Source organism: Theropithecus gelada, chromosome 12 (assembly GCF_003255815.1).
Source record: "Theropithecus gelada isolate Dixy chromosome 12, Tgel_1.0, whole genome shotgun sequence".
In the NCBI taxonomy this organism is placed as follows: Eukaryota; Metazoa; Chordata; class Mammalia; order Primates; family Cercopithecidae; genus Theropithecus; species Theropithecus gelada.
In genome coordinates, this window is record NC_037680.1 from 95,507,962 (window position 1) to 95,578,111 (window position 70,150).

General features: G+C 51.2%; 2 protein-coding genes across 2 annotated transcripts; both read left to right on the plus strand.

Annotated features, from left to right (window-relative positions):
* Positions 1–3,555: 3,555 nt before the first annotated feature.
* WNT6 (Wnt family member 6) lies at positions 3,556–17,969 on the plus strand. The gene is made up of 4 exons (XM_025404892.1): positions 3,556–3,910; positions 14,807–15,027; positions 15,252–15,586; positions 17,144–17,969. The coding sequence occupies exons 1-4, from the start codon at positions 3,831–3,833 to the stop codon at positions 17,603–17,605; spliced, it is 1,098 nt and encodes a 365-aa protein (XP_025260677.1). The 5' UTR covers positions 3,556–3,830; the 3' UTR covers positions 17,606–17,969.
* A 6,294-nt stretch (positions 17,970–24,263) lies between these two features.
* WNT10A (Wnt family member 10A) lies at positions 24,264–38,203 on the plus strand. The gene is made up of 4 exons (XM_025404851.1): positions 24,264–25,053; positions 26,107–26,369; positions 34,297–34,676; positions 37,073–38,203. The coding sequence occupies exons 1-4, from the start codon at positions 24,833–24,835 to the stop codon at positions 37,568–37,570; spliced, it is 1,362 nt and encodes a 453-aa protein (XP_025260636.1). The 5' UTR covers positions 24,264–24,832; the 3' UTR covers positions 37,571–38,203.
* The last annotated feature ends 31,947 nt before the right edge of the window (positions 38,204–70,150 follow it).

The window sequence follows — 70,150 nt, forward strand, 5'->3', positions numbered from 1 at the left end:
CCTCCCTGAAGGAATAGGAGTTCCTGGGGACAGAGAGAGGGAAGGACAGATAGGAGTTCTGGGGACAGAAGGAGGGAAGTAGGGAGGGAAAGAGGGAGGTTCTTGGGAGGGGAAGGGTCACAGGCCCAAATTCCTGGGCTCCTGCAGCTTTAGCCATTCTGAGAAATGACAAACAGAGAAAGTGATTTAGAGACAGACACAAATAGAGACCGAATTATGGACATGGGAGAGATGTAAAAAGGCACAGAAAGACAGTGAGAGAGAATCCGCCAGAAACAGAGGGCTTTGCTTTCGCCCGCAGCGATTCTGATGTTATCTATTTCCAGCTGCCTCTCCCCCCCAACTCCACTGCCCCCACTCTGCCCCTCCTTCCTCCTTAACCTTCAGTCTCTCCTTTCCTGTCTCCCTTTTGCGCAGGGCCTAGACATAGTATGAACGGGTTCCCAGGATTTAAGGGAGAGCGATGAAGGAAGGTGGGGTGGGCAGGGCCCAGAGGATAGGGAGGGGGGTCGGACTGTCACCTCCCCATTCAGGCCACCCGTTTCCGGGCTGCTGTCTTCCCACTCTAGTCTCTTGTGAACATTCTTCTGCATGCATATCTCTGCAGAGGTGGGGTGTGTGTGTGTGTGTATGTGTGTGTGTGTGTGTGTGATGTGTTTCAGCCTGAGCCAGCCCATCTGTGTGTCCGTCCATACCTGTGGGTAAAAAATCACAGCATTATCTGGGGGAGGGAGGATGTCCTGTGGTTTCTGTGGGGTTATCTGGAGGCCTGTGCCCAGTCATTGGTGTGTGTGAGGGGGCAAGTATGCCACATATCTTGATCTATCTTTGTGTACCACGGTCTGTTTCCTCCTGCCACCCCCCTCCAGCCCCTGCTCCTTTGTAAGTCTTCTAAGGTGATACTGGTGGGTTGAAGGCTCAGGAACATCTGAATTCATCTCTTTGGAGGTTTGGGGGCAAAACAACAGAAGTCATCCTCTGGCTCTGCCCAGATGTCAGCCAGCCCCTTGATGAGGATGCGGAGAGGGCAAAGGAGAGTGAGCAGAAGGGTGCCCCTGGGGCAGAAGCCCTAGGAATTGGGACTCCAGGAGTCCTGCTTGTCACAGATTCCAGCCCACCTCCCCGCCACCCCCCAACCCTGCAATGCTCTGCAGGCACTACTGGGCCAACTGATTCTGGAATGGGACTGTGTGGGGGAGGGACAAGGGCTTGGGGAGTCCAGAGATGGCAAAAGAGTCTGCAAGATCTGGCCAGAGTGAGTGCTACAGGAGGGGTGGGGCCAGCTGTGTATGTTTGCAGGAAAGGTGGGGGGTGGGGGCAGAAAGGCCGCCTGCGGGGGAGAAGGCTTCTTGGCAAACGCCCCAGTTTCCTGAGCTGATCCCTGCTCCCTGCCACTGCTCCCAATTCTGTTGTTTCAATAACATCATTTTTATCCACCCCACAGAGAGACTGTGTCTTAGGAGGGGGAGGCGGGGAGCAGGGCTAGGGCATGGGGGAGGGGTGGTAATGGAGAGAGGCTGGGGTCTGGAGGCAGCAGGGACTAGATTTGGGGCGCTCCCTCCTCAGGCAGAGGCAGGGCGGTCTCAGAGCCCAGGTCCCCTGATGACAAAGACAAATACATTAAAATTCTTGCCTCAGAGAAGAATGCAGGATAGGGAGAGCATTTCATAATCTGCAATAACAGTAGCAGGGTGGGAGCAGGGCTGGGCAGGGGGTTCGGAACCCAGGCAGTGGCTCCCAGGAGGCTGGCCACTGGCCACCTGCAGCCTCCAGGGACCTCCAGAGCCCTCTAGCTGGCTATTTGGTACCACATGGCCGGAGTGTGCACCCAACCTGGGTATGTCTTTGAATGTGTAGTGTCCAAAGTTGGCATTGACCTGTAGTAACTGTCCAGATTGGCATTGCCCCGTAGAAACAGCAACTGTGTGCAAAGTTACTAGGTGCAGGGGCTCTGTGTGGCATTTGGATAATGTTAAAGGCTAAAATGGGAGAGGGCAGTGCTTGGACCAGACCCTCTCTCTATGACTCCCCCGTTCCCCTTCTTTAGCATGTCCTAGTCCCTTCATCAGAACTCTCTGTATCCAGTACAAGGGGTTGAGCTGATGCAGACTGGACACCAGAGCCCTGATACGGAGCTTGCTCGCAGGCAAGGCCAACACTTTTCCAGTTCTCTCATCTCTGTCTGCTCATTCCTTCCCCCATCTGCCTCCTCCCCTGGGGTCACCTCCCTTAGCCCCTTGGCCTCATCTTGATCTACTTGTCCCCCCTCTCTGGGCGACTCAGGATCTTGTCTTCTCTTTCTGGTCACCAAGGTTGTTTGTCTCTCTTGGAAGTGACCTCAGTCCCCACGATCAGGTCCCCCTCTCTCCCAACAACCAGGAGTTTTCTTCTGGGCACCTGACGTTTCTGCCATAGGGACTCGATCTGTTCTCCCCACTCCAGGACAGCCTTAAAGGTTGATGGTTGCTCTTAATGGTAGTGGCAGGGAGAATGTCCCACACCACCTGTCCCTCAGCACCCTGGGGCACGTCAGGGGCTGGAGGGACAGGGGCTGCTGCCCACTGCCAGCTGAATGGCGTGATGAATGGAGCTGTCCCTCCTCCCCACGGAGCCTTTGATCTCCTCCCCCCCCGTGGGGAGGGGGCTGGGGCATCAAAGACATTTTTGTGGCATTAGAAAATCAGATAAACGCCATCTCACCTGCAGCTGGCTCTCCCACCCCTTCTACCCGGGCCAGGTTGGGGGAGGAACTTGAAGCAAAGACCCGTGGACACGGGAGGCCGGGCTGCAGCGAATTCTGACCCCTCGATCTCTTGAAAGTCTGCGACCTGCGTTCTCCCGCTCGCTTACACGTGCCAGCGCTTGCGCGCACGCCCTGGAGCGGCTCCTCTTGCCGTCTCATTTCCCCCACCTCCCCGCCCCGGAACGCGGGCTTGAGAGGTGGAATGGCTGGGGAGCGAGAGCGGAGGCCCATGGCTTCCTCCCTTCTTCAAGGAGAGGCTGAGGAAGGGGCGTGCAGCACCGAAGAGGGACACGGAAAGAGATGACCCCTCCAGCATCCGCCTTTCGGGCGGTCCAGTTTGACAACCCTCGCCGAAGCACCCCGCGCCCCAGGCCAACTTCCTCTCTTGCCTCCGCGCCAGCATCTCCCTCTGCACCGCCCCCCGCCCCAAACTCCCTCATTCCTGGGAAGTTTTCTCTCTTTACAGTCAACAAACCTGTCAAACGTCTCCCTTCCAGCCCGTCCCCCATTCCTCAGCTCCTCTTTCTCCCCCCTTCACCCCTCTCTACTCTTCTTCCCCGCTCTTCCTTGCCCCCGACTCCTGGCGGCCGCGAGCGGCGGGGGACTCGAAGTCCGGGAGAGGCGAGGCGAGGGGGCGAGGCGGGCGGGTCCCACAGCCAGAAGCGCGCTGGGCCCCGCCCCGGCACCCCGCTCCCGCCCTCCACCGCGCTCCGCGCCCGCCGCCCCGGGGCGCACGGCTCGCTCCCCAGAGTCCCGCCGCCTGACTGTCGCAACTGCCACCCCCCTTCGGCCCCCTGCCCCCCGCCCCCGCCTCGGCCCCGCTCCCCTCCCACCCCCGCCCCCGGCTCTGATTTCTTCTCCCGAGCGAGCTCCGCAGGAGACACAGGCGCTGGCTGCCCCGTAAGCTCTCCGCCTCCGCCGCGCCCTCCTAGCCCGGGATGGGCCCCCCCGCCGCCGCCGGAGCCCTCGCCTCCCGGCCGCCGCGGTTGAGCTCGCCGCGCTCGCCCTGAAGCCCGGGCCCTCGCGCGCAGCGGTTCGCTCCGCAGCCTCGCCCCCTGCCCACCCCGGCGGCCGTAGGGCGGTCACGATGCTGCCGCCCGCGCCCTCCCGCCTCGGGCTGTTGCTGCTGCTGCTCCTGTGCCCAGCGCACGTCGGCGGACTGTGGTGGTGAGTCCGGCTGTCCTGGAGCGGCTCTGGACGCTGGAGGGTGGGGACTCCGGGACCCAGGACCGATTGGGGTGTTCCGCAGCCTCCGGGCTCTACCTGCTTTCAGAGCCCAGCTTTCTGGCCTCCACCGGGGGCCTTTCTGAACGCCACTTCGAGGTTCCTAACCCCTGGGCACATTCTATTGTGTTTCCTCCTCCCGGGTTCTCCCCCCGCCCTCGCCAAGTTATGCGCTCACCCAGCTCACCAAGGAACAGGCGGGTGGGTAGGAAAGAGCTTTCGGAAAGACACATACCCGAGGAAAAGAATGTGTGAGGAGGGCCCTGGATTCAGGGTAGGGGGCTGGATTTGGAGAAGACAGGAACAAGGTGGGAAGCCACAAGGCAGAGAGGACCACACAGCTGCCCCTTCCCCGCCCTGCTTTGCCTACCAACACACCAGCTTCTCTCCGGGCTCCTGTGGAGTGGACCATAGTGGCGAGAGAGGGAATATAAAGGGGAAAGTGAGTCAGGACCCTGGTTTTCTCTACCTCGTCCTACCCGAGCAAGGAAAAGGAGGAGAGGAAGGAATGGGACCCAGGCGCCCAGCCCTTCCAGACGTGGGGGTCATGACTGAAAAAAAAATGTGCAGCCTCAGAGATAAGGGACCGGGAGGGTCCTGCGGGAAGGGCAAGGGGCCTGGTCAGCCAAGGGACGGGGGCGTCTTCCCAGGCTTGGCCCTAGCTAGAAGGGACACCTAGGCAGTGAAGGTTGCGGGAGCTTCGAGCCCTGGGGGTGGGGCCGAAGCGGGGAAGGAGGGTGCCCGGCCGGGACGGCTCAGAGATCCAGATCCAGAGGACTTTTTTTCCCCTTGGTCTCCAGAGCCGCAAACCCTCGCCCGGAATAGCTCAGTGTTTAGAGAGGAGGGACTTGGACTACAACGCTGACGGGTTAGCCAATCTTAAGAAGGCAGGGTCGTGCCTATTTGCATATTGCCACGTGATTGGCTGGTTGTCGACCCTCCGCTCCTCCCTCGCCCCCCAGATTTGGAAGAGAGGCAGATCCCGGTGCTCTGGAGAGATAGGGAGTGGGATGCCCACACAGGGAGCGGCGGGCCGCAATCCTCCGTGATGCGGAGAGCCGTCCCACGCGAGTGTCACGGAAGGGGCAAACCGAGGACGACCCAGGTCCCAACTAGGGAACACATGCCCTTTGATCCGGCTTAGTATAATGCAGTGGCAGCTTCGAAGCAGATAGATCTAAGATCTAAACATTATGTTTGTGATCTTGGGCTAGTCACTTCCTTTCCCTACCTCTCAGTCTTGACTGGAAATAGGATAACAGTCTCCCTACCTGGCAGGCTTGCTGGGAAGGTTAGGTAGGAGGACGTGTAGAATAACAGGACCTTAGGAGGTACTTAGTATGTGCGGTGCCCTCCTCACAACCCAGCTTCTCCTGGCCAGGGTCCCCAGGATTGAAAAAGGGGATTCATTTAAATTTAAAATCCAGAGTTTCAAGGAAAATGTTGTAAAGGAATCTCTTTTCCCCATAAACGCATTTCCTAACTTTGCCCTTTTTCAAGGTATGGGGATGGGGTCCCTCCCTGATGGCCATTGTCTTTCTTCCCCTCCCTCCCCGTCTGTCTAAATCATTCTTATCCTTACAGTTAAAATACCACTTCCACCCTGAAGCTGCCCCCTTGTCCTCCTTCCATTGGCTTCTCTGTGCTCCCACTGTATCACATACATTGGGCAACTATGCTAGTTACTGCATTTGGCTGACAACAGTCCTTTAGGTCTCTCTTCCCTGCTCCTGGAAGGCAGATACCTTGTCTTTAAGAGCCCTGAGGCCTAGGAGAGTGTTGGTGCTGGAGACGGGTTTGTGGAGTGTCGTTGGACAGGCTGATTCACCTTTCTGGGCTCTATATCTGTGGGGGTTCCGTTGTTCAGGAGGGACTCCTGGGTGGCAGCCAAGCCAAAGGAGAGCGGCCTGGTCCCTGAGAGACTGACCCTGAAGCTAGGAAGAAGGGAGTGGGGGAGGAGGTGACACGGGCAGGTGTGGGAGAACACAGAGGCCTTCATGGCCACAGCTGCAGGGTGTGCCGGGTGAGGAGTGAGGGGCCCCGGTGATAAGGTGTCCAACTGCCTTGCTCAGATGTGCCTCAGAGGGAATGAGCCTCTCCTGCCTGCCTTGGCCCCTTCACTCTCCTCTATTTATTTTGTTTTTCTTTCTTTATTTCTATTTGTATTTATTTATTTATTTATTTATTTACTTACTTACTTAGAGACAGAGTCTCGTTCTGTCGCCCAGGCTGGAGTGCAGTGGTGCGATCTTGGCTCATGGCAACCTGTCTCCCGGGTTCTAGTGATTCTTCTGCTTCAGCTTCCCAAGTAGCTAGGACTACAGGCGCCCACCACCACGCCTGGCTAGTTTTTGTATTTTTAGTAGAGACAAGGTTTCACCACGTTGGCCAGGCTGGTCTCAAACTCCTGACCTCAAGTGATCTGCCCACCTCGGCCTCCCAAAGTGCTGGGATTACAGCCATGAGCCACCACGCCCAGCCTCTTTTATTTTTTATTTTTTGAGATGGAGTCTCGTTGTGTCACCCAGGCTGGAGTGCAGTGGCACAATATTGGCTCACTACAGCCTCTACCTCCCGGCTCAAATGATTCTCCTGCCTCAGCCTCCTGAGTAGCTGGGATTAGAGGTGCCCACCACCACGCCTGGCGAAATTTTGTATTTTTAGCAGAGACAAGGTTTCACCATGTTGGTCAGGCTGGTCTCAAACTCCTGTCCTCAAGCAATCTGCTCACCTTGGTCTCCCAAAGTGCTGGGCTTACAGGCGTGAGCCATTGCGCCTGGTCACCTGTCTATTTCTGACACTTCATCTCTTTGGTCTGAGCCCAGACCCCCTTCCCCTGGATCTTTGACTCTGCTTACACTCCTGATCCCTCCCCACCCCTCCAGTGCCCTCCAAGGTCAAGTGTGGGTTGATGGGTTGGACCAATAATTCCCACTGGCCTGAGGCTCTTCCACTCCCCCAGCCCCCCAGTCTCACTTCAGCTGGCATCTTTCCCAGTAGGGACTTCCAGGCTGTTCCCCGATGCCCAGGACCTGCTTTCACTGGCCTTCTTCTCCCTACTTGTCAGAGAATCCTGGCCAGGTCAGAGCTCCAGTGCTGGCCAGGAAAGCAGCTGCAGCGGCCTCTCACATCCCACTCTGATATTCTAGCAGCAGCCAGGCTGGAAGCAGAGAGGACCCCAGGACCTTTGAGTGACTCGACTGTCTTGGTCAGGAAAGGGGAGTCCTGCAGGGGTGTGGCCCATGCCCTTGGAATTGGCTTGGAGACCTGACTCCAGGTTCCTGAGAAGTTTCTCTCCCACCTTTTTCACTCCTCCTCCTTACTCCAATGTGATGCATGCTTTCTAAACTCTGCCTCCAGGCCAGGCACAGAGGCTCAGTCCTGAAATCCCACCACTTTGGGAGGCTGAGGCGGGCAGATCACTTGAGGTCAGGAGTTCAAGATCAGCCTGGCCAACATGGTGAAACCCCATTTCTACTAAAGATACAAAAATTAGCCAGGAGTGGTGGTGGGTACCTATAATCCCAGCTACTCGGGAGGCTGAGGCAGAAGAATCATTTGAACCTGGGGGGCTGAGGTTGCAGTGAGCCGAGATCCATGCCACTGCACTCCAGCCTGGGTGACAGAGCAAAACTCTGTCTCAATCAATCAATCAATAAAAATAAACTCTGCTTCCAGCCTCTCTGTCTTTCTCTCATCTGTAATCATATCTTTGTGAATTACAGAATCCCAGATTCCAGGACATTGGCCAGGCTCTCTGGAGGTCATCTTGTCCAGCCTCATTGCATCCAGGTTATCCAGCCTATGCTGTGGCTCTGTCAAACCCTGTCTTGGGAGTGAGGCAGAGAAGGAGAGCTTCCCAGTCACCAGTTCCCCGCTTCCGCTCTGCTCCCTGCTCCAGCCTTGCCCACCCCCAGGAAGTTCTTTACAACATCTGACCCATCGTTATTTATACCTCCAATCAATGAATGTAGAAAATAGCTCACTCTCATAGAATGGTCAAATCAATCGCTCTCTTCCCTCTTCCTCTTTCTGTTTTTTCTTTTCTTTTCTCTTCTCTTCTTTTTCTTTTCCTTTCCTTTCTTTTCTTTTCTTTCTTTTTGAGACAGTGTCTCACTCTCTCACCCAGGCTGGAGTGCAGTGGTGCGATCTCAGCTCACTGCAACCTCTGTCTCCCAGGTTCAAGTGATTCTCCTGCCTCAGCCTCCCGAGTAGCTGGGATTACAGGTGCCTGACACCACGCCAGCTAATTTTTTTAGTATTTTTAGTAGAGACGGGGTTTCACCATGTTGGCCAGGTTGATCTTGAACTCCTCACCTAAAGTCATCTGCCTGCCTCAGCCTCCCAAAGTGCTGGGATAACAGGCATAAACCACTGTGCCCAGTCCTGTTTTATATTTTCTATGAAAGAAACTAACCCTCCCCTTGTTCCACTAGGGAAAACACCACCCAGTGTCACTCCCTTCCCCCATCCCATCTTGTCTTTCATCCACCCCCCTCCTGGAAAAGGAAATGGGAGCCAGAGGCCTAGGACAGCCTCATCTGGCCCCACAGGGAGGCAGGGAAAGGACCCCAGCTTCTTTGTGGCAGTCAGGTTTTCTAGCTGCCACCCCCAACCCAGGCTGGGCCTGACCACCCTTTCCCATCCTGTCTTTATCTGGGGCCCTGACCCATTGCGGGCAGTCCTGTTGCTGGCCCCTGCTGAGCTCCAGGGTGGGGTGCAGAAGCGGGTGGGTTGGCCATCCATTCCCCCCTCCAGGCCTCCCGCCTTGGCAGCTTCCCCTGAAGGGAGACAATGGGGCTGTGAGCAGAAAAGGGCAGGGGCAGAAGGAGGCTGGCCCAATCCAGGCCAGAGCATGCCCTGAGCCCACCAGAGTTCTGGCACTGAGACGTTTCCTGGGGGGTGCAGCCCCCTCCTGCCCTGTTCTCATCAGAAGCCAGGAGTTGGTGGGGAGAGGTTAGCAGGAGATTTGCTCACCAGGCCCAGCGAGGCGGGGTTCCAGAATGTGCACTATGATGGAGAAATGCCACTGTGGAGGGGATGAGGCAAGGGCAGGGTTGTCAGGCTGGCGGAAGGGTGGCTGAAGGCACTCGGAACATAGACGCCTGTCCTTTGTGGGTCAGTGACAGCACCCCCAGCCTGCACCCTCCTTCCTGCCTAGGCCAGGCACTCCCTCGGGTGCTTCTCCAGAACTGCCAGAGGAGGAGCTGAGGGAGAGAAAGGCCTCTGGGAGGCTTCCACCTTGGCCTCTCTGGCTGGTTCCTCCAGCTCCGAGACCTCTGTTTAATCTAGAAAGTAGATCTAGAAAGCACTTAGAGACAATCAGGTCCAATATTTTCACTTACATGTGAGGGCGGCAAGGTCACGGACAGGCAGTGAAAAGATGACTTGCCCCTGGCCACCCAGAATCCAGGCAGCTCAGAGCTGGACTGAGTCCACCTCTGGCTCAGTATCTCATTCTTGTAAGGGGGTGGGAGATCAGGAAAGGGGCACAGGATCTTTCACAGGCCTCTCCTGCTCCCCCGTCCCACCCTCAGATAGGGCGAGTAGAGGGCCCAGGACAGTCTCCAGAGGCACCTTCACCTGCTTCAGCCCTGACCAATAGGAAGCCCATTGCACAGCGAAGTCTGTCAGAGAAGGGAATGCCTCCACTTCTCCCAAGAGTGATGAAGACAGATGGGTGAGGAAGGGCAGAGGGAACCAAGTTGAGTTAGGAGTGGTGAGGGGGGAATGGGGTAGCTGGGGGGCAGTGGGGAGGCAGGGGTTAATGGAGCTGGGCATCACTGGCTTTGATGTGGTGGTTTGGGTGGGGGTAGGGGCTGGGGGAGGGGGAGCAGTAATTACCGAGTTAGACAGAGCAGGACAGGACAGGCGGGCGGGCACAGGCCCGGGCCCAGCCGCCTCAGCAGCCGTCAGGCAACATTTTTCTGCCCCTTCTCCACCACCCACCTCCCCCACCCCCACCCACAGCCCCAGGGCTCAGGGCTCCCTCTGCTGGCTTGTGGGAGGTGGGGGTCAGTGTGGGGACCTTAGGAGCAGGGGCGGGGAAATAGAGGGAGGCTGACTTGGAGATCCTTCAGAGGGCATTGGGCAACCAGTGGGCTGTGATCCCTTTGGCCTCAGTGATCCACCCAGGAGGGCCTGCTGGGGAAGAGGAGGGTCCTAGAGGGTACATTTGGTCCAGGAGCAGGGCTGGATGGAGGAGGAGGAGACGCAGGGATCCAAGCTGAGAAGAAATAGCAAAGAGTTGGAGAAAAGGTTGTTCTTGGAAATCCACAATGCTGCCTGCACCCTACGGTTTGCCCTAAACTGGGCAGGCTCAAAAGATGAATAAGGGTGTGAGTGGGAAGACAAACACCAGTAGTTGGAGGAAGCCCACTCTCTGGACAGGTTCTCTGCATCTGTAATCTGGGAGGGAGGTGGATATTACTATTTTCATTTGACAGTTGAAGAAACTGAGGCTCAGGAGGTTAAGTCTCATCATCCATCTAATGAAGACTAAGTGCCAACTTCACATGCTAGGGACTCACTCAACATCATAGAACAAGCAAATGGCAGAGCCCGGATCCAAACTCAAGTCTGGTGGATCCCAAAAAACCCTGAGTGTACTCCATGAATGCCCACGCATGAGCTTATTGTCTTTTGATGAGTTTTCTACCTAGTTGGAAAGATAAGACAAGCAAACATGAAAAATTAATTATACCACTGGCAGGATAACAAACACTCCCCTCCCCCCCACAAATGAGTGACACCTTGGGAGATGCATGGAGGAAGGTCGGTGGGGATTGGGGCCCAGGGAGGCTCCTTAGGGCAAGTGGGATCTGAGGTGAGTTTGGAGAGATGCTAAGATTTTGATGACTTAGGGTGGGTCTGAGTCCAGAAGTTTAGCGATGTTATCTGGAATATATTTGGAGTTAATCAACCCTGCTAGGAGTGTGGAGGATGCTGTGGGAGGCCACCGGAAGTCTTCTGATATCTAACGTGCCCATTTCCCTACAGCACTGTTTGTGTTTGAAATATTCATCTACTGTGTCTTGCAATAGGGATCCCCCCACCAGTGGCCAGAGTCAGTTGTCTCCTGTCTTGCTCATCTGCATAACGAGGGTGAGATGGGTGGGGCTGAACTGGGGGATCTCTGACATTGTTCTTGTCCCTCTGACTCAAGCGATGGAAAGGTAGGTTAGGCCAGAAATCTAGGACCTCCAGGGCTTAGGTCTACAGATGTTGCCAACAGGGACTGGCTGGCCCCTGATACCACATCCCTGGGCAATTGATCCTACCAACCATGGTCCTTAGTAGAGAGACCTTGGTGCAGGCCAAGCCGGTTAGAATGACCATCCATAGGCTTGCCCCTTCTTGTCCACAACTTATTTCTTTCAGGGGTAGCCTCATTTTTTTCTATGCCCAGGAATGGCTGTTTGATGAGGATCCCAGATCCTATATATTGTGTATGACCACCACTGTGCGTCAGCCCCCAAAACAGGCAAATTCTCCCAAAGGAGCACATCTTCTCTGGGCTGATCCCAGGCCAATGCTGACCCAAAGGCCTGAAAAGCAGAGTTCACTGTCTAAGGAAGCATAAAGGAAGGAAGGTGAAAGGTGAGTGGGGATGGGGGAGATATTACTTGATGTGGTGTCAAAAGCCAAAGTTATAGGGGGTATGTGAGTCTCTCATGCTAACTCCTCAGTTTTTCTGAAGCCCACAAAAGGAACTGACTTGCTCAGAGTGGCTCAGCCCACACAGAGTTGACAGAAACCAGAGATCGGAAGCAAAGCTTGGTGTTTTGCCCAATGCCCCCTGCCACGCCCCTTCTGGAGTTTCATTTCCTATGTATTTAGGATGGGAGCAAGGACAGGAGGGCAGGGAACAAACTGGTCCCTTGGGATTCTAGCTGCTACTACTGCCCATCCCTCCCCCTGACCAGCTTGTAAACAAGTCTAGTTCCCAGGCAGCCAGCCAGCCTGGGGAGCCAGACCCAGACCAGGAACTGGCTCTGGGGCAGCCCCCCAGCCCCAGCCCCACCTCCTGAAAGTCCCTGGCCTCCATACTCCTCATGATTCTCCCTGTCTCTAGTCCCTGCGAAACAGAGAAGGTCAAGAGGTTTTTGTCTTTCTGTCTTGCTCATCTCCACTCCCTCCTGCCTTCTTAAGGGAGGAGGAGGGAGAGGAGAAGGATGGGGTAGAGTAACCTTGGGAAGATAAAGCCAGTCTACCCTGGGAAAGTAGGGAGTTAGCAGAGGGCAGGGTTGAGGAGGAGGGGCTGGGGAACTTAGAAGTAGGGGCAGCGGGGGTGGGGAAGATGAGCTTGCAGAGTCCCCGACTCACAGGTGGAGCCCCAGACATAAGGAGCTGGATGACTGCAGAGAGGACTCATTCCCTGCCTCTGACTCTCAGTGGGGGAAAAGAGCATGTTTGAGGAAATGAACTAGGAGTCATGAAATAAGATGTGGACAGGGGCCTGGGCTCAAGTGAGAACTTTCTCTTAGATGGCTTGTTTATTCATTCAAAACCACATATTAAATGATGTTTGTTGTATAATATACTACAGGTATTATTCACATATAGCACAGAATTCATACTATACAATTTCATTTGTAATACAAATTGGGGTTGGGGGAGGATATAAACTAAGTACCTAAGTCTTCCAGGAGATGCAAAGGAAAATAAGGCAGTCCTAATGCTCAAAAAGCTCATAGTCTTATCTCCTGACCCTGCACAGCCATGTTGGAAGCTGCCTCCAATCCTTCTTATAATGAGGTAGGATATATGGGCAGCGGAGGGACAGATAGATTGATGGATCCATAGAGACCAATCAACTCTCAAAAGTCACTGGGTCACTGGGGTGCCCTGACCCACCCTCCATTGCTTTACTTATCTAGGCTGGGAAAGGGTGGGGGCCAGTGCTGGGCTGGTCTTAAGTACACAGGAAGGAAGATGTGGTCTGTAGCCTCTCCATTGAGAGACATCTGGTTCCTGAGCTACTTGGGTAAGGATGACAGCAGCAACCTGATTTTGTGTGTGTGTGTGAGTGTGTGCGCGCTCCGTGAGAATGCACGTGCACACACACGTGTTTGTGTTGTAGACCATAAAGGACTGAGCTTACTACACATCTTCCTGCACCACCTCTTCAAGCACCTCTGTCCTTAGTGTTGAGAGTTCTACCTTAAGACCTAAATTCCTCTTGCTTCTATTTAAGACCATCACATTTCATTGTTGTGGAGCCAGAACATGCCTGGGCAGCCTGTACTTGTGGAGCAAATGGGGACAGTGGGGCGGATATGCACTAAAGCAACACTGAAAAGTAGGCCACCTTGACCTCTGGCACCACTTACCAGCATTCTCTATATTTTCTATCTCCTGGGACCCCTACCCCCACCCAGTTTTTTTTTCTGCCCTCTGCTGAAGAACTTTTGAGTGGTCTCTAATTACCCTCTGTTCCCAAATGCTCTACTCATTCCTTTGAGATGGGGATCCCAGCTAAGTGTTCAAATAGGAGCAAGCTGATGAAAGTGGTTCCCCAGGTGTGAATCCCTACAGAATTAACCTTCAGGGGTCTGCTGTACAGAAACGAAATGTCAGCTCTCTCCTCAGGCAGAATGAATGTCAGGAGTGGAGGGATTTCTGGAAGTGCATGAAACTTCCCATGGAGTCTTCCCCTACCAAGCCAAACATTGCCTGCCCCCCAGCAGTGATGTCACCCCAATAGGTAGGGCTTGGTTCACTGCCATTCTGCTCAGAGAAGGCAACAGATCCTTGGCTGTGTGTGGTGGCTCATGCCTGTAATCCCAGCACTTTGGGAGGGCAAAGCAGGCAGATCACCTGAAGTCAGGAGTTTGAGACTGGCCTGGCCAACATGGTGAAACCTTGTCTCTACTAAAAGTACAAAAAAATCAGCCAAGCGCGGTGGTGCACACCTCTAGTCCCAGCTATTTGGGAGGCTGAGACATGAGAATTGCTTGAACCTGGGCAGTGCAGGTTGCAGCAAGGTGAGATCGCGCCAGCGCACTCCAGCCTGGGTGACAGAGCGAGACTCTGTCTCAATTAAAAAAAAAAAAAAGAGCCACAGATCCTGGAGCAGGAGAAGGGTCAGTGTCACCTACTTTCCAACAATGCTTCAGAGACCTGGCCCCCAGCTCCTTCCTCCTGCTCTCCAGTTCAGGGACACAGAAGATATCAGGGTAGGAGGTCCCACCTTAGAGATGAAAGCCCAACACACCCATTTTACAGGAGAAACTTGGGCTACGGAGGGGGTGTGACTTTTCTCAGCAAGGCTCCATTCCCTACCCATTCTGACATCTTGTGGCATTCTCTCTTCCTGGGATTGTTCTTGCCTTTCATCCGGGCTGTTCAGCTGACACATATCCAGCTTGTGGTCCACTAGGACCATATCATTCCTTGATACTGCTTACTTTTCTTTGGTATCTCTTGATGACACATACTTTCTTTCCCTTGACAGCCTTCTTGATCTTTCTTCTGTGATTTCTTTTCCTTGTCACCCTTTTGGGCTACACGTTTGAGTTTTAACTTTGGTTTACCTGGTGCCAGCTGCTTTCACCTTCAGTCAAATTTCGATAAGGATTTATTTGCAAAGATGTGCGCAGGAAGATAAGATTGAATCTTTGCTCTGTAGCAATTATCAGAATAGACTCTAGTTAAGAGGGGACGCAGACATGGAATAGTAGGAGAGCCAGGCAGGACAATCTCAAGTGCAGTTTGGGGGTAGGGTGGGAGGGCATGTCTCAGCTCCCGGCTGGGGGCTAAGTAGGGCTGGTCTCCCTCCCTTCCACCCCAAGCCCTTATAAGGGTTGTACCCCTGACTTGCTATTATCTGCTTTCCAGGGCTGTGGGCAGCCCCTTGGTTATGGACCCTATCAGCATCTGCAGGAAGGCACGGCGGCTGGCCGGGAGGCAGGCCGAGTTGTGCCAGGCTGAGCCGGAAGTAGTGGCAGAGCTAGCCCGGGGCGCCCGGCTCGGGGTGCGAGAGTGCCAGTTCCAGTTCCGCTTCCGCCGCTGGAACTGCTCCAGCCACAGCAAGGCCTTTGGACGCATCCTGCAGCAGGGTCAGTGTGGGGAGAGGGCGGAAGTGGGGCTGCCTTCTCCAGGCTGGGGGACCCGAGGAGTCGGGAGCTGGTTCGCTGAAGTTGCCTGAGCCCTACTTCCCCGTCGCATGTATCTGGGCACTCTGCAAGGACCCTGCCTCCCAGGCCCCTGGTCCCAGGTTTCAGGTCCCAGGCCCCAGCTGACCGCCCCAACCCGTGCTGATTGCACCTCTCTGCATTCGCAGACATTCGAGAGACGGCCTTCGTGTTCGCCATCACCGCGGCGGGCGCCAGCCACGCCGTCACGCAGGCCTGTTCCATGGGCGAGCTGCTGCAGTGCGGCTGCCAGGCGCCCCGCGGGCGGGCCCCTCCCCGGCCCTCCGGCCTGCCCGGCACCCCCGGACCCCCTGGCCCCGCGGGCTCCCCGGAAGGCAGCTCCGCCTGGGAGTGGGGAGGCTGCGGCGACGACGTGGACTTCGGGGACGAGAAGTCGAGGCTCTTTATGGACGCGCGGCACAAGCGGGGACGCGGAGACATCCGCGCGTTGGTGCAACTGCACAACAACGAGGCGGGCCGGCTGGTGCGTAAGGGCACGACGGAGTGAGTGTGTGCGGAAATGTGAGTGTGTGCGCAGGAGCGTGCTTGAGAAAGTGTGGGCAGGAGTGAGGGCGTGTAGGTGGAGGGGGCGTTAATGTGTGGGGGAGTGGGCATGTGCGGAAAGACGGGCTGCAAGCATGGATGGACATGTGGGAGGAGGGGTGTCCAACCTCAAGAAGGAGTCACTTGGGGGTCTAAGAAGGCCAGATGCTGGGCGGTACAGTGGGAAGAATGGGGAAGGGATACTCAGGGAATAGGACTGAGGGTCTTTAGTGACCCCAGGTAGAGAGGGCACAGCTTCAAGACAGGACAGGTGAAGCAAAGCTTGCAGTGGGTAGGGGGTCTGGATGCCTGGGCAGGGGCAGAGGAATAAAACAAAGGTGGGGATGAAAGACAGGATAGAAGCTAGGGCAAGGTCTGGGGACTGGGTAGAGGGAAGTCAGGGGGAGTGAGAGAGGCCTAGAAAGAGTTTGAACATGTCTGAGGGGCAATGGAAAAGAGCGAAGGACAGGGAACCAATCCTGGTGGAGGTTGGAGGGAGTCAGGTGGAGGCCAGGACAGCTGTGACCAATTCTGGGCACTTGCCAACTGGCTGCCCAGCAACCCTAGCCCAGGTCTCACCTGCCCAGAGCTATGGCAGCCTCTCCTCTCCCCTCTGTATTGAGGAGAGCCCCAGGAGCTCTCCTTCAGGAGCAAGAAGGTTGTCTGGGTGTGATGGTTCCAGGAGGGGGCAGGGTAGACTCATGCTGTGGACAAAAGGTCAGGTTAGCCCCTGGATTCTGAGCTTCCAAAAATGATTTTCTTGGGTCTTCTGAGCCATCAATCCTTGGCGGGGTTGGAAATCTTAGACCCTGCTTCAAACAGTGAATAGGGGAGAGGCCGCCTGGGTTCCACTCTCAGTACTGCATTCCCAGCCGGCCCTCCTGCACCCTATGCCTCAGTTCTAGGGTTCTCCAGGGACACCGCCATACATACCGTGTCCTCTAGGGTTCGGGCCTGAGGCATCGGGCAGGGAGAGGAGGGGGCCCGAAGAGGAATGTCCGGACAGGCCCACATACCTGCCGAGAGGGCTGGGGCGGGATGGCGGAGACAGACGCCCAGGCGGCTGGCTCTGCATCTCTGTTCAGCCCCGCCTGGGGCTGTGAGGGGTAGGAATGAGGGGGCCAGGTTGGCAGGGGGCTGGCTAGGCCTCCACAGCTGCCACCTCCCCCCTCCTCCAGAGAGAATCTCATCCCTGCTGTCCATTCTGCTTTCTCCCCCACCCCCTGGCTTTGGACCCTGGAATCTCTGCGCTGCATATTGTCCCCCGTCTCCCTGCTTCGTCATCATCATACTACTCCATCCTCACCATTCCTCCTGCTCCTCCCTTCCGAGCTGTCCTTTCCTTGATTTCCTCCTCCTGAACTTGCGGTCTCCTTCTTTTGTCTGCATTTTCCTCTTCCTTTCACTTCCCATTCCCAATCTTATTTTCTGTCCATCCACTGGGCCCTTCCCTGCACCCCCATCTGTCCACATGCGTCCGCCCCTCTGCTCCCCGCAGGCCGTGCGGAGCCACACGCGCACCGAGTGCAAATGCCACGGGCTGTCGGGCTCGTGCGCGCTGCGAACCTGCTGGCAGAAGCTGCCTCCGTTTCGCGAGGTGGGCGCGCGGCTGCTGGAGCGCTTCCACGGCGCCTCACGCGTCATGGGCACTAACGACGGCAAGGCCCTACTGCCCGCGGTCCGCACGCTCAAGCCGCCGGGCCGAGCGGACCTCCTCTACGCCGCTGATTCGCCCGACTTCTGCGCCCCCAACCGACGCACCGGCTCCCCCGGCACGCGCGGCCGCGCCTGCAATAGCAGCGCCCCGGACCTCAGTGGCTGCGACCTGCTGTGCTGCGGCCGCGGGCACCGCCAGGAGAGCGTGCAGCTCGAAGAGAACTGCCTGTGCCGTTTCCACTGGTGCTGCGTAGTGCAGTGCCACCGCTGCCGTGTGCGCAAGGAGCTCAGCCTCTGCCTCTGACCCGCCGCCCGGCACCTAGACTGACTTCGCGCAGCGGTGGCTCGCACCTCCGGGACCTCAGGGCACCAGCACCGGGCGCCGCTTGAGCCCAGCCTCTCCCTGCCAAAGCCCAACTCCCATGCCTCTGGAAATGGTGAGGCAACGGACTTGAGAGGAACACCCACCTACGAAGGCCCAGGGCGCCGGACGGCCCCGAAAAGGCGCTCCGGGAGCGTTTAAAGGACACTGCACAGGCCCTCCCTACCCTTGGCCTCTAGGAGGAAACCAACAAGTCAGTCTAAAGGCCTCTGGATACTGGGCTCCCCAGAACTGCTGGCCATGGGATGGTGGGTGAGGTTAGTATCAATAAAGATATTTAAACCACTAGGGCTGGACCCACAGTTTGCGGGGAGACCCATCTTCAGGCTGCCAGGCTCCAGAAGAAGGTAGTTTTGCTAGAACTAGCACCTTAGGGGCCATCACCTGGGTCCCTATCTCCCGACCAGGTTGGCCTCTCCTGGAAACTCACTATCCCCCCTTGGTATTCTTCTTGTTCACTCCTGTCACACATCTAGGGCCTGGATCTGCAAGCCGGAGAAGAACTAGCAATTCCTCTTTAAAGGGACAGGGGCATCAGAAGCTTCCGATGGTATGCTCAGCTCTCAAACTCGTCCTTGTCTTAATTTTTAGGGCATTGTGTCTGTTTCTGTGACTCCTGGGGAATTTCTGGGTAAACTTTTGGGGATACCTAAGCCCATGGGATTAAAGCACTTTATAAACTGTAGAATGTGATGAACACATGTTATTAGCTCCACCAGGTTTTGTTACCATCAAAACTAACTTCACCCCCATTCACATTGAAAAGACTGCCCAGAACAGCATTTCTAATCACACTTAGAGGGAGAGGAAGCAAGTTTGTCCCAACATTTCTCTTGGCACCCAGTAATATTTCCTTCCTTCTGGTTCCTCTTGGGAAGCTGATGGTGAAAGTGAGGAGACAGAGAGCAGTTCTGGCTTCTCCAGAGCTGAAACTTTAGCTCTCATCTTCCTCCAGAGAGAAAGAGGGAGGGCATAGCCCAACTTCCAGGACTCAGAGCCTCCAACTTTCCTCCAGTCCAAATACTGCAATGGGGAATGATTCCCCCATGAAGGTATGGAAGACAAAAAAAAATGAGCTTTGGGGTCAGACACTCTGGGTTTGCAGTTGGTGCTGCTGCTTAGAACTTTACAACATAGGCCAAGTTAGCCTCATTTTCTTTATACAAAGGGATTTCGCTCTGTTTCAGTTATCCATTGCTACATAACAAACAACCCCAAAGTAATTACTTCTCAGGATTTTTGAGGTCATGATTTGTCAGAACTCGGCTCGGTAAGTCCGCTCTATGCAGCAGAACCATTGGCTTGGGTTCACATGGCTGCATTCTGCTGCAGTATTGACTGTGCTGTGCTGGACAGTCCAAGAAGCCCCCACTCACATGTCTAGGACACAGAGCTTCTCTTGTGCTCTCATTCTCTCCATGTGGCTAACTTGGGCTTCCTTGCTGCATGTTAGCCTTAGGATAGTCAGACTCCTTACATAAGACTGACTTTTTTTTTTTTTGAGACGGAGTCTCACTCTATCCCCCAGGTTGGAGTGCAGTGGCAGGATCTCGGCTCACTGCAAGCTCCGCCTCCTGGATTCATGCCATTCTCCTGCCTCAGCCTCCCAAGTAGCTGGGACTACAGGCGCCCGCCACCACACCTGGCTTTTTGTATTTTTAGTAGAGATGGGGTTTCACCGTGTTAGCCAAGATGGTCTTGATCTCCTGACCTTGTGATCTGCCTGCCTCAGCCTCTCAAAGTGCTGGGATTACAGACGTGAGCCACCGCGCCTGGCCAAGACTGGCTTTTAAAAGAGAGTGTACCAAACTTGAAGGCAGAAGCTGTAAGTCTCTTAAGTCCAGCTTTGGAAGTTACATAGCATCACTGTAACTCTGTATTGGTCAAAACAGGTCACAGAGCCAGGCAAAATTCAAAAGGAGGGAAAATTAATTCCACCTCTCAATGGGAGGAGTGGCAAAGAATTTGCAGCCATCATAATCTGTCCCACACCCTCGCAGGATTGTTGGGATAATTTTTTTTTTGAGATATGAAAGACTGTAGCATAGCTCATGATACATAATTTGTCAAACATATGTTTAATAAATGATAGTTACTGTGAGAATGGGGATAGACATATGATGCTTTGCAGATATTGGGCAGGCCCTGATTGCAAATGAAGGTACCTGACTTTTAGCTGAGGCCAAACAGAATTAATGAATGGCTCTTACACCGGGGAAGTCCAGAGGTTAGTTTGAATTCAGGTACAACTGAACCCAGGGGCTCACATGGTGTCACAGGCTTCTTTCTCATCTCCTTCCCTCTCCCTCACCTCTGCATCTATTGTTTCTGCTTATCTCTGCCTCTCTTGGCATACTGTCCTCATTGTCTCCTCCTGCAGACTTTCTCCATGACAGCTCTATATGCAGTCTTAGATCCAAAAAAAGGAAGAATGACCTTCCCAGTTGTCTCCAACAGAAGTCCCAAGGACTTCTGTTCAGCTTGGTCATTTGCCTATTCCTGAACCAATAATGGTGTCCAGGGAGATGACGTCTAGGGAGATGCCTGCAATTGACAGCCTCTCTAGAACCACAGGGGGGCGGGGTGGGCACCGGGAGCAAAGCACAGTTCTTCAAATAAAACAGAAGGAAAGGGAGCTTATTCTGGATGTAACAGACCGTGGCTTCCAGGACCCCTGTCCTTCCCCCGCAGTGCCCCTGCATTCACTCGGTGACCTAGCCTGCTTCAACCCTCAAGGCTCATGGTGGGGAGGGGTGTCAGGCTGCAGTGGGAAGGTTGAGGCACCAGGGTTTTCCTTCTGCCTCTTCTTGGCTCCCTTGGGTCAAATGTCTGGGCTTCAGAGAAGTCATGGAGATTTTGGACTTAGAACTCCTTGACCAAAGGAAACTCTGTTAACTTACCAAAGGAGACAGTGGAAATACATAATGGTCCACATAGAGGATAAATGAAGCTCCCTGAGGGCAAGGTTTATATTCACAGATCTGCTTCCCCAAAGCTCTGCTCTTCAAACAAAAAAAACCCCCCAAAACCCAAACTCCTGCACTTCTCTCAGAGACCACCAGGGGGCATGCGGAGCCCAGCTTCTCTATTAACACAGAGAGACAGGACCTGCAGGACATCTGGGAAACTCAAGGGAGTGGTGGGCAGGAGAGGATAGGACTGAAAGGAAGCAAGGAGACCTACAAACAGCTTGGGTCAAGCTTCTAGGGTTCCAGACTGTCTGAGACGTCTGGGCAGGCCCAGACCTAGGGCTGGGATGCCAGCCTTCCGGTCTCTACCACTGCTGGGTCCTGCAGGGGGTGAGATAGGGTAGATGATGCTGGACATCTTCCTCCACAATGCCAGAGAGGGAAGCTGGGAAAGTGGCATGAACTGGCACCACCCTAGGCAGGTTAAAAGGAATTCAGAGGAAGTAGTATGATACAATGAAAAACGCCTCGTTTGCTAGCTTGACCTTGGTCAATCAGTTAACCTTTCTGAGCACTTCCTATCACCTAATAGGGGTCCCTGATTGCTTTTTAGCACATTGGGAGAATGCACTTCCATCTTTAAACTGCTGGTCGTATGTTACTAGTCCATCTTCTGTGACCAAGCCCTGAAGGTGTCTGGGCACTGCCTTCTATGAAGATTGGGAATGATGACCCGGGAGGTACCATTGGGACTTCTAGCCTCATCTTCTTTGAGCCCTGAGATAGATCCGTGCTCTCTCCTTGCTGCCTGGGAAGGGGCCGGAAGTAGAGCTCCCACCACCACCCACCCCTGCTCATCCAGCTGCTCAGCCCCAGGCAGTCTGAGCCATCAAAGTCCCCTGCTGGCTGAGTGGCAGGGGACATGTGGAACTGGGGAGATGGGGGAAGTGCACAGAGGCACCCCAGATGTGCGTGTGACCACATCAGGAACAGGCAGAACACAGGCAGATGGGTGAGGAGGCCGAGTGGAAGGCCTAGGATCAGCCTGAGACCACGGGCTCGGGGAACATTTCCCTTCTCTTTCAATAACCAAATACATTAGGAGTTTGGGGAGACTGGAGCAACAAGCCATTCCCCCTTACCTTGCTGAGGGTTGGTGGCCCCTAAGGCCTGGACAACGGGATGAAGAGCCCCCCTATTGGTCTGTGGCTCCTTGGCTTTCTTCTACCCCAAGACAAACTTCTCCAGCTGGGCACCAGGACGGGGCTGGGGCTGGACTGGGCTAGGCTCGGGTTGTGAGGGTCCCACCTGTTCTCACCCCTATGCTTCCCCGGCCCTTCCTCCCTGTGACCTTCTCCAGAGCTGCCACAGCTGGAACCATTCTCCAAGCTGCCTTTCATCCCCAGTGCTCCCCCGCCCCCCAGTGGCCCCTGTAATTGTGGTCTTAGGCGGTGGCTGCGGGGGCTGGGGCTGGGCTGAGGGCCAGGGCCCAGGGCAGGGCCAGGGTGGGGACTAGGGGGTGCCGATAGGGGCTTGGCCATGGTGTGGGTCATATGGGGCTGGAACCCCAGCTGCAGACATTCTCTGGGCCTCACCTACATACTTGCCAAGGCTCTGGACTGACACAGACCCTCCCCTCCCTTCACTGAGAAGTGCTCTGACTTGGGTACTCCTAGACCCTCCTGACACCAGGGCAGAGCCACGCCTGAGTGCAAGCCTCAGGAATCACTATTTGCCTCCTGAGTTGTTTTTTTTAAGAAAAGGTCTTCTCTGTCTCCTTTGCATCTCTGTATTTCACAGACAGTGGAGGTGGGGGAGCAAAGAGACCCCCCTCATCAGAGAGATGCCAAAGGAAACTAAATCAGCTCCTCAATCAGGTCAGCAGCATTTCCCAAAAGGAGTCCCCACCAGAATCACTGGGGATGCTAGCTAGAAAGACAGACCCCCAGGCCTTTCCCTGGAAAGGCTGATTCAACTGCATGGGGCCTGGAATCTGCATTCCCACAATGGCCCACCCCAGGGGATACTTGTGCTGCATCAAGCGTGGGAAATGCTAGTGTGAGTGGAGGATGGAGAATAAGGACATCTGCAAGCTGATTAAGAATCCCTTCCCTGTGTCATGTTCCTAATTCTTTCTGGGCCTCAGTATCCCCAACAGCCAGTGAGAACATGACTCTCTAGCTTGCTGGTGTCTTCTCCCATCCTGGGCTGGTGCCTGCCTCCTGTGTTGAGTCTGGTCCCACCCCTACCCTTACCGCTTACCCTTCCCAAATGCTAGTCCCAAGCTGTCCCCATTTCTGCAGCATGGTGGGGAGAGTGGGGAGGGCAGGGGGCAGTTGGGGTCAAATAAGGCTCTGGCTGACGCAGTCTGCTTGCTGCCCCTGGCTGTTTTCCTGCAGTCCAGCCAGACTGCTCCCCACCCCGCACTGCCCCACCCCCACCCCCAGCAGCCTCAAGCCCTTAATTCCTGACAGCTGCGGTGGCTGCCAGCAGAGATGAGGGGGAAAGGAGGGGGGAGTATGCCGTCAGCCTGCTGTTGCTCAGGCTGCCCCCACCACCTGACAGTCTGGGGACAAGGAGGGCCCCACCCCCCCTTCAATTCCCCAGGGATGGGCAATTCCAGGAATGGGCACTTTTTTGTCTCTGAGCCCAGAGGCTCCCATAGTTTTGTCCCTAAGCCAGCAGGGGCTCTCTTCAGAGAGAGGGGCGTGTGTGTAAAGTGTGGGAGGCTTGTGCCCATTTTACAGAGGAGGATGCCGAGGGCACAGGGCAGGAGCAGGATCCACTATTAGGGCCCAGGCTAGCAGCAGAAACAGAAGGCAGAGCTGCCTTTCCCCTACCTTCTGGCTCTCAGGCCCTTGCTTGGGCCCAGCACACTTGCCCTATATCGAGGAGGGGCCCAGTGTTCAGTTGGGGTGGAGGGACAGGAAGAGATCTCAGCGAGAAGTAGACCTGAGCCAGGAGGCTGGTATTAGGGAGCTCCTAGAGGACCATGTGCAGGTGGGGCCAGGGAGGGCCAGGACAAGACAGAGTATCTGCGGGCGCAGGCAGGCAACACTCAGTGTTGGGGCGGCAGCTGCTGCGCTGGGAGTCAGGAGAGCTGCGTTCGGTGCTAGTTCTTCCGCTAATTTGCTGTGTGATCTCTTTGAGCCTCGATATTTTCTTGTGAAATAAAGGGGAGCTAAGTAAACTATCTCAAGGGCCACTTCTAGGGTTAAAAGGCTCTCCAACGCCTCTTCCCAGGGCGTGCCACCCAGGGCGCTCCTACGCAAGCATTTACTGGGGGCCTGACACTGCTGCCTCCCCGGGCTCACTGAGGAGAAGAGGTGGTTCCTATGAGCTGCATTTCACAAAGGGGCAGAGGGGGTCTCCGTGAGCAGGAGCAGGAGGCACCTGTTTAAGGTCACACAGCAAAGGAGAGTAGAAGCCAGAGGCTGCCAAACTCCTCTGCAGGAGCCCACACCTGCCTAACACCAGGCAGGCCTGGGGGAAGTCCCTCCTCTGGTCGGGGAGGCGAAACAGAGAGGCCGGCCCATCCCCACCAGCCCCTGCAGGTGTGTGTGTTGGGGTGGGGTGGGGGCGCTCCCCAGCAGCTGCGTCTCAGCCAGGCACACACACCTCGCGGTAACACATATCCCCCACACAACCCAGCGCGCTCCACGCACAGGCTTCTTCCTGTGCACGCGCGCACAGACCCCAACACCTTTCCCTTTCCTGCCCTCAGCAGGGACGCTCCCACCCCCAGTCCCCAGCGGACGCAGTGGCCTCGGGACTCGTACACGCCTCCACGCCCCGCCGCGTGACGTCACGTGGGGTAGAGCCCTGAGACACTAAATGGTGGGGTGGGGGGAGGAAAGGGAAGGCGGCAGAGCTCCCCGAGCCGGGACAGTCACTTACTCTCCAGGCAGTGGGGCCCGACACAGACCGCGCCGCCCCTGCCAGCCCGCCTCGCACGCCCTCGGAAGCGCAGGCTCCCGGCGCTGCGCTGGAGGGCTCCCCGGCACCCCAGCCTCCCGTCCCCAGCCCGCTGCACCTCCAGGCCCCCCTTACCCTTGAGAGGCACCGGGAGTTGTCGCGGGGGGGCCTCGGGAAATTCCCCGGACCCCTGTGCCAGGAGGTGCCCGGTTCGCCCGCTCTTCACCCCCCGCCCCCCCCGAGGGCGGTGCCCGGGGGTGCTGCCCCATGGAGCGGGAAGGCGGGCGCCGTCTGCTCCGGGAGCCCTGACCCGAGTCGGAGTTGTATGTCGCAGCCGCCCCGACCCCCCGCCGATCATGCGCCGGCGCCCCTGGCTCTCCAGTCCCACCGGGCTGTGAGCCCCCCATTCCCAGCCCGTCAGGGCCTGCGCGCCATGGGCAGCGCCCACCCTCGCCCCTGGCTTCGGCTCCGACCCCAGCCCCAGCCGCGGCCAGCGCTCTGGGTGCTCCTGTTCTTCCTACTGCTGCTGGCTGCTGCCATGCCCAGGTGAGCCCTCACCTCATGCTCCGCCCTCCTAGAGAGTTGAGACCCCGGGCCCGCAGGGGCCTCTGATGCTCTTGCTGGGGTAGAGGACCCTGGAAGAAGGGAGGGACAGGGTCATAGGAAAGTGCTAGTGCCCAACCAAAGGCAGTGAGCTCCCTCATAGGAGGGGGTTGGACTGGTGACAGGATATGGGCAGTCCAGGGAGACAAGGCAGTGCCCAGGAGTATGATGGCAACTAGGAGCGGAGGTGTGTGTGTGGGGGAGCAAGTGCCAGTCTGGAGTTCCTGCCCTGTTGGGGGAATGCACCCCCACCCCAGGAGTAAGCCCAAGCTGCCTCACTCCTTCCTGCAGCTCAGCACCAGGTAGCGGCAGGGGTTGGAAGGCTGGAAGAGGGTAGCCCAGGTGGGATCAGTGAGAGACTGCAGCTGCAAGAGCTGTGTGTGTGTGTGTGTGTGTGTGTGTGTGTGTGTTTTCAATCGAGCCCAGGATCCCAGCAAACTGTGTTGGTAAACAGCAGTTTCTGTATGTGCCCATGTGTGCATGTGAAAGCTCATGGGTCAATGTATGTTAAGATGAACACATGTGTAAATGGGAGTGTCTTTGTGTGTGTGTTTGTAACTATGATGAAGTGTTCATGTGTGTAAGTGTGCTGGGGTTGGGTTTGTGTGTCTACCACAATGTGTGCAGAGGTGTGTCTGTGTGAATGTGACTGAAACATATCTGTGGGAGTGGGCTCCTGGGGAACCCTGTGTGTATGGGCATCTATGCCTGGGAATGTGCATAGGAAATACTGTGGCCACAGCATGGTGGATGTGTGTGCATTTGCACGTTTACCTGTGTGGGTGTGCAGCTAGCTGAGTGAGTCTCATTGAGCAGGATGATTGTGAGGAGGTCAAGGAAACAGGAATGTGGAGGAGTGTACTGATGGGCCCAACCTTCAGAAGCAGAGGTTGGAAGAGGGAGTGATTATGGCCTTTGGGACAGAGTGTGTGTTGTTAGATGGGGTTCTCCTGGTCCCCCGAAAACACGTACTCACTCCACCCCACATGTCTGCAGGTCAGCACCCAATGACATTCTGGACCTCCGCCTCCCCCCGGAGCCTGTGCTCAATGCCAACACAGTGTGCCTAACATTGCCAGGCCTGAGCCGGCGGCAGATGGAGGTGTGTGTGCGTCACCCTGATGTGGCTGCCTCAGCCATACAGGGCATCCAGATCGCTATCCACGAATGCCAACACCAATTCAGGGACCAGCGCTGGAACTGCTCAAGCCTGGAGACTCGCAACAAGATCCCCTATGAAAGTCCCATCTTCAGCAGAGGTAGCTGCCCCTCACCCCTGCCCCTGCCCCTCACCCCTCACCCCTGCCCCTGCCTGCCCCATCTAGCATCTCCACCTCAGAATCTATTCCCAGCCGTTTCTAACCCACTGCCTCAAGTTGGCATCCTCCCATCCCCACATGCCCATCTGCTGGCCGTGCTGCTTTCCTTCCTCTTTCTGGTCTCAGGCCATGGGGACAGAGAAATGGGGCAAATTTGTCTCCAGACTCGGCTGTTTAGGCTGAGAGTGGCAGGTTCCATGCCTGAGAACTAGACTCCTGGGTCATCCTGCCCTATCACTGACACTGCATATCTCAAACCCAGGAAATATCTGTACTTGTCGCTTGCCTCTACTTACCCTCTACTTAGAAAACCACATTTAGGATGGGGAGCCCATGAGGAAGAACCCAGAATCAGCATGAGGAGGGGTTGAGGAATTTTTCCAATGGTGCAGGTGGAGGCAGCCTGGACAGGTAAAAAGTCTGCCCTACTGCAGAAGCTCTTCCCGGCGGGGGACACCACCAGCCTGTGTGTCATCCCCGCTGCCTCTGGAAAACCCTCTCTGAATCAGAGGTGCTGGGTGTGTGTGTGCCTGTGTGTAGTGGCTCCTGCCAGCAGGCCTGGTAGGCCTGTCAACTCCTCTTCCCCTCACAGCTCAGAGGAGCCGCAGCGCATTCCCTGTCCTCCCTCCCCGACTTCTGGGTGACCCACCCTGACAATACCAGAGTGGCTTGGGCTGGGGATGGCAGGAGGTTTTGTCACTCACTTCTGCCTCACACCCACCTCCTGGCCTGGTATCTCAGGCCTTTACTCAGATCTTTTGGGAAGGATGGGGGCCCTGCCTCTGGGATGGGCCTAGCTGGGTATCTATCTCCCCTCTCAGTGGCTTGTGTGGGACATTGTGGGCACCCCTTAGCCCTAGCTTCTTAGGTCTTGTCCAATTTTCAGTGGAGGTGGAGTAGGAGAGGTACGCATACACCTTGTAGCCTTGGGTCTTGAGGCTTCTTGGGGAGTCAGGCTGTACCTCAAATTCGGAAAACTCAGAAAGCCAAGGCCCTTCCCTTTTCATCAGGGTCCCTGCTTGCATCCCCTGGGCCCCCAAGTCAGGGGCCACCCCAGCCTCCAACAGCCGAGCCTCAGGCCGCCCGCCCCGCCCCCGCGCGCTCCCTCCTCCCTCCCCCGCGCGCCCCGGGCGCTGTTTCTACCCGGCCGAGCCCAGCCCGACGCGTGTGGCGGCATGCAGCCGCGAACTAATCCCCGCGGGCCGCGGCAGACGGCTCCCGGCCCCAGCCGCGCCGCTCTCAGAGGGCGCCCCCCGCCCTGCCCCGCGCTCCCGCCCCCTCCCGCCCCTCCAGCCGTCCAGGAGCGGCTGCCGGGGACCCCCGGGTCCTGCCCAGCTCGGGCCGCACTCTCCTCCTGTCCCGCCGCCCGCGCGCCGACACGAAGTGACTGGCCTCGGCACCATTCATGCCCCGGCTGGGCCGGGCCGGCGCTCACCGCCGCCGCGCGCCCGTTCCTACCCTCTGGTTTCTAGGTCGCCCGCGCTCTCCGCAGCCGCGTTTCCCTCCGGGGCCCTCGGGTACCCCATGAGGACTCCGTAGCCCTGGCTTTGGTTTCTGCCCGCTGGGGACCGGGGTAGGCGCGGAGGTTCTAACTTCTGCAGCTTCGGGTGAGGCAAGGCAAGCTCTGCATCCCTCTCCTCGGCCTTGGTATCCCCTCTGTCCTCCTGTTCCCTCTAGACCCAGTGAACCCAGGTGCCCTGAGAGCCTCGCTGGGTCAGGCCCGCGCGGCCTGCTGGAGGACCTTGGGGTCTTTGAAGCCTGGGGGAGAGTTCAGAGCGGCAGAACAGCGCAGGGCTGGCTGGGTGCCAGGCGCTCCCGGGTTCACCTGCAGTTTAATAAGCGCGAGGTGAGCTGGGGGGACGGGTGGAGGGAGGAGGTTAGGGCTGGAGAGGGACGACTTGCCGGGGCTAGCCAGGGCAGGGAGGTGCTCAGCATGGGGAGGGAGTGGGACAGTGGCTGCCCGGCTCCAGCCGCAGTAGCGGGGCTGGGCACTTTCCCTGGGCCTCAGGACACTGGCCTACCTCTGTGGTTCCCACTCCCCAGCTCCCCATCAACGCCCCTCATTGCTACACCTCACACCTCATTTCTACCTCTTGCTTCTCAGAAGGGACTCTGGGCTTCTGGAAATAAATCTGCCAATCCTCTCCTCCACTGGCCACCACTGCACCCCTGACTCCACCTGCAGATTCATCCTCCTGGGGGCAGCCATTTCTCAGTCCATCTTGGCCCATCTTCTGGAGGACTAGCTAAATTGGAATCCCATGAAGCCACCCACGGTGTCAACCAGCCCCTGGTCTACTTCCTTCCACCAGGAATCTCCTTTCTTTCCAAGTTACACATTGCCCATTGTGTGGGTCAGGTGGCCTCCGTTTCCTCCAAGTGGAATGTCTGGGTGCTGATGCCTTTTCTGACCCATGTTATCAATGGGTTAGGATCCTCTTAAATGTGGATTCTGCCATGTTTAAACTTCAGACACTGCTTGGGTTGGGGTCCTGGGTCCCTTGGGCCTTCTTTAATGCTGTTACCATCATTGAATTGTCCTGACATCTTCCCTGAGATGAGCTGGGCTGGAGGGATGGAGTTTTGATAGAGGGAGGGGGAAGAGGGCTTGAGCATGTGAAGTGGACAAACCTGGGAAGGCGAGGCATGCAATAGGGCTTTGCCCAGCCAAGCAGAGGGGGATGAAGGGGTGCTGGACCCTAGGCCACGGGGGACAGGGACAGGGGCCTCCGGTAGGAAGAGAGAGGGTCAGAAAAAGCTGTGGGAGGGCCCCAAGTCCATGCTGGCTGCTTCACCTAGTTCAGGAGCAGCAATGACCTTAGTGCCAATGGCACTGGTAGCCCCAGCTTTTCGTGCTAAGAATCTAGATGGTTGGTTCCTGGGCTGGGTACTGGGCAGAACATAGAGGGGAGTGGATCATTGTGAGGAACAGAGAATCCCTTCCCTCACTGTGGACACGAGGACTGGAGGAAATTTGAGGAGGGGGCAGCTGGGAGCTGGGCTCAGCACTGGAGTGAGAGGGGAGGAGAGGTCAGGGAGAGGTTTGATGGAGGGAAATGTAGTAGATTCACACAGCAGGCCCTGGGAGCTCCCACACAGTTTAGGTACTGTCTTCCCTAAGGCCCAGACCCATTTGGAACGGATGGAAAGAGAGGGCATGAGGCCCTGAAGCCATGCTCCCAGCCCAGGGGAAGCCAGCAGCGTGGGTTTCCAGGCTCTGCTCTCCATGGCCCTGGCTCATTTTTCTCCCACCTCCTTTTTACATTTATCCTCTTGGTTTTATGCCTAGGCCTCCAGGGATTGGGGTGGTGCTCAGATGGGGAAACCAAGGCATGGGCACTCATATCCCAGGATCACTTAAGGTTCTATTATTCTAATGATACCCAATTAATTAGCCAACATATACTAAGCACCTGCTGTGTGGGCACCGCTTTACCCCATTTTATCCGTGCTTTAGGACCCCCAAACAGTCCCCATATTGTAGGTCCTATCATTAGTATCATTTTACAAATGAAGCTAAGAGAAGCTGGGTAACTTGCCGTTAGTCACACAGCTTGAAAGTGAGCCATAGAGCTAGGAGTCAAATGCAGGCCAGCTGACTTTAAAGTTTGCACCCAATCCCCTTTTATACTATCTCCCAAGTTGCAAGGCCAACATGAAGTCCCACTGTGTACCCAGAGAGGTGAGCTGGTGCAATGGAAGAGCATGCCAAGAAATGAAACTGACATGCATATGTGCGTGCGCGCGCGCACACACACACACACACCAAACACCTACTCCTGTTTTTACATATGTGTGGCTCCATTCAGTGTCACGCCTAAGTGTTCCCACATGCACACTAGTCTCTCTCTCTCTGCCCAGGCACATGAGCAATGCGCAGATTATTTGCATGGAGAGAATGGAGACCAGACCTCTCCCCTTCCCTCCCTCTTTGACTTGAATGGGTAGGGCTCAAGCTTCTCTAACCCCTTCTAGTTTCCATTGGCTCCTGAATCCTCTCTCCTCCACCCTCCCCTACCCTCCAAACCTCCTCCCCCAGCCCCTTCCCAGCCGTTGGCTGCTGTGGCCTGTAGCAGCAGCTGACTCCACTTAGATGCTGGCAGTCCCTGTCCCAGATCAAAGGCAGGGCGGCTAATTGTGTGTCTTAACGAGCCCCCCTCTCCCTGCTCCGGGCAGCCCAGCTGGCCATGGCCCCACCCGCTCCCCCTCCAGCTGGCCAGATGGCACAGTGCCTGTGTCTGCCCCAGACAGTTGGGGCCAGAACCGAAACTGGGGCCCTGAACAGGAGCTGGGGGCAGACCCAGTGGGCTGGACTTCTATGAGGCCTGGATACTTGCAGCAGTGGGTGGCCACACAGGCCCTGCCTTGTCACCTCTGCACGTGGCTATGACAGCTGTCAGAGGCCAAAGGGTGGTGTAGGGAAGGTGTCTTTAGCTGCACAGAGTAGGGGTGTTCTCTGCAGCGGTGGGGCACATTTCTCCAGATTTCCCCAGGCTTACCCTTAAATGTGACAGGGCCTAGAAGATGGTGGTCGGCCCTGCACACCTCCCTGGACCAACCTCATCCTCTTTCCTGGTGCCATGCACACACAAGGTGATAGGAACTAGAAACTGAGCTACCTGGGTTTCTTTCTCAGCAGCAGGACTCCCATGGAGTCACATGTCCTACAATAGAAAGATGCCAGGGAGCTGGGAGAGCTGGGTCTGGATGCAGCTCCATAGCCCCTGTGACCTGTGTTTTCTCCTTTTGCATAATGTGTGTGTGTTTGGTAGTGGTGGCAGTGTCTGTGTGGAGGTGATTTCTGAGGCCTGGGCTGCCTCTGGAGGTCTGAGTATTGCCATGTGTCCTAGGAGCAGGCTGATGACTCCCCAGCAATAAGAGAAGTGCTCGGAGTTCCACAGATAAAAGGCAAGGGATAAATGCAGGGTGTGCTTCCCAGGAGCTTGGTTCCCTCCTCCTTCTCCTTAGGTTCCACTTTCCCAGGGCAGTTTCTACTCCTCTGCATCTCCTGCTAATTCCCAGTATCCCTATAGAAGGTTCCAGCCCCATCCCCAACCCCTCTTCTCTGCTCATAGCTGAATTCCTTATGGAAAAATGTACTGAGATACCATAAGCTGGAAAGAGAGAGAGACAGTCTGCTTCACAGGCATCTGGTGGTCCAAGTGACCTGTTCTAAAATGGGTCATGAGCTGCTGGGCTTTGTCCCTGATCAGGGTGAAACAAAAAACAATGACCCAAAAAATGCAGCAGGATTGAGTGAGGTCAGATAGGAGAAAGAACTTCTCAGTAATAGCTAATGTTGGAGTAATACTTCCTCAATTAGTAAGGCACTATTCTAAGCACTTTAAATTTACCAATTCATTTAATTCTCGGAACAACAATGAGGCAGATAATAGCCCTATTTTACAGATAAGGAAACTGAGGCACAAGGAGGTTAAGTCACTTGGCCAAGGTCACATAGCTATTAGCAGCTAGTAAGTGGAAGAGCCAAGATTTGAAGCAAACTGGTTTCAGGAATCAGTTCTTAACTACTAAACAGCTTGTTGTATTTCTTTCTGTTTTTTGTTTTGTTTTTCTGTTTGTTTTTGTTGTTTTTTTTGTTTGTTTGTGTTTTTGGCAGGAAGGGGAGGACAGGGCTCTGTGATGCAGCAGGTGAGGATTAAGGTGGATTGGCCTAGGCCTCTGGCTTCTCTTGCTGCCTGCCCTCTCTCTGGTGTGCGGAGGCTGGTCGGAGACTTGTACCAGAACTTGTTCCTAGCTGGTCCATTCTCAGATGCAGAATAAGCAAAAGATAGCCTGCATGTCTGATAATGCGACCCTCCTTTGCAAGTAGGCCTCCCCCTGCCACAGGTCCAGGTGTTCCCAGAGAAAGGCTCAGGCTGGAGCACCAAGAAGGAAGGCATTGTGGACAAGCCAGTGGGCAGGCCGGCCCAACTGCAGCCCCCAAGAGTGGCTTGGTCAGGGAGAGTCTGTGCCTCCTGAACATCTGGTGGAAGGTATCTGCCTCAGCTTGCCCTTCCTTCTCCATGTTCAACACTGCTACATGCCAGACCCCATGCAGGACCCTGGGCTTCCCTCTAGCATCCCTCCAACAGCCTCTTCAGCTGACCTGGATGGATCACAGGCAAGGTGGCTGGGTAGCGCCCATTTCTGAGTGGCTTTCAGGGATGTCCTGTGGACAAGGAAGGGGAAGCCCTGGTGACCCATTTCTTTGCCTCTGGAGTCTGGTCATTAGGGAAGGTCCTATGCTGTGCCTAAGATGGGCATGCACCCATCAGGCTATCTTGGGGCAGGGAGCATTAGGAGCTGACCGTCTCTTCTGACTTACCCTGCTGCCCATTGACATCTCCTCAGGCCTGGAATTTCATCATCGACAATTTATTCTTATTTCCCCCAAAATTGTGTACATCTTATTTTATGAAATATCATTTTATTTATTTATTTATTTAAATAGGTTTTTGGGGAACAGGTTGTGTTTGGTTACATGAATAAGTTATTTAGTGGTGATTTCTGAGATTTTGGTGCACCCATCACCCGAGCAGTGTACACTGTACCTAATGTGTAGTCTTTGATCTCTCACCTCACACCCACCCTTTCCCCGAGTCCCTGAAGTCCATTGTGTCATTCTTATGCCTTTGCATCCTCATAGCTTAGTTTCCACTTATAAGTGAGAACATACGATATTTGGTTTTCCATTCCTGAGTTACTTCACTTAGAATAATAGTCTCAAATTCCATCCAGGTTGCTGTGAATGCCATTGTTTTGTTCCTTTTTATGGCTGAGGAGTATTCTGTGACATATGTATACCGCAATTTCTTTATCTACTTGTTGGTTGATGGGCATTGGGGCTGGTACCATGTTTTTGCAATTACAAATTGTGCTGCTATAAACATGCATGTGCAAGTATCTTTTTCTTTTCCTTTTTTTTTTTTTTTTTTTTTTTGAGGCGGAGTCTCTCTCTGTCGCCCGGGTTGGAGTGCAGTGGCCGGATCTCAGCTCACTGCAAGCTCCGCCTCCCGGGTTTACGCCATTCTCCTGCCTCAGCCTCCCGAGTGGCTGGGACTACAGGTGCCCGCCACCGTGCCCGGCTAGTTTTCTGTATTTCTTAGTAGAGACAGGGTTTCACCGTGTTAGCCAGGATGGTCTCGATCTCCTGACCTCGTGATCCGCCCGTCTCAGCCTCCCAAAGTGCTGGGATTACAGGCTTGAGCCACCGCGCCCGGCCGCAAGTATCTTTTTCATATAATGACTTCTTTTCCTCTGGGTAGATACCCAGTAGTGGGATTGCTGGATCAAATGGTAGTTCTACTTTTAGTTCTTTGAGGAATCTCCACACTGTTTTCCATAGTGGTTGTACTAGTTTACATTCCCACCAGCAACATCACTGGCAATGAATTCTTTAGGTTAAACATTGCCCTCATTCTGTGGGCTTATTTTAAAATTGCAGATACCACCGTGAAAGGTAATAGATTAAGTCCCTGATTGTAAAAAGAATGTGTTTAGCAGATACTTTCTGCCCTACAGTAGAGATGTAGACACACAAATTCTGAGTTTACTAAAGGTGATGTTAAAGAACAGGAGAAGGGCGTACAAAAAGCAGAGGGCTATTGGGAAGCTTCCCTCCCACCCCACCAGGTTCTGTGTGCAGAAGAACTGGCTTCTGGCGTGATTGCTGCCCTTCTTTGACTCCGTGTCCTTGCATGCTGGGCTTGCATACTGTCCTTGCATACTGAGCCCCATCTAACAACACACACTGTCTCCTACATACTGGGCTTCAGTTTCTCCTTGGGATGATGAGAAGGGTGGGCTGGAGAATGGGGTGTCGAGGCCCCTCCAGAGTCCATGTATTCTGGGTCTTTAACCACAGGTTTCCGAGAGAGCGCTTTTGCCTACGCCATCGCGGCAGCTGGTGTTGTACACGCCGTGTCCAATGCGTGTGCCCTGGGCAAACTAAAGGCCTGTGGCTGCGACGCGTCCCGGCGAGGGGATGAGGAGGCCTTCCGTAGGAAGCTGCACCGCCTACAACTGGACGCACTGCAGCGTGGTAAGGGCCTGAGCCATGGGGTCCCGGAACACCCAGCCCTGCCTACAGCCAGCCCAGGCCTGCAGGACTCCTGGGAGTGGGGCGGCTGCAGCCCCGACATGGGCTTCGGGGAGCGCTTCTCTAAGGACTTTCTGGACTCCCGGGAGCCTCACAGAGACATCCACGCAAGAATGAGGCTTCACAACAACCGAGTTGGGAGGCAGGTGAGAGCCCCACACCCAGGTCTGCTTCAAATCCCTTTGCCTAGGGCCTACCCCTTGCCCAGGCCTATCTCTCCTCTGAGGACCACATTGCTCCCGCACGTCACACCTTGGCAATCTTCTCATTGACCCTGTCTAACTCATTCAACAGACATGCACTGAGTATGCCCTGTGCACCAGGCACTGGACTAGGCCTGGGGATACAAGGCTGAAACAAGCCCTGTTGCCCTGGATCAGCATACCACCTGCTGAGCAACCTGCTCCTCCTACTTCCTCGGGAGATCACCCAGGAGAAAGGACAGGGGTGCAGTCAGGACTGCAGGAGTCTAGGCCTGGCACTGCCATCTGACTCCTTCCCTGTGGAGTGAGAAGGTTGAACTAGATCATCCCTAAAGTTCCCCACAATGCTAATGTTCCATGATCCGGTGATCTCTCCCAGCCTTTCTGTGCAGTCTAGAATGAGGGATTCCTGCAAAGTAAGGGGTGTAAGTGAAGTTCCTAGGGGTCACTGGGGAACTGTGTTACGGTGCCTTCCTCCTTTATCCTCTGTCCTCAAATGCTCCTACTACCTCAAAGGTCATTCATTAAAAATAAATACATACACACATACATAAAAAAGTAGAAGAAAGGAAAGGGGTAATAGGTTGCATTTATTGATTGCTTACTATGTGTTAGGCACTGTCTTGAGCACTTTCCTACATATTAACCTATTTAATCCTTACAACTACCTATGAGGTGGGCACTGTTATTAACCTTATGTTGAGATATGGAAACTGAGGCACGGATTGACCAAGAAGCTTACCCAAAATGATGCAACTGGTGAGAAGGTGGTCCAGGCAGGATTCATCCCCAGGAAGTTGACCTCTGAGCCTGTGCTCTTTTGTTCTACAGCGTTGAATCTGCACTCTGATGCCCTGTTGGCTTTCACGGTAGCTCAGCACTGTCCTTTCCTGAACATTCCACCTCCATCATCCCTTCTCTTGACTCTGCCCAGCCTGTTGAGGCCTTTTTCCTGGCTTCCTCTCACTCTGGCTGGCACCTTCTCCATCTCACTCTCCTTTCTCTTGGCCTCTTAGCCCACGATGGGTCATCTTCCTGCACAAAGACTCCAAGCTGATTCAGCAATTCCCATCCTCACTTAGAGGCGGGGTAAACTGAGGCACACTTACCCTTGGGTCATGTCCAGCTCCCACCCAGCCTGCCTTGTACAGCTCTTTTCCCAAGCTTCACCGCCATCCCAGCCCATACCAACGGTGCCTCCTCCTCGTTAAACTGGTTAATTAATGGCTGCTGCCCGTGGGAAGCAGATGTTCTGGAGCTGTTGGCCTGGGGAGGCATTGGGCTGGTTCCCACGTGGTGCTGACAGCACAGGCTGCACATGCAGGCTGAGAAGCCCTTTCAGACCTCAAGGGGAAGGCACCCTCTCTTATGGCCCTACTGCCCAAGCTTAAGAGCCTTGGATCATTGCTGTCCCTGTCTCAGGGTGTGTTTTTGGAGTAGACTGAGGGAAAGGAGGGGATGTGGCCAACTTCTTATGGGGTTTCTGGTGAAAATGTCAAAGGGTTCTTAGTGAGGAGACTCTAGAGCAGGTTGTGAGCTGGGTTGGGGGTGGCTAGGTTTCATTCCCATAACCACCTCCCTTGGAGGTCTGAGGGCTTCTCCACTTTCACTGGGCTGTAGAGCCTGGCTCTCTCTGGTTCCTTTCTATATTCAGGTAGAGCTTTGGCCCCTGGTGGCGCTGGCTTTTCCTAGGAGGAACCATGGGTCTCAGCATAGTGCAGAATGAGTCCCAGGCAGCATAATCAGGGGGCAGTCTCCCCAGCACTTGTCCCCCTCCTTTGGCTCTCTACAAAGAGATGTAGGGGGGGGCGGGAAGGGGAAGCACTGAGAGGGGGACCAAGGCTTTCTCAAACTCACTGAACACCGCCCCCCACCCCTCTACCCCAACACACACACACACACACACACACACACACACACACACACACACACAACCTGGAGCGAGATACAACGGGGCCAGCACCCTCCTGCTCCTGGCCCCTACCCCAGGGGTGGCAGGAGAGGGAATTTCCCTGCCGATTTGGGATCCCCCTTCAGGAAGCAAGAGCCTCCAGCCCCAAGGGCCCCCTGCAGCTGCTGGAAAGGCGGGCAGGAGAGGAGGGGAGCCGGAAGGTGGGAATTCCCCCGGGGCCTGGCCTGGTGGGAGGTGGGTAGGAAAGGCAGAGGCAAAGGAGCAGGTACTGAAGTTTTTCTGACTGGTTGTGGGACCCTCGCTCGGGGCCTCAGCGTTTGCCTCTGTATAATGGGAGTGGGTTTCAGAAGCAGGCCAGACTCAGCGCTGGGAGGAGGGCAGTGGCGCTGGGCGCCAATGTCACCCCTCACAGTGCCTCCCTCCGCAGGCAGTGATGGAGAACATGCGGCGGAAGTGCAAGTGCCACGGCACGTCAGGCAGCTGCCAGCTTAAGACGTGCTGGCAGGTGACGCCCGAGTTCCGCACCGTGGGGGCGCTGCTGCGCAGCCGCTTCCACCGCGCCACGCTCATCCGGCCGCACAACCGCAACGGCGGCCAGCTGGAGCCGGGCCCAGCGGGGGCACCCTCGCCGGCTCCCGGCGCTCCCGGGCCACGCCGCCGGGCCAGCCCCGCCGACCTGGTCTACTTCGAAAAGTCACCCGACTTCTGCGAGCGCGAGCCGCGCTTGGACTCGGCGGGCACCGTGGGCCGCCTGTGCAACAAGAGCAGCGCGGGCTCGGATGGCTGCGGCAGCATGTGCTGTGGCCGCGGCCACAACATCCTGCGCCAGACGCGCAGCGAGCGCTGCCACTGCCGCTTCCACTGGTGCTGCTTCGTGGTCTGCGAAGAGTGCCGCATCACCGAGTGGGTCAGCGTCTGCAAGTGAGCGGCCCGGGGTCCCCTGGGCCCTGAACGAGGTCCCCTCCTGGAGCCTGGCCCTCTGAGGCAAGGCAGCATCGCTTTGGCTCTTGGGAGAGGAGATTGGACCACATGATCTTACAGGAACCTCTCAGCTCTGAGGTCTGTTATCGCTGGACAGTCCAGGCCTGTCTGAACCCCACCACTCACTTCTGTGGGCTCTAGGACTTACTGGGTTCTTCCTGCCTCCCCCAAGCCCAGACAGTTCAGTTGGGCTGGGGTTTGCCCCATACACTAAAACAAGCATCAGCCAGGCAACCCCTCAGTCTGTCTCCATCCTTTCACCCCTTCCCTGGAGATGGGAGGTAGGGAATGAATAGAAGCTGATAGGCAGAGAGAGGAGGATTAAAAAAAAGAAATAGACATAACTGAGCTGAAGTAATTCCATAAACGGCCCAGACACCCTCCCCCACCATTCCCCTCATCATTCATTTAACAAATATTTATTTTGCACTCTCTTTGCGGCACTCTGGGGGGCGTGGGGGTGGCAATGTGAGGCACTGGGGCCACAGATGTAAGTGAGACACAGCACTTGTCCTCTTGGAGGTTACATTCTTGCTGGGGGGAGGCATGGGCAATAAACAAGTAAATATACAAACAAGGTCATTTCAGACAATGCTGTGTGCAGGCTGCTGGGTGTAGGGGGATTTGTGGGGAGTGGGGCTCCTCAGACAAAGCCGCTGGTGCCTCAGGGAAGGCCTTTCTTTTTTTTTTTTGAGACGGAGTCTCGCTCTGTCGCCCAGGCTGGAGTGCAGTGGCCGGATCTCAGCTCACTGCAAGCTCCACCTCCCGGGTTTACGCCATTCTCCTGCCTCAGCCTCCCGAGTAGCCGGAACTACAGGCGCCCGCCACCGCGCCCGGCTAGTTTTTTGTATTTTTTTAGTGGAGACGGGGTTTCACCATGTTAGCCAGGATGGTCTCGATCTCCTGACCTCGTGATCCGTCCGTCTCGGCCTCCCAAAGTGCAGGGATTACAGGCTTGAGCCACCGCGCCCGGCCGGGAAGGCCTTTCTGAGTGGTGATACCCATGCTGGGACCTGCACCATAAGCCATGCAAAGAGTACGGGTAAGGGCATTCCAGGCAGAGGCCATATGAAGGCAGACAGTGTGAGCTGAGAAAGATCTCTGCCTGCTGGAGGAACAGCAGAGGGGCCATTGTGATTGCAGTGAAGAAATCAAGGGACAGACTAGCAAGAGAAGTATTCAGAGGGTGGGCAAAAGTCACATCGTGTGTCTTTCTAAGCCGAGGTAAGGAGTTGGGATTTGATTAAAGAGGAATGGGAACCTTGAGATTCTTAAGCAGGGGAGTGTCATGGTCCAAGTCTCACGTGGATCGTTGATGGGGAACAGGCTGAAGGGGGATGAGGTGACAGCTGGTAAGCCAGTGAGGAATAACAACTATCTTCTAAATCAGAGATGGGGCTTGGACTGGTTGGAAGCAGTGGGGATGTTCAGAAGGGCTCTGGTGCCAGAGCTCTAACCGCCCACCTTGTGCCTGAGCCCTCTGCCACAAGCCAGGACGAGTGGCCGTGCCCAGCAGCAACTGTCTGCAGAGACAGGAGGCACTCAGAGGAGTAATCCTGGGCAAGACCCAGCTCAGCCCAGCCCAGCGCCCCGGGGAGCAGGTGGGGCCAGGAGGCGCGGCTGGGAAAAGGGTGGCGGAGGAGGGCCCGGAGACTCACTGTCTGGATTCTGGTCTCTCTGAGTCCAGGCAGGGTATATAAGTAAGGTACAGGGGGCACATTCTTCCTGGGTCTCTTGTGCTCCCAGATCCCCATATCAGGGTGCTCCTTAGCAGGTCAGCAATCCCTCCCCACCCTCATGTCCCCATGAGGACACTGTTGAGCAGTTTGGGTCCAGTGTTGCACTCTCCTTGGTTCTTGGATCTGATGTTTTTCTGGAACAGACCCTCAAGGAGGAGGGCAGTGGAGAGGGGAGTGAGGTCAGGATCTCAGGGAAAGAACACTTAACCTACTGCATCCAGGCCTCATGCTGCTCACACTTGGGGATCCTGCTGGCTGCCTCAATTTACCCTAGAATAGCACCCCTCTTGATGAACCAGGCAAGGACGAAGACTTATTCTTTTCCCCAGTGACCAGCCTGCACAAATTCTCCATATTTTCCACCCCTGATCCATGTCTCCTTACCCCTGGGTAGGAATGAGAAGGAAAGGGGGGCCTCTTAGTGATACACCCCAGTAGGCCCACCAGCTGGGAGATTTGCCCCCATGAGCTTGGCCCTCATCTCCTTCCCCTTCAAATGCCAGCAGCTCGCAGGCATGCCTGTGGTAGTGGGGCCTTCCAAATGCTCAGCTCTGCTGCTTCTCTGGAGGACAGGGTTTCTTTCCCCATCCCCCAAAAGACAGCCCTACAAGCGGGCGGGTGAGAGTCCCCCAGGAGGAGGGGTAGGCAGGAGCAACCAGACACACCTGCCTCATTCCTTTCCTCTTGATCACCTAGGAGAGCTGTGGGGGCTGGGTTTTCCACCCCCTTCCTCCCTCCCATCCCAGAAAGGAGGAGAGAAGAGGTGGGGTAAATGGAGGCCTGGGGTTGAGGGGGTGCTGCCATGCCCAGCAGTGTCCACTGCAACATTAGTCCTGGCCTAACCCTCCTCTGCCTTCGAGGCTTAAGGAGGACCGAGCTGGGGGAGGGGAGACTGAAGATGAGAGGTAGAGGATCAGGACTGGAATAAGGTAGGAGCAGCCATGCTGGGTAGTTGGGTGGGGCAGGAGGCTGGACCCGGAGTTGTAGGGAGGGGACATGCTTTAATGACATAAGTCAAGGTGATCTGATATGTGTTAACCTAACTTGTGAAGCCCAGAAGCTGATGAGTTCTGGGATGAAAGCTGACGCCCACAGTTGAAAAGGGGTGTATGGGACTTGATAAGGAACCTAAATTAAGAAAATGTGGAGGTGACGGAGGGTAGGAAAATGGGGCCCAAATGGCACTGAGCTTATGCATACTGGATGAAGGGTGTGGCAGGGATCAATAAACTGACGGGAAATAGGGGAAATGGGCTGGAATAAAGTGGGAGGGTGCAGTTTAGAAGGGAGGAAGAACTTGCCAACAGCCTGGGAAGGATTGGGGGTGAGATTTGGAAATGAGGACAGAAGGTGGGTAGAGATCATTCAGAGAAGGAGAGGACATCCCCTGCCACCAACACCTTTCACCTGATGGGCGCTAGGTTACCTCCTTGCAGGAGGAAAAAGGAGGAGGAGGAAGGGAAATAACAGAATGAGGGTGGTGGACAGATTAGAAGGTAGTGGTGGGGTTAAGGGTCAGGGAGAGGCAGCCAGGCTGGGATGAGATCAGAACGCAGGCATCCTGCTTTGCAGTCACCCAAGGTCCAGGGTAGAGGCACTCAAAGGTAGACTTGTAGTTGTAGGAGAGCCCCGGCGGGTGAGAAGCAAGTTCAGGGTCATCCCGGAGCTCCCTCTACTTCCCCTAAATTAATGTGCCCCTAGCTAGCCCCCGGCAGGGGGCCTTCCACGTTGGAGTGTGGCCAGGCTCTAGTCACAGCCCCCTTCTCTCCTCCTCCCCCCACTTCTCATGTGGTTGCCGGCAGCTGCCTGCGGTCGCCCCAGCCCCTGCGCTCAAGGCACGGGGACTTTCCAACAGGGGAAAAAATGACTTAATGAGAGTGGGAGCTGGGGGCGGGAGGGACAGGTCCCTGTAATCACCGTTCGGCTGTGGGGCCTGCGCTCCTCCGGGCCCTTCCCCAGCTTCCTGCTGCCAGCGCCTCCCTCGGGCTCTGGTGGGGGAGGAGGACAAGCTGGCGACTGGGGTATCCCTTTTCAGGTGCCAGGCTTTCAGGGGCCCCAGATGCCTTTGCTCCCTAGGCTTGCGGTTATGGAAGCTGGGACACCCCATGATTCTTCTCTGGACCTTGTCCTGGAAGTTAGGGTTGGCGCGGAGGAGGTCTCTCCCTGGAGCCGCTAACCCCTGCTAGTGGGTTGGGGGTTATAGGATCGTGAGGAAGCCCTTTGCCACTTCGCGACTGCGCACTTTGGAATGCCCCCGGTTACTGTGGTAACCAGGGCAGCCGAGGTGTGTCCTCGGGGCTGGGAGGCGCCCGCCCCCCCCCCTTTTCTCGCCGCCCGCGGGGCCAGGCCCGGCTGCTGCGGTGCGCGGGGGTGGGGGTGTGCCGTTGCCATGGCAAGGGTGCGCAAGGAGGGCACATTCTTCCCCAGGGTGGGAGCGCCCTGGGGATACAAGAAGGGGGGTAACCGGGGCAGCAGAAAGGGGAGGGGGGTCAGAATGAGGGAGGAGTCTCGGACTAGACTAACCAGGGCTTCTGGGGTTTGGGTGGGGAGTTTGGAATCTGCCCCCACCACCCCCGCAGCTCTCCCGAGGCATCCCGCTCCTCCGCCTTTCACCCTCGCTGGGGTTCAACCTCCCCCCAACTCACGAAACCCCAGTTTCCGGGGAAGGGATCCCCGGCTACCTACCCAAAGGCCTTTGGCTTCCTCCAAAGCCAGGCCTGCGGAGCTAAGGGGCCCGCTCCCTTCCCCCCAGTGGAGTTGCAGCCTAGACTGCTGGCCAAAGCCCTGCAATTAAGCCCCTCGCCCGCCCCTGCGCCAGGCCGGTTCTGCGCTGCCAATTACAGCAACACGCAGCAGCTGATTACCCCTGCCGGAGCCTGGGGAGCGGCCAGGGGTGGGGACAGCGGGCAGGTCAAGGGGGCGGGGTCCCTGGGGTTGTCCCTGGCCCCGGGGTCCTTCACTGGAGCTTCGGACTCTAGCCCAGCTTCTCCGCCCCAGACAATATGGGGAGAAGAGGTCTGCTCAGTACTCCATCCCGCTGTGCCTCAGTTTCTCACTCCTCCAATGCACACAGCACCCAGAGCAGAAAGAGCTCAGAGACGGTCTGTGTGGATGTTAGAACATCTGGAGTCAAGGGCTGGATTCTCAATAAGTTCAAGGCCTTAAAGTCCAGCTCTCTTTCCCGCTGCAGACTGCCGCGTGGGTCTCTCCAGGCCCTGCACTCCGTCCTGTGGACCCCTCTGGGTTATGCTGAGCCAGCCCAGGGCCACGGGTAGCCCAGACTGCACTTTGGTGGGAATCAGAAAACGTCCCCCAGGCGCCCCTCTTCTGCCCTACAGGAGAAGGCAGTCCAGGAGTCTGCAGAGCAACGACAGTTGGAGTGCTCTGCCACCACCCTTGCCCCCTGCCGTCCCTTCTTCGCCCCTCCCTCCTCCGCCTGCGGGTCTGCAGGGGCTCGGGTAGGGCTTCGCGCCTCCCGCGGTCCAGCTGCCTACATCTGGCCAGCAGCTGGGAGCCGCCCACCGCGAACTGCTGAGGACACAGCGCCCTCTGTTGGTCAGAGACGGCGGCGCACCAGCTTTCGGGCCTTGGGGCGCGTAGCCCCAGTTAATTGGGTGGGTCTCAGCTCAGCCGCTGCCCTTTGACTTTGGGAACCAACCGTCCTCCGCCTCGCGCGGCGCCCAAATCCGACTTCACCGGCCCATTGCTTTCCGCCGGCCGCGGCTTTGCTGGCCCTCTTTCCTCCGTCCCTGTGTGCTTAAAACCCAGCTCAGCTACCTAGCTAGCTGTCCACCAACCTCCCATTTTCGACTTGTCTCGGCTTGGTCCGCAGGTTCTGCGGCACTATCTCTCCGCGCCCAACGTAAAAGTCCTTAAATAGGAACATGATTACATAAGTCACCGTCCATTTGCTCAATGGAATTCCTTGCCGCGTCCTTAAAAATGAGGCGTTTGAAGTATATTTAGTTCCTGAGACCGTGTTTGCTCTAAATGGATGGGGGGGTGGAGGAGAAGATGCAATATACAAAATAGCACAGGGCAGCGTCCCTCTTTAACTGCAAAAAATTATAGATGCGATTTGCATTTTGAAGTCTAAAATAGACATCAAAATGCTAACAAATTATTTTTGGATGGTGGGCGTATAGGTGGCTTAAAATTTGTTCTCTGTTTATCTGCATTTTCCATCTGTCTATAATGAACGTGTGTTACTTGGGCACATTAATAATTATATATACAGATTCTTTTCTCCCAAAATGTGAGCATCAAATTATATCATTAGATTACACTAAATTTTATTTAAATTAATTTATGTAATTTTGTTTGGGACAGGGCCTCGCCCTGCCGCCTAGGTTGGAGTGCAGTGGTGCAAATCAAGGCTTGCTGCAGCCTGGACTCCCAGAGCTCAAGTGATTCTCCCACCTCAGCCTTCCGAGTAGTTGGGACTACAGGACTACAGGCGCATGCCACCACAATCGGTTTTTCGTGTGTGTGTGTGTGTGTGTGTGTGTGTGTGTGTGTGTTTTTAAGAGGCGGAGTCTCGCTTTGTTGTTCAGGCTGTTCTCTGAACTCCTGGGCTCAAGCGATCCTCCCGCCTCCGACTCCCAAAGTGTTGGGGTTACAGAGACTGAGTCACTGCCCCTGGCCAGAATACACTAAATTTTTAAAAAGATCCCGTTTAAAACTAGGAATTGGGGGACCTGGCCTCCTGACAAGAGCTAATATAATTATGTCATTGTGATTTTCTTTTTAAAACTTTAATGGTTTGTAGTAAGAACAGGCTTCCAATCTCTGAATCCCAGGGCCCAGGGAAGTTAAGAAGTTGTTAGTTGCTTCCATGTGGAAGTCAAATCCATATGCACATTCAGTATTGTCTGTGAATGGAATAATGGGTTTACTTTCCATTGCATTGCACATGTATGAAGATGCTGCCATGATTAATAATGTAGAAAATTTGTAAATAGGTATTAAACCTTTTTAAAAATTCTCTTCTTTTTGCAACATTACACATTATTAGCTGCCCTCTCCTTATATATATGGAACCCTTTGGTGTCAGTGGTTAATATTGCACTGCCTCATCCTCCTCTCACTCTCCACTGCCTTAGGGATTTCATTCACTCTTTCCTTGTCTTTTTCTTTTGAAGTAATTTCAAAGGTATAGAAAAGTTACAATGATATACAAAGAACTTCCCCCTTTCCTGAACCACTTATGAGTAAGTTGCCTCCATGATGCCTCATTACTCCCTAATATTTTAATATATATTTCCTACAAATGAGGACATGCTCCTTCATAATCTAACACAATGCTCACAATCAGGAAATTAACATCGATACATTGGTTCTATATAACCCCCAGACCTTACTGCACTTTCATCAATTGGCCCAATGCTGTCCTTTATAACCAAAGGATCAGTCCAGGATTATTCATTGCATTTAGTTGCCGGTCTTTCCAGTCTCCCTCTGTCTGAAATGATTCCTAAGCCTTTCCTTTACTTTCATGACTGGGACAATTTAGAAGAACAGTACAGTGCTATTGTAGAATGGCCCTTAATTTGGGCTTATTTGTTGTTTCCTCATGATTAGATGTAGGTTATGCAACTTTGACAGCAATATTACAGATGTTGAGTGTTTTCCTCATTACCTCATTATTTATTTTGATGCTTAAAATTTCCCAGATTTTGTCCAGCTGCCAAGCTGGTTTCTATTGCCATAATTCTTTGAGCACTTGCTTACTTTCTGTCACAGCAAGATGTTCCAGACTCATCTTGTACTTTCTCTGCCACAGCTCTGGAATCAGCCATTGCTCCAAGGGATGCTTCTTTCTTTTAATAGAGAATGATGTGTAGAAGCCAAGATCTGGGTGCTAGATGTGCTCATTGTTCTAGGAGTGTCATTGTTTCCAGACCTCTCAGTGGACAGTCCTAGAAAATATATGTATTATTATACACACTTTTATGTCTTCTATCTATCTTCTATCTGTCTGTCTATCTGTCTGTCTGTCTGTCTATCTATCTATCTATCTATCTATCTATCTATCTATCTATCTTCTATTGATCTTTCCATGTAAAAAACAATGAGTTCACCTTTGATTCCAATCCAACACCACAGGACTTATTTTTGTTTTCTCCTTTTCCATTTTTGTAACTTCTCTTTTTCTTATCAGATTAATCCTGTGTAAGTAACTGGTTCATCATCACTGCTACTGCTCCCTCCACTCCCCTTGCAGACACTGTCTTCTTCCATCTTGGGCTTTCACAACCTATGCCAGCCCAATGTCCCCTCTGCCCCTACATGGGTGCCTTGTCTTGCTTGGCTCTACATTATGGCTTTTGAGTGAAATTATTCAAAAAGAAAGACCAGCAGGCAGGCAGGAAGGCTGAAAATGGTTTCACTATTCTTGGGGCTTTTTAAATTTAATTTAATTTAATTTAATTTTATTTTATTTTATTTTATTTTATTTTATTTTTGAGATGGAATCTTGCTCTGTCCCCCAGGCTGGAGTGCAGTGGCGCAATGTCCGCTCACTGCAAGCTCTGCCTCCTGGCAGAGCTTCATGCCATTCTCCTGCCTCAGCCTCCCAAGTAGCTGGGACTATAGCCACCCACCACCACGCCTGGCTAACTTTTTTGTATTTTTAGTAGAGACAGGGTTTCACCATGTTAGCCAGAATGGTCTCGATCTCCTGACCTCGTGATCCACCAACCTCAGCCTCCCAAAGTGCTGGGATTACAGGCGTGAGCCACCGTGCCCGGCCTCTATTTATTTAAGACAGGGTCTCACTTTTCACCCAGCCTGGAATGCAGTGTTGCAAATACAGCTCATTGCAGCCTTGACTTCCTAGGTTCAAGAAATTCTCCTGCCTTAGCCCCCCAAGTAGGTGAGACTACAGGTGCGCACTACCACCCTTGGCTAATTTTTGTATTTTTTGTAGAGCTAGGTGTTTCGCTACGTTGCCCAGGCTGGTCTTGAACTCCTGAGCTCTAGTGATCCACCCACCTCAGCCTTCCAATGTGCTAGGATTACAGGCATGAGCCACTGTGCCTGGCCATTCTTGGAGCTTTAGATGTACTTCTCAATCCTCTCTATTCAGTAAATGGCAAATGCTCTTCCAGTTATTCCCATTAAAAAATATCGTAGAGTCATCAAACCCATTGGCAGATCATGTTAGTTCCCCATCAATTTCTATCTAAAGTCTGATCACATGTCACTTCCTCCATCATTACCTTCCTGGTCCAAGCCATCATCATCTCTTGGCTTAATTGACTACAGCTGTCTCCTAGTTGCTCCCCTTGATTCTGCCATTACACAACCCCAGTCTATTCCATACCCAGCAGCCCAAGTGATCCTTCTAAAGTGTCAGTCATGCAATGTGCCTCCTCTGCTCAAAGGTCTCTAAAGTCTTCCTATCTTACGCAGCACAAGAGTCAAAGTACTTAGCTGGGTGTGGTGATGTGCACCTGTAGTCCCAGCTACTCGGGAGGCTGAGGCAGGAGAATCTCTTGAACCCAGGAGGGGGAGGTTGCAGTGAGCTGAGACTTACAGGTCACCATGACTTACAAGGCTCAATAGGATTGGCTCCCTGCCACCTCTTTCACCTCATTTTCTCCTCCGACTCTCTCTCATCCACTTTACTTCAGCCACACTGGCCACCTGCAAATTCTTTGAACAATCCAAACACTGTCTTGCCTCAGGGCCTTTGCACCTCCTCCCTCTGCCTGAAATAGGTTTCCTCCAGATAACCACATGAATGCTGTTTTCCTTCATTTGGGACCTCACTGAAACGTCTCCTTATGAGAGGGGCCTTGCATGGTACATCATGCCTGGAAACCCAGTGCTTTGAGAGGCTGAGGCGGGAGGATCACTTGATCCCAGGAGTTCAACTCTACAGTGAGCTATGATCAAGCCACTGTACTCCAGTCTGATTGACAGGGCAAGACCCTGTCTCGAAAAAGAAAAAAAAAAAAAACCCACAAAAAATAAACATAGAAAAGAGGAGCCTTGGCAGAACATCCTGTATAACATAGCAAACTTCCTCTTACCTTTACCTTGCTTTATTTTTCTTCATAGTATAAATCACATATTTGACCATATTTGTGTATTTGTTTACTCTCTGCCTCCATGCTCTACAATGGAAACTCTATGAGAGCTGAGACTCTCTTGTTTTTTGCTGTATTTCTAATGCCAAGAATGGTATTGAGTACATAGTAGGAACTCAATAAATATAAGTGAATAAATGAATAAATAAATAAATGTCTATGGAAATGACTACTAACTTCTGTCTTCAGGCCCAATATTCCTTCCTGTGATCTTTCTTGTTTTTTCTTTTGAGACAGAGTCTTGCTCTGTCACCCAAGCTGGAGTGCAGTGGTGTGATTTCAGCTCACTGCAACCTCTGCCTCCTGGGTTCAAGTGATTCTCTTGTCTCGGCCTCCTGAGTAGCTGGTATTACAGGTGTGCACCACCATGCCGGGCTAATTTTTGTATTTTAGTAGAGACAGGGTTTCACCATGTTGACCAGCCTGGTCTTGAATTCCTGAACTCAGGCGATCCACCCATCTTGGCCTCCCAAAGTGCTGGGATTACAGGCGTGAGCCACCACACTCGGCCTCCTATGATCTTTCTTGAAGTTCCAGCTGCCAGCTATACATGTTTTGCTGTATGTGTGTGATACCACCAACTCAAGTTTTATTTTATTTTATTTTATTTTTGAGACAGAGTCTTCCTCTGTTGCCCAGGCTGGAGTGCAATGGCGCCATCTCGGCTCACTGCAGCCTCTGACTCCTCTGCCTCCCGGGTTCAAGCTATTCTCCTGCCTCAGCCTCCTGAGTGGCTGGGATCACAGGCACCTGCCACCACGCCCAGCTCATTTTTTTGTATTTTTAGTAGAGATGGGGTTTCACCATGTTGGCCAGGCTGGTCTCGAATTTCTGACCCCAAGTGATCCGCCCACTTCAGCCTCTCAAAGTGCTGGGATTACAGGCGTAAGCCACCACGCCCAGCTCAAGCTTTATTAATGCAGGTTCATTATCTTATGCATGTATTTGCTAAGGGCTGAGACTTTGTTTTGTTTACTGCTCTTTTCTCAATGCCTAGCACAGTGCTTGGCATAGACCAGGCATTTAATATTTGTTGAATAAATGAATGAATGACTTTCCCCTCCAAACCAGTTCTCCTTAACTTGCTTGTTCCTCTTTGTCACGTCATCACTTTCTTAGTCACTGAGCCTCAAAAGTGCTGTAAACTTGGACTCTCACCTTCTCTGCTCTTTTCTATATTCAATCAGTGACCAAGATCTGCTTATTCCTCTACTTCATTCACACAGTCAATATCCTAGTTCACCACACACCTCAAACATCACAACGGCCTTCCTACTAGCCTCTCTCATTCCTCTTTCTTCCTCTTCAATCCATCCCTATCTTATTGTTCTGTTTTTCTCTCCCACAAAGTGCTCTGATCATGTCATTTCCTCTGACTAAAGCTCTCAATGGATCTTTGTACCAATTTGGGTTCTTAATTGCAAACAACAGAAACAGACCCTGGTTCACTTAGTAGAAGAGGAATTTACTGGGATGACATCAGGGAACTCACAGAATTGACGGGAAGCCTCAAGACCAGGCTCAGGAAGCAAGCAGGAGCCAAGAGAAGCTAGGCAGCTAGAACTTTAGCTAAATCCTGTCCCAAGTGCAGCCTGATTAAGGGGCTACAGCCCCTGGGCTTGGGGGCTGCTTCCCACATGGCTACCACCACCCTGAGCACTGGCTGCTGCCGCCTCTGGGGTGAATTATAAACAGTCCTGTTCCTCCTTGGGTCACTTACTGAAGATTTAGAGTCCTGATTGGGAGCATTGATTTGGCTGTGATCTTCCTGCCAGGGGCCAGGGGAGCAAGTATCTGACTTCTCACTAAGACTCATATTAGAGAGACTCCACCAGCATCTGAAGGGGGCTCAGAAGCTGGGCAGCTAAAGACTCCAGTGTGTATCCATATGCAGGTTCCTCAGCACTGAAGCCCTCCACCATCTGCCATAAACGGCCATCTCCAGTTTTTTCTCACTTTCGCACCATGTTCCATTGAAGCATGACTGTGCAGTTCCCTGATCTGTCCCTTCCTGCCTCGGTCCCTGTAATAGCTGGGCCCCAGAGATGGTCCCCCGTGAATCATGCTTCACACTTGTGTATTGTCCCCTCCCCTTGAAAGGGTTGGTCCATGCTTCCTTTTCACTGAGCATGCTGTGGAAGCGAAGCTGCATGACTGCCGAAGAGAGGGAAGAGGAAACTTTGCAGTTTTTGCCTCAGTCTCTCGGAATGTTCACTCTGGGGCAAGTCAGCCACCGTGTATGAGGTCTGTCTACCCTGAGACCACCATGCTATGAGGAACCCAAAACAAGCCACATGGGTAGGCTGTATGGAGAGAGAGTAATGCCTGGGCAGGCCCTACCAGTTCCAGATGAGGTGCTAGACATGTGACTTTAAAAAGTCATTTTGGGGCTGGGCTCAGTGGTTCACGCCTATAATCTCAGTGCTTTGGGAGGCCGAGGCAGGCAGATATAAGGCCAGGAGTTCAAGACCATCCTGGCCAACATGGTGAAACCCCATCTCTATCCAAAATACAAAAAATTAGCCGGACATGGTGGCACATGCCTGTAGTCCCAGCTACTCAGGAGGCTGAGGCATGAGAATCACTGGAACCTTGGAGGTGGGAGTTGCAGTGACTGAGATTGCGCCAATGCACTCCAGCCTGGGTGACAAAGTGAGGCTCTGTCTCAAAAAAAAAAAAAAAAAAGTCATCTTGGATATCCAGCCGAGTTGAGCCTTCATTCAGATGACTCCAGTCTTAGCCACCATCTGACCGAACTGCTTGGGAGACCCCATGTGAGAACTGCCCAGTTGATTGCAGTCAACCCACAGGACTGTGGGATGTAAATGGTTATTTTAAGCCACTGAATTTTGGAGTGGTTTGTTACTCAGTAATAGCAAATGGAAACAGCCCCTCTGTGGTCCATGTGTCCCTCTCTCTGGAATGTACCCTAACTGTCCTGTCTTAGCTCCACGTCCACTCACATCTGCTCTTGTCAAAATCCTTCCAGGGAGCGTGGCACAGTGCAGAGGAAAGAGCCAGGCTTTGGGGTCAGCCTGTACAGCGGGAGGGGTTGAATCCTAGTTTAGTCTCTCACTATCCCTGTGACCTAAAGCAAAGTCATTAAGTTCTCTGGACCTCAGTCTCTGTATCTGCTATATTGAAATAAAAACACCGATCTGCTGAAGTTGTTTTGAGGACTAGATGTAATACATGTAAAGTACCTAGACATCTCACCCATTTTAGTCTTACCGAATGGTGGTCCTTAGCAGACACTTAGCCTTCTAGCCTTGCATCAAATGGCACTTCTGAGGTCTAATTCTCATCACTTATAAATTATATGGTTTTGGAAAATTCCTTAAATTTCTCTGAGCCTTACTCTCCTCATGTGTAACACACCTAGACCCTTAAGCCATGTCCCTTAACCAGCATGGCATCAGAAATCCTTGGAAAAGGAAGTAAACCATGGCCACAGTTGGGGTTCCCCGGTATCTGGTGGGCTGGGGGACTGTAGTGGATGGCAGACTGCAGGGGAGGAATAGCAGAGGCCTGAGAGCTCATCACCCTGAGTGAGAAAAAAGTTTCACTGGACGGGGAAGGGGTCCGCCAAACAGGGCAGAGGGAGTGCTATTTGGAATGCTGTGAGGCTGGGCATGACCACTGGGGCTCAGTGTACCTCCACCCTCACTCCCTAAGGCCTCAGGCCTTCCTGGTGGAAAGGGAAAGATTTGGGGTATATGGCAAGAACAGGCTCACCAGGACACAGACATCTCTGCTGTGGGAACTCCTTATGAAAGAGCTGAGAATGAGAAACAGAATATGCTTTCCCACCTCAGTGAGAGACAGATGTCAGAGAACCATGGGCCACGGGGCAGGCAGAGAGGCAGCAGGTGACAGTGAGATGAGCGGCATTTGGCAGCAGCCCCGACCATGCAGGGAGCAACCCCACCTGGCTTCTTCTCAGACTGTCACTGAAGGTGAGGGCACATGGAGATCTGGGAAGTTCCAGAAAAGCGCACACTGTATGATCCCAGTGGCATCTGCAAAAACAGGCAAAGTTAACTTATGCAGTTGGAAGGCAGGATAGTGGCCCGGTGCAGTGGCCTGTAATTCCAGCCCAGGAGGTCGAAGCTACAGTGAGCTATGATCATGCCACTGCACTTCAGTTTGGGTGACAAAGCAAGACCCCATCTCCAAAAAATAACATAACATAACATGACATGACATAACATAACATAACATAACATAACATAACATAACATAACATAACATAGAAAGGCATGATAGTGGTTATCCCTGCAGGGGATGCAGTGAATAGAGGGAAACAGGAGAAGGGTTTAGGGAGCTGATAATGATTTGTTTCTTCCTCAGGGACCTGATTACACTACTTTGTTCATTGTGTTAAAAGTTAAGTGCACGTAGGATTTGTGAATTTTTCTGTACGTTATTTCAATAACAAGTCAAGGCCGGGTGCAGTGGCTCACGCCTGTAATCCCAGCTCTTTGGGAGGCTGAGGCCCGCGGATCACGAGGTTAGGAGATCGAGACCATCCTGGCCAACACGATGAAACCCCATCTCTACTAAAAATACAAAAAATTAGCCGGGTGTGGTGGTGGGTGCCTGTAGTCCCAGCTACTTGGGAGGCTGAGGCAGGAGAATGGCGTAAACCCAGGAGGCAGAGCTTGCAGTGAGCCGAGATTGCGCCACTGCACTCCAGCCTGGGCGACAGAGCGAGATTCTGCCTCAAAAACAAAAACAAAAGCAAGTTAAAATACACGCACATGCACACACACACAGCTGTTTTGGGAAGAAGAGGAACAGTCATTCCCCAGTTCAAGCCCTTTGAAGTGGCACCACATAGTGAAGTGGGTAAGAGATTAGGGGGCTGGCTACGTGCAGTGGCTAATGCCTGTAATCCCAGCACTTTTTGGGAGGCCGAGGCGGGCGGATCACCTGAGGTCAGGAGTTAGAGACCAGCCTGGCCAACATGGTGAAACCCCACCTCTACTAAAAAAACACAAAAATATTAGCTGGGCATGGTGGTGAGTGCCTGTAATCCCAGCTACCCGGGAGACTGGGGCAGGAGAATCGCCTGAACCCGGCAGGCAAAGATTGCAATAAGCCGAGATCCCGCCACTGCACTCCAGCCTGGGCAACAAAAACGAAAACTCCGTCTCAAAAATAAATAAAGATTAGGGAACTGGAGGCAAGGACCACATGGTGTCCGGCCAGACTCTACATTTCTTCCTCCATTCATTCACCATTCACTCTGGTTTATTAAGCACCTCCTGCTCCTTGAACACTGTACAACACGTGAGAGGATAAAAGATTATCAATAGCAGCAATTTCCATTTATTGAGAGCTTACTATGGAGTAGGCACTGAACCCTCACGATAATCCTGTGAAGTATTATTATTAACCCCATCAGTTGAAGAAAAATGAGCCCCAGAAAGGTTAAGCAAGTCGTTTAAGGTCACAGAACAAAGAAGGTGCCTGGATTTTCCTATGCACCTGTATCTGTGTGGACCCAAACCCCGGCACTTCACAATGAGCTCCAGCGTCCCCTAGAAATCTAGGGACCGAAGGACCTGTTGACAAACTGCTCTACGATAGTAATGAGGCCTTAGAGCTGCAGCCAGACTGACTTCGAGTTTTGGCCGCATCCTTTTCTGTGATCCTCGGCAGGTTCCTTCACTCTTTTGAGCCTCACTTTCCCCATTTGTATAAAGAGGTAAAAAACCACGCCTTTCTCTCGGGGTTATTGTGGGTATCCATTGAGAAGACGTGTGTGGAGCCAGGTGTCCGGCACCCAGTGAGAGCCCAGAACGGTCATTAGGACGTCTGAGTCTTTATCACTCGTGCGCAGCACAGCACGACCCTGAGCACAGGGTTGAAGGCGGTTCCCGGCGCCTAGCCTCTCGATAGGAACCTTTAGGGACGGGTGGACTTAAAGGAGCCGGTGGGCCTTAAGAGTCCAGCCGATGCTGCCACATAACGGGCCTGGGGAAAAGCCCAGATCCCAAGTGCCAACAGAGCAGCCGACCTCAGCCGACCTGAACCAAACCGCGGGCGAGGCTGCTCAGGGTCAGCGCCAGCGATGAGAAGACGCGCTATCGCGAGATCTGTGGGACCCACGCATTTACAAGCCGGAAGTGAGGGGCGGGCCTAATGCGGCGCGCTCCTTTTGAAACCTGAGACTGAGACCTGCGGAGGGCGAGGGCGGGTTGGAGGTCGCTGTCCTTTCTGGGAACCGAGCAGGGGTCGCAGGAGGTCGGGGATGGGTGAGCGGTCCCCTCTGAGTGGGGTTTGGCTGGGAGAGGCCACAGCTTCATCTTTGGGAAGCTACCCTGGGCCGGCCACACGCCGTGAGCCAGACTGGCAAGGCCCCTCCGCCTCCACTGTGCTCCTAGACCCGAGAAACTCAGCTTAGCCCGAGCCTCCCGGCAACCTCCCTTTGGCTCCGCCTTTTAAAGGGCCTTTACGGTAAATAACCCCGACGCTTAGCGGGGCTGCTGCTTCTGGGCCCTCGAACTTACCCAGGCCCCTTCCATGGCCATGCAAGAGGGAGGTCTTAACAACGTGTTCACACGATCATGGTTTAAAAAATATATGTAAGTAGCAAAACTAAGATATTTTAAACCAAATCTGTTCTTAACAGATTTAATGATTTTAACTTAACAGGTTTAAAGAGACCACTGTCTTTTTCCACTGTGACTGCCTATCTGAAGGCATTGGAGTGGCTGTGGGCAGTTTTAGGCATTTTGGAGTAGGGAATACACTGAGTTTGAGTTTATGTGGCTCCTGTGTATACTTAAGTTTTTGCTAGGCTTCCAGGAATATCCCTAAGTCCCTACTGTGCTGAATTACAAGCACAGTGACCTGAGTGTTTCAGAAGTCTTGGTCATAGATGTCCAGCATCAAAAAAATGGGGAGATATATTGGTCACAGTATAAGGTAATGTGAAGTTCCTTGATCGCTTATGGCTCATAACAAAAGGCTTGGTAGTTTCCCAAGTTTGACAACCATCCTAAAATAAGGAGTTGGAAAACTGGATCTTTTCTAAGCTAGCAGCGATAGCAAATTTTGATCCACCATTAGGGAGAGGAATGACTCAATTATCTTCCTTTTCTCTTCATAGAATGACAAAAATGTTGTTAAAGAGGCCATGAAAGAATACACAGCCAAAAAATGTGGTGAGAAAGTGCTTAGTGATATGCCAGGCAGTTAATTTAACAAATAGTGTTATTTTCAATTTTTTGTGTGTGATGTTTTTGGTATGAGCTTTTTCAATTTTGTAGAGTGATGTAATTTCTCGTTTTAAATATTTATATTTGTACCTACTTTTGTATTTTAAATTTTCTATTCTTTTTCTTAACGAATACCATGAGATTATATAAGCTCAGGCCCCCAAATCTACATCTGCCCTTGCATGGTTGTTATCCCCTCCTAACCACTCTGCTCAGGGCAGGGCATGTGTTTATTGTCCTAATTTTTGAGATGAGGAGATGGAAGCCCAGAGAGGTCAAGTCTCTTACCCAAGGCTTTGCTGCTGAGACCAGCAGAACTAAAACTAGAACCCAGATCTTTTGGTTCAGTTCAGACGTCTGGTCACACCAGAGAAGTGTCCTAATCTAAAACATTTCGCCATCTTCAGGGAGTGGAGTTGAAGTGTGTCTGCTTGGCCTGCCTTTGGGTTCTGGATTGTACCTAGCCCACTGAAGCTAAAAGGGAACGAATTATGTTTCTGAAGTGCCTCCCAAATCTCAGATGATGGCAGCTTACTCTGTGTTCTCCCACCCACCTCTGCCCTAGCAATGAAAGAAGGCTAGCATCTGGTAGGAGACAACCACTGATGAACTTCAGCCATGGGACCTCGCTCTCTGTCAGGGTGGGAAGTATGGAATCCTTGAACAGAAACAGAATCCGCTGGTGAACCGGCTGTGTGTGAATATGCATGGGAACATGTCTTTGTTATTTCTCAAGCCAAATGTATTTTTGGTCTGTTTCCCTGGAGACTTATAGGGAATAGGGAGAGGCCTTATCAAGTGTAGTATAATTTTGCCAGTCCCACTTCCTTTCCAATTCCCCAAATTAGTCACCCCATCTCTCCACCTGGACTGATTTTTCCAAGGTCACTAACAACTTTCTTTTTTTTAAATCCAACTTTTCAGTCTTTATCTTTAATCAAGTCTCCCTGCTGCCTGTGTTCTGCACCCAGGCTGGAGTGCAGTGGCACGATCTCAGTTCACTGCAACCTCTGCCTCCCAGGCTCAAGCGATCCTTCCACTTCTGCCTTCCTAGTAGCTGGAACTGCAGGCTCGTGCCACCATGCCCGGCTAATTTTTTGTATTTTTTGTAGAGATGGGGATTTCACTATGTTGCCCTGGCTGGTCTTGAACTCCTGAGCTCAAGTGATCCTCCCACCTTAGCCTCCCAAAGTACTGGTATTACAAGTAAGCCACCGTACCTGGCCTCCCAGTGGTTTTTTCAAATGTAAATCTGATCCACCTCCACTTAAAAGTTCATCATTGCCTCATTGCTCCTCATTGCTTTTAGGATAAAGACTCAGTTGAGCCCAGTCATCTCCAGTGTAGTCCCAGTCACTCATATTGATCTTTCCTTTCTCCCACGGGCCATCCACCTCCCTGACACAAGACTTTTGCACATGGTCCTTTTATTTATACCTACTATTTCCAGACATTGTTTTGGTGCTGGGGATACAATGGTGAACAAAGCAGGCAAAAATTCCTGCCATTCTAGAGTTCACTTTCTCGTGGTTGCTTTTTGGTTGGAATGTTCTTGACCTTTTTGTTTTGTTTTGTTTTTGTGTTTTTTTTTGTTTGCTTTTTCGTAGGAGGGAGTTTAGGATTTATGTATTTTAGAATAGCAGCTTTATTGAGATATAATGCACACACCTCAAAACTCATAAAATTCACCCATTTAAAATGTGCAGTTCAATTTAGGATATTCAGAGTTGTAGACCAGGCATGGTGGCTCACATCTGTAATTCTAGCTCTTTAGGAGGCCGAGGTGGGTGGATCACTTGAGGTCAGGAGTTTGAAACCAGCCTGGCCAACATGGTGAATCCCCGTCTCTACTACAAAAACAAAAAAATTAGCCAGGTGTGGTAGCGGGCACCTATAATCCCAGCTACTTTTGGAGGCTAAGGCAGGAGAATTGCTTGAACCCAGGAGTCGAAGGTTGCAGTGAGCCGAGATCGCACCACTGCACTCCAGCCTGGGTGACAAAGCAAGACTTGGTCTCAAAAAAAAAAAACCCAAAACAAAAGAATATTCAGAGTTGTGAATATTGATTCTACCATCACCACAATCAATTTTGAATTTTTTTCCATCACCCCAGAAAGAAACCTTAAACCCATTAGTAGTCACTGTCCCCAACTCCCCCAGCCTAGACAGCCAGTCTACTTTCTATCTCTTTGGATTTGCCAATTTTGTACATTTCATATAAATAGAATCATGTGGTCTTTCGTGACTAGCTTCTTTCACTTGGCATAATGTTTTCACGCTTCTTCCATGCTGCCATGCCGTAGCATGTATCAGTACTTCAATTTTATTGCCAGGTAATATTCCATGGTGTGATAGACCACATTTTGTTTATCTGTTCATTTGTGGAAGGACATTTGGGTTCTTTCCACCCTTTGGCTATTATTAATAATGCTGTTCTGAATATTTATGTACAATTTTTTGAATGAACATACATCTTCATTTTCTTGGGCATAAACCTAGGATTGGAATTGCTGGATCATATGATAGCTTTATGTTCAACTTTTTGAGAAACTGCGAGATTTTTACAAAGTGGCCGTACCATTTTACCTTCCCAACAGTATATGAGAATTCCAGTTTCTCTACATCCTTGCTATTATAGGTTGCATTGTGGCTTCTCAAAATTCATGTGTTGAAATCCTAATCCCCTGTACCTCATAATGTGAACTTATTTGGAAACAGAGTCATTATAGATGTAATTAGTGAGGCTAAGATGAGGTCATATTGGAGTAGGTTGGGTCCCTTATCCAACATTACTGGTGTCTTTTATAAAAATGGGAAATGTGGACACAGACACGCACCCAGGGAGAACGGCACATGAAGACTGGAATTATACTGCCATAGCCACGGACCTACCAGAAGCTAGGAGAGAAACCTGGAACAGATCCTTCCTTGGGGCCTTCAGAGGGAGCATGGCCCTGTTGATAACTTGATCTTGGACTTCTTGCCTCCAGAACATGAGACAACAAATTTATGTTGTTTAAGTCACTCAGTCTGTGGTACTTTGTTATGGCAGCGTTAGCAAACTGATATACTCTCTGACACTTGTTGTTTTCCATTTTTGTAATTATAACCATTCTACTGGGTGTGAAGTGGTATCTCATTTGATTTTGATTGGCACTTCCCTATGCAAATGATGTTGAGCATGCTTTCATGTGCTTATTAACCATTTGTATATCTTCTGATAAATGTCTATTCAAATCCTTTGCTTCTTTAAAAAAATTGGGTTGTCTTTTTTATTACTGATTTTTAGGAGTTCTTGATGTAGTCTAGATAGAAGCCCCTTATTACATATATGTTTTGCAAACATTTTCTCCTATGCTCAGGTATCTTTTCACTTTCTTTTTTTGTTTTAGAGACAGGGTCTTCCTCTGTCACCCAGGGTGGAGTGCAGTAGTACTATTATGGCTCACTGAGCTCACTGAGGTTGCAAACTCCTGGGCTCAGAAATCCTCCTACCTCAGCCTCCTGAGTAGCTAGGACTACAGGGGTGTGCCACCAGGCCTGGCTAATTTTTTTTCTTTTTTCTTTTTTTTAAGAGATGGAGTCTCACTATGTTATCCAGCCTGGTCGTGAACTCCTCGCTTCAAGCAATCCTCCCACCTCAGCCTCCCAAATTATTGGGATTATAGGGTTGAACCAGTGAGCCCAGCCCTGTTTTCACTTTCCTGATGGTGTCCTTTGAAGCACAAAAGTTTTTAATTTTGATGAAGTCCAATTTATCTATTTTATAACTTTATTGTTTGTTTTGGTGTTGTATCTAGTCCCCTTCTGTCCTGGTCTACCTCAAATGCCACTTCCTCAGGGAATATTGCATTTCTTTAATATATGCAAACTATCTTTGCAATTACAAATTTTTTTTGAGTGAGATTTGTTTGGTTGTCCTCCCATCTGGACTGTAAATTCCAAGAGAGTAGGGTCCAAGTTAGGTTTCTGTCTTCCCATTCTATCCCTATGCCCCAGCACAGTGCCTGCTGGGTAGCAGGTGCTCAGAGTTGCTGAATGAATAAATGCTGAGTTGACTCTGGACCATTCCCTCCATGAAACGCTCTTTTTTTTTTTTTTCCCCGAGATAGGTCTCACTGTGTTGCCCAGGCTGGAGTGCAGTGACACGATCTCAGCTCACTGCAACCTCCGCCTCCTGTGTTCAAGTGATTCTTCTGCCTCAGCTTCCTGAATAGCTGGGATTACAGGCACCCACCACCACATCTGGCTAATTTTTTGTATTTTTAGTAGAGATGGGGTTTCACCATGTTGGCCAGGATGATCTCAAACTCCTGACCTCAGGTGATCCGCCTGCCTCGGCCTCCCAAAGTGCTGGGATTACAGGTGTGAGCCACCGTGCCCAGCCAACACACTCTTTATTTGGCCTTGAGAATACCCACCTCCTGCTTTTCCTCCTACTTCTCCAACTGCTCCTCAGTCTGTCTGCTGATTCCTCTTCATTTATCCATCCAGCAGATTGAGACAGAAGGTTAAGTAGGATTGGGATTGGGGGCACAGGCCCTAGCCCTCCTCTCTCACCCATCACACTCTTTGCCTCCACTACCAGGGCTTTAATGACCATTTTTAGACTAACGACTCTCAAATCTGTTAACTACCTAGATGGCTTTCCTAAGCTGCATATCCAACTGCCTACTGGATGCCTCTAGTGGAATGTCATATAGATTGCTAAAATGCAACATGGTCACAGCCTTTATCTTTCCTTACCCCCAGTCCCAATCCTGCTTAACTTTCTATCTCAACCTGTTGCCCCAAACCTGAAATCCAGGCGTTGTCTGTCTTAGGTCAGTTTCCCCAGAAATAGACCCTGAGCTGAAGATTAGTATGCAAGTGATTCATCAGGGGAGTACTCCCAGGAGGATGTGGAGAAAGCAGAACAAAACATGGGGGTAAAAGTCAAGCAAGAGTACAGTTTTAGGCCAAGCCCCACAGAGGTACTTGGCCTGATGCCACAGGGGAACACTTGGAACTTGCCCTGACTCCATTCCAATTGTCTGGAAAAGTTTGTGTAGAATTGGTATTATTTCTTCCTTAAATGTTTAGTAGAATTCACCAGGGAAGCCAACTGGGCCTGAAGTGTCCTTCGTGGGAAGGTTTTTAGCTACACATTCAATTTCTTTGATAGCTATCCAGTTACTTTGATTCTCTGTTTCTTAAGATTTTTGGTAAGTGAACACAAAGAATGTGTGGCAATGTCTAGATTTCAGGGGTTAACAGGTTGAGATAGAAGGTTAACCAGGATTGGCTGGTTATTAATATAGTCGCTATGAATTTCTTTTAGTATTAGCATCGTATGTATTTTAACCTATTTGTTTCCTTATATTTAAAGTGTGTTTCTTTTAGGCAGCATGTAGTTGGGTCTTTTTTTTTTTTTTTTTTTTTAATCCAAACTGACAATCTGTGCCATTTAATTAATGAAATTACATTTAATGTGATTTTTAAAATATGATTAGATTTGTCAGCACCTTGCTATTTGTTTTCTATTTGTCCTATCCATTCTTTGTTTCCTTTTCCACCTGCTTTTGAGTTGACTATTTTTGTGTTTTTTAAAAATTCTGCTTTATTTTCTTAATTGGCTTTTTGCTATAACTCTTTTTTTTTTTTTGACAGGGTCTCGCTCTGTTGCCCAGACTGTAGTGTAGTGGCGTGATCACATTTCACTGCAGCCTCCAACTCCTGGGCTCAAGCAGTCCTCCCTCCTCAACCTCCCCAGTAGCTGGGATTACAAGTATGCTCCACCATACCTGGCTAATTTTTAAATTACTTTAGAGACAGTGTCTAGCTCTGTTGCCCAGGCTAGTCTTGAGCTCTTGGCTTCCAGTGATCCCCCTGCCTTGGCTGCCCAAAGTGCTGGGATTATAGGAGTGAGCTACCACATCTGGCCTGTAATTATTTATTTTAGTGGTTGCCATATGGTTTATAACATACATCTTAAATTTATCATAGTCTATGTATTCAGGTTCACTAATCTTTTCGTCTTTTACGTTTAATCTGCCAATCCTTTTCAGTGTATAATTCATCTCACACATTGTAGCTTTCATCTCTGGATGATCAATTTAGGTCTTTAATTTTATGCATCTTCTAAGTGTCTGCTTAACTTTAGTATATACAAAATACAGTGGTAACAATTGTTTTACTGTCCTTGTCTGATAATCCTAACACCTATGTCAGTTCTAGGTTGGCTTCCATTGATTTATTTTTCTCCTCCGTATAGGTGATATTTTTCTGCTTCTTTGTAAGCCAGGTAAGCTTTGATCAGGTGCCAAACATTGTAAAGTTTACTTTGTTGGGTGCTAGATTATTTTGTATTCTTTTAATTATGTTTGAACTTTGTTCTGGGATGCAGTCACTTGGAAATGGTTTGATCCTTTTGAGTTTTGTTTTAAGCTGGGCTATAAAGGAAATCTCAGGAAATTTTACAGGATTGAAATCTCTGACAAATTAAGCTAGAAATCAATAACAAAAAACAACTAGAAGATTACAAAATATTTGGAAGTTAAGCAACACACTTGCTAAAAATGTTCTCGTGGGCCAAAGAAATCACAGTGGAGATAAGACAATGTTTAAAACAAAATGATAACAGAGAAATAGCGTATCAAAATTGTGAGTTCATTGAAAGTGCTTACAAGGAAAAGAAAAAAAACCTGTGGGGGTATTTTGATAATTGTTCAATGTATATTGGAAAAGATGGCATTCTGCAGCTCTTGGGTATGATACTTATATGTCATCTAGATCAGTTTTGTTAATCATGTTATTCAAAATCTCCTATATCCTAATGATGATTTCTTGTCTACTTATTCTACCAGTTATTGAGAGCAATGTGCTAAAAGAATCTCCAATTATTATTATGGATTTCTGTCTTTCTCCTTTTAGACCTGTCAGTTATTACTTTATGTTTTGAGGCTGTTTTTAATTGAATATGTAGTTAGGATTTTATATTTTCCTATTAAAATTTCCCTTTCATTATTATGAAATGTCTCTTATTATCTCTAGCAATACTTTTTTCCTTATGTTTATGATACCAGTACAGATACACCAGCTTTGTTCTGGTGTTTTCTTTTTTTTTTTTTTTTTTTTGAGACGGAGTCTCGCTCTGTCGCCCAGGCTGGAGTGCAGTGGCCGGATCTCAGCTCACTGCAAGCTCCGCCTCCCGGGTTCACGCCATTCTCCTGCCTCAGCCTCCCGAGTAGCTGGGACTACAGGCGCCCGCCAAGTTCTGGTGTTTTCATGACTTACTTTTTTTTTCTTTTTTAAAAAAAATCTTTTCTTTCTTTCTTTCTTTCTTTCTTTCTTTCTTTCTTTCTTTCTTTCTTTCCTTCCTTCCTTCCTTCCTTCCTTCCTTCCTTCCTTCCTTCCTTCCTTCCTTCCTTCCTTCCTTCCTTCCTTCCTCTTTCTCTCTTTCTCTCTTTCCCCTCCCTTCTTTTCTTTTCCTTTCTTTTCTTTTCCTTTCTTTTCCCTTTCTGTTTCTTTTCTTTTCTTTTTTTCTTTCCGGAGTCTCACTCTGTTGCCCAGGCTGGAGTGCAGTGGCACGATCTCAACTCACTGCAACCTCCACCTCCTGAGTTCAAGTGATTCTCATGCCTCAGCCTCCCAAGTGGCTAGGATAACGGTGTGCACCACCACACCCAGCTAATTTTTGTATACTTAGTAGGAACGGGGTTTCACCATGTTGGCCAGGCTGTTCTTGAACTCTTAACCTCAGGTGATCCACCCACCTTAGCCTCCCAAAGTGCTAGAATTACAGGCATGAGCCACCACACCCGGCCAAAAATCCCTTTATTTTCAACCTTTATGCATCCTTATGTTTAAGGTGTGTCTTCTATAACGGCATATAGTTGTTTTTTTCTTGTCCAGTCTGAAAATCTTTGCCTTTAATTGATTTATATTGTGGTAATTACTGATACTCTAGGGTTTAAAGTATACCATTTTACCATTTTTTTCCATTTTTCACATCTGTGTTTTATTATTAAAACAGATGTTTTATTATTAAATTAAAAAATCTGTTATTTATTTTTTACCTCTTTCTTGCCTTCTTTGGATCAATCAATATTTTTCTAATTATTTCATTTTCCTGCTCTGTAAATTAGTAGTCACATGTTTGCTCTTATTGTTATTTTATTACCCTAGATATTATAGCATGCATCCTTGACTTAATTAAGTCACCCTTGAATTAGTACTTTCACCCTTTTCTAAATAACTCTAGGGACCTTATGATACTTTAATTCAGTTTAGCATTAGCCTGGCTTTCATGTTATTGTTGTCCTGTTTTTTTTTTGTTGTTGTTGTTGTTTTTTTTTGAGACAGAGTCTTGCTGTGTTGCCCAGGCTGGCCTTGAACTCCAGGGACAAGTAATCTGCCCTCCTCAGCCTCCCGAGTAGCTGAGATTACAGGAATGTGCCACCACACCTGGCTACAGCAAGGCTTTTGACAGAAATGGTTAAAAGAATTCAAAACTGAGGATCCTAGTGCTGAGGGTGTGATATTTTGTGTTATTGGTCAGTAAGAATGTCTCTTACTTAAGACATGAGTCCTGAAGGTGGTAAGAGTTAATTTATTTAGACAGAGTTAATTTTAATTAGCGAAAACTAAAGAACTTATATATATATAAAATTTATATATATAAAGAATATATATTTTATATATATATATGAAGAATTCAGAGGTGTTAGAAATTATGAAGAGGACTATAAGATAACTACCACAGAAGGCAGGTGGAAGTGGTCTCTGTGGAGAAGGAAGAATTGGGGAAGGGCCCATAGGGAACACACGAGACCATCGTTATATTTGTTTCTCACCCTGAGTAGTGGGTACATAGATGTTCACTGGACTATTAATCTTTAAAATGTACATATTCATTTAACACATTGAAGTGTGCATGATGGATTTCAAAATTTTTTAAAAGTAAAATATTGTGAAAGAGAAGGGAAGGAAGGAAAGAAAGGCAAATGAAAGGAAAAGAAAGGAAGAAAGAAAGAGGGAGGGAGGATAGGAGGAAGAAAGAAAACTGGATTTGTTAATAGGAAAGAATATATCAATGTCAAATCCCCATTTTGGGCTAGCATTATTCAGTGTCCAGAAAGATAATCTCAACAATTACTCAGTGAATCAGCTTATTTAATTGATGACTATACAGTTAATTCATGCTCAAAAATCAAACATTCTAAGCTTCTTTCTATGAATACCTTCTTTCTATGAAGACCAAGGTTATTAATCTCATGGTTTTAAAAGATAGAATTTCCTGGGGAATGTTGGTCCTCTTGTAGGTGCTACTGTAGCAAAAGTGAAACAACCATACATCAGACCAAAGTAAAAGTCAGTTCTTTAGTTTTCACTAATTAAAATTAACTCTGTCTAAATAAATCAACTCTTACCATCTTCGGGACTCATATATCAAGTAAGAGACATTCTTACTGACCAATAACACAAAATATCACACCCTCAGCACTAGGATCCTCAGTTTTGAATTCTTTTAACCATTTCTGTCAAAAGCCTTGCTGTAGCCAGGTGTGGTGGCACATTCCTGTAATCTCAGCTGCTTGGGAGGCTGAGGAGGGCAGATCACTTGTCCCTAGGAGTTCTATATATATGAATAATTACTCTCTATATAGTAATTTTTGTGTATACACACACACACACACACACACACATACACACAAAAACTGGATCAGTAAGGAATTTACACTTACTACTTTAGATGAAGAACCCCAGGAGAAGGTAAGATAACAGAGTCTCTGGGACAGAAGTGACCTCATTTTCCCTGAAAGTTTACAGGGCAAAGTCACAAGTGAGTCTGTTATGTTTGGGGTGTTTGTCCTCTTCAAATCTCATGTTGAAATGTAACCTTCAGTGTTAGAGGTGGGACCTGGTGGGAGGTGATTCGATCATGGGGGTGGATCTTTCACGAATGACTTAGCACCATTTCTTGGTGATGTTCTCTCCCAGTTAGTTCACATGAGATCTGGTTGTTAAAAAGAATCTGAGACCTCCCCCTTCTCTCTTTTGCTCCATCTCTTCACCATGTGATGTGCTGTCTGCCCTTCACTTTGTGCCATGATTGAAAGCTTCCTGAGGCCTTCACAAGAAGCTGATGCTGGCACCACGCTTCCTGTACAGCCTGCAGAAACATGAGCCAAATCAAAACTTGTTTTCTTTATAAATTACCTAGTCTCAGGTGTTTCTTTATAGCAGCACAAGAATGAACTAACACAGAGTCTATGGGAAATAGGACTCAAAAAATTGGTGGCAGGGTGAAGTGCCACCCAAATACTGGTCATTGGGCAGGAATATGGTCAGGGGAGTAGGCTGCTCTTATTTTCTCACTCAGAGTTCCCACAGCCTACTTTCAGCTCTAGGGAATGGGTCAGAACAAAACATTTTTGTGGGAGTGAAATAAATATCTTTAGATAATCCACATAGGAGGGTAAGGAGGGAAGAACAGGAACTTCATCAACACATGATATATTAATCCATCTTAACTACAAAGAACTACCTGAGACTGGGTAATTTATGAAGCAAAGAGGTTTAATTTACTCACAGTTCCACAGGCTTACCAGGAAGCATGGCTGGGAGGCCTCAGGTAACTTACAATTGTGGTGGAAGGGTTAGGGGAATGAAGCATGTCTTACCATGGTGGAGCAGGAAAGAGCGAGAGTGAAGGGGGAAGTGCCACACACTTTCAAACAACCAGATCTTGTAAGAACTCATTGACTCTCACAAGAACAGCAAAGGGGAACTCCAACCCCATGATTCAGTCACCTCCCACCAAGCCCCTCCCTGACATGGGGATTACAATTCGAGATGAGATTTGGGTGAGGACAGAGCCAAACCATATCGTTCCACCCCTGGCCCCACCGAAATCTCATGTCCTCACATTTCAAAGCCAAGTATGCCTTTCCAACAGTCCCCCAAAGTCTTAACTCATTCCAGCATTAACTCAAAAGTCTAAGTCCAAAGTCTCATTTGAGATAAGGCAAGCCCTTTCTGCCTATGAGCCTGTAAAGTAAAAAACAAGTTAGTAACTTCCAAGATACAATGGAAATACAGGAATTAGGTAAATGCTGCCATTGCAAAAGGGAGAAATTGGCCAAAACCAAGGAACTACAGGTCCTATGCAAGTTTAAAACCTGGCAAGGAAATCATTAAAAATATATATATATATATTTTTGGAGATGGAGTCTCGCTCTGTTGCCCAGGGTGGAGTGCAGTGGCATGATCCTGGCTCACTGCAACCTCCGCCTCCCGGGTTCAAGCAATTCTCCTGCCTCAGCCTCCCAAGTAGCTGGGACTACAGGCACACGCCGCCACACCTAGCTAATTTTTTTTTTTTTTTTTGAGATGGAGTCTCACTTTGTCACCCAGGCTGGAGTACAGTGGCGCGATGTCTGCCCACTGCAAGCTCTGTCCCCCTGGGTTCATGCCGTTCTCCTGCCTCAGCCTCCTGAATAGCTGGGACTACAGGCGCCCGCCACCACGCCCGGCTAATTTTCTTTTGTATTTTTAGTAGAGACGGGGTTTCACCGTGTTTGCCAGGATGGTCTCAATCTCCTGACCTAGTGATCCGCCTGCCTTGGCCTCCCAAAGTGCTGGGATTACAGGCGTGAGCCACTGCACCTAGCCATTTTTTGTATTTTGTTAGAGACAGGATTTCACTGTGTTGCCCAGTCTGTTCTCGAACTCCTGAACTCAGGCAGTCCACCTGCCTCAGCCTCACAAAGTGCTAGGATTACAGGCGTGAGCCACTGCACCTGGCCGGAAGTCATTAAATCTTAAAGCTCCAAAATAATCTCCTTTGACTCCATGTCTCACATCTAGGTCATGCTGATGCAAGAGGTGGGCTCCCAAGGCCTGCCCCTGTGGCTCTGCAGGGTACAGCCCCCACAGCTGCTTTCACGGGCTGATATTGAGTGCCTGTGGCTTTTCTGGGCACATGGTGCAGGCTGTCAGTGGATGTACCATTCTGGGGTTTGGAGGACGGTGGCCCTTTTCTCATGTTTCCACTAGGCAGTGCCCCGGTGGGGACTCTGTGTCAGGGCTCCAATCCTGCATTTCCCCACTGCACTGCCCATGAGGGCTCTGCTCCTGCAGCTGATTTCTGTCTGGACATCCAGGCATTTCCATACATCCTCTGAAATCTAGGTGGAGATTACAAAACCTCAATTCTTGCCATCTGCACACCCGCAGGCCCAACATCACATGGAAGCTGCCAAGTCTTGGGGCTTGCAACCTCTGAAGCAATGGCCAGAGCTGTACCTTGGCCCCTTTTAGCCATGGCTAGAGCTGGCGTGGCTGGGATCCAGGGCATCATGTCCCAAGGCTGCACAGAGCAGCTGGAGCATGGGCCTGGACCATGAAACCATTTTTTCCTTCTAGGTCTCTGGGCCTGTGATGGGAGGGACTGCCTCAAGGGTCTCTGAAATGCCAGGAGACATTTTCCCCATTGTCTTGGCTATTTAACTCTTCTTTACTTATGCAAACTTCTGCAGCAGGCTTGAATTTCTCCCCAGAAAATGGAGTTTTCTTTTCTACCACATGGCCAGGCTGCAAATTTTCTAAACTTGTATGCTCTGCTTCCCTTTTAAATATAAGTTCCAGTTTCAGATCATCTCTTTGTTCATGCATATGAGCATACACTTTTAGAAATACCCAGGTTACCTCCTGAATGCTTTGCTGCTTAGAAATTTCTTCCAGCAGATACCCTAAATCATCTCTCTCAAGTTCAAAGTTCCACAGATCTCTAGGGCAGGGGAAAAAATGCCACCAGTATCTTTGCTAAAGCATAGCAAGAGTGACCTTTACTCTAGTTCCCAACAAGTTCCTCATCTGCATCTGAGACCACTTCAGTCTGGACTTCATTGTCCATGTCACTATCAACATTTTGGTCAAAACAATTCAACAAGTCTTTACGAAGTTCCAAGCTTTCCCACATCTTCCTGTCTTTTGAACTTTCCAAACTGTTCCAACCTCTGCCTGTTACCCAGTTCCAAAGTTGCTTCCACATTTCCAGGTGTCTTTATAGCTGTTACAAATAATTTTCTGTATAGTCCATTTTCACACTGCTATAAAGAGCTGCCTGAGACTGAGTAATTTGTGAAGAAAAGAGGTTTAATTCACTCACAGTTCTTCAGGCTTAACAGGAAGCATGACTGGAAAGCCTCAGAAAACTTACAATCATGGCAGAAGGTAAAGGGGAAGCAAGCATGTCTTACCGTGGCAGAGCAGGAGAGAGAAAGAGTGACGGGGAAGTGCCACACACTTTCAAACAACCAGATCGCATGAGAATTCACTCAGTGTCAGGAACAGCAAGGGGGAAGTCCATGCCCATGATTCAGTCACCTCTCACCAGACCCCTCCCCTGACATGTGGGGATTAAAATTCAAGATGAGATTTGGGTGGGGATGCAGAGCCAAACCATATCACATGGTCAACACAAGCTTCTTGGTGATGCCCCAAACTTCAGAACCAGCTAAAGGTTTACCATCAGCCAGAAGAGCTGTGGGAATGAGCCTCCCAGAAAGAAGAGATGAAAGGCGTTTGGCATCTGCAATGATGATGATGATGATGATGATGATGATGATGATGATGCTGGCTAAATGCTGACTCTGAGCCCTGCATGATGGTAAGCAGTGTCTATGGATTGGCTCATTTAATCCTCATAACAATGTCTATCTAATATCTATCTAGAGGTAGATATTAAGATAACGCCTATTTTCCAAATGAAGAAACTGAGCCTCCAAGAGATGAAGTAACTGGCCCAAGGTCACACAGTTGGTAAATTGAAACCTGAGTGCTTACATGGATGTTTTCCAGGTTGAGGCCACATTAACTGGTGGGGAGAGAAATGAAGAGCCCAGCACAAGGGGTGGACTGATGGGAGCATGTTCGGGCTAGTGGGAATAATAATAAAAAATAATAGTCAGCATTTATTGAATGCTTACTAAGTGGCTGGCACTGTTCTAAGCACTTTTACGTGCATTAACTTGAGGTGAAATAAAACCCAAATACACAGAACTGGCAAATGAGGGTCCATGCTTGAAGGTTTGGAAAGACTTGGAAATACCCTTTAGGCACATCAAGCAGGCAAAAAAAAAAAAAAAAAAAATTTAGCTGCATTTTGGAAGCTTCCTCTGATCAAAGATACCCATTCATCCAATATTTATTTATGAAATGCCTATTGTTTCCCAGGCAGTGTTCTAGGCACTGAGAACAGGACAGATTCCAGGAGAAGGAGAAGTCCAGGAACACAAAAAGATATAAAGAAATATTCGGAAGTGCCATATTTTTGACCTTTTCATCGACACTACCAGAAAAGGGAAAACATAAATACTGTTTGATTTTGCCACCAGGCACCACAAAACTGCGCCCTTGCCTGATTTCATTTCAGCAAGCTTTACTGTGAAGTGTTTATGTGCCAGGCACCATGTATAGAAGCGCTGGCCCGAAGATGAAGATGAAGTTTCTATCCTTAAGGCATGCGGTGTGGGAGATGAACAGGTAAGTGGATAATTACATTACAAGTGATTTGTGCCATGATTGAGGTGTGAGCAAAATTCCATGGGAGCAAAGAAGAATGACTAATTCTGCTTGGGGGTGTCAGATAATGTTTAATGGAGGAGGGGGGGCATCTCAACTGGGCCTGAGGGAGGACGAGGAGATTTCCAGGTGGAGATGGGGAGAAAAGACCTCTAGAGAGGAGTAGTTTGTGGACAGAATGATCAAATTGCAGATACTAAGTTCTGAAATACGGACTGTGCATGGACATCCTAGTACCCTCACAATTGTGAGGGCAGGGGAGTCCACAGAGATTACTAATTTATTGAAAAAGAGCACTGAGGCTTATGTTGGTGCCAGCTAAAATGACTGGGTTGATAAACAACCCACCTTTGTTTCTCTATGCAGAAATCACCTAAGCACCTGCCATATTTTTTCTAGCCTAGGTTTAAGTTAAGGTGTCAAAAAGACTTGAAATGCTCCTTTACACATTTGGGGAGGGGAGTATGTTGGTACAACCCCTGCAGAAGGCAGATTGGCAACATCTGCCAGAATTACAAAGGCATATAGCTTGTGACCCAGCAAGCTCACTTCTAGGAATTTATCCTTGGATGCACTCAGTCACATGTGAAATAACTTATGTACGAGTATTCATCACATCATTGTAACAGCAAAAGACTGGAAACAAAGTAAGTGCTCATTACAAGGGAATTGGTTAAGTAAATTATGATATCTCTTTAAAGTGGAACACTATTCAGTCTGAAAACAATAAGGTAGCTCTTTTCGTCCTGTTGGAAATGATTTCAAGGATATATTGTCAAATGAAAAAAGCAAGGGCAGAACCACACATATAAAATAAGGATGGAAAGAATTCAAGTCCTCCATGGAGTATGCAAACTGCTCAGTTAAAAGTCCCTGGGTTGCCCTACCTCCAGCCTTC

Excerpts from the sequence above, each read along its gene's own strand:
- WNT6 (XM_025404892.1), top strand. The coding sequence starts at position 3,831 with ATGCTGCCGCCCGCGCCCTCCCGCCTCGGGCTGTTGCTGCTGCTGCTC. Across the intron at positions 3,911-14,806 it reads CACGTCGGCGGACTGTGGTG|GGCTGTGGGCAGCCCCTTGG; the intron begins GTGAGTCCGGCT and ends TCTGCTTTCCAG. Across the intron at positions 15,587-17,143 it reads ACAACGAGGCGGGCCGGCTG|GCCGTGCGGAGCCACACGCG; the intron begins GTGCGTAAGGGC and ends TGCTCCCCGCAG.
- WNT10A (XM_025404851.1), top strand. The coding sequence starts at position 24,833 with ATGTCGCAGCCGCCCCGACCCCCCGCCGATCATGCGCCGGCGCCCCTG. Across the intron at positions 26,370-34,296 it reads AAGTCCCATCTTCAGCAGAG|GTTTCCGAGAGAGCGCTTTT; the intron begins GTAGCTGCCCCT and ends CTTTAACCACAG. Across the intron at positions 34,677-37,072 it reads ACAACCGAGTTGGGAGGCAG|GCAGTGATGGAGAACATGCG; the intron begins GTGAGAGCCCCA and ends CTCCCTCCGCAG.